A 72,089-nucleotide genomic window follows, 5' to 3' on the forward strand; every position below is an offset into this window, starting at 1 on the left:
CACTAACATTCCCAAACGTAGAGAGTTAGTCTCACATACCTTAACTCTGGTCCTTGAGTGTAGCACAATGTTTGTCACCCTTCTCAACGGTAATCTATATCAATATATGTCAATGGAATCAACATTAGCAACAATACTCAAGTTTTGGCCATCTAGGCATTTCATCAAACACTTGGTGGGCATAAAAGCTCTGACCTCCATTAATGGTGATTTCTTCACCCAATTCCTATTCTATTACTTCTAGGTGATTCTACAATCCGAATTAGATAGAATTAATACCATTCTTCATCACCCATATGATTATAACAATCCTAAGTCACAATGCCAAAACCCTACCATAGTTCATATGATTCTCTTTATCAAACCCATTAACTTATCTCTCAAGAATTCATCAATTCACAACTACAACTTATTAGAATGAGGAAAAAAGATTACCTTTTATGTTTATTTCCTTGCATTTGAATGCTATGGTTTCTTTCGTCCAACGATAACGGCTCAATCAAGGTTCTATGGATTAGAAGGCTTTAATTAAGTTAGAAGGGTATTAGAGACTTGGATTCAACCTAGAATCCCCATTGAACTTACCTTGGAGGATTCTTAAGGCTTGGGACTTGTTCTCTCTACCCTTAGGATGATTTTTCATGATTAGGGATGTTAGAGAAATAACCCTAAGCTTAAATAGGAGTTAAAACACGAAACTCCGACTTTTGACCCGAAAACCCGACCCATGCACGATAGGCCCACGATGCAGGGCCATCGCGGGACCCCCTGCAGGTCAAGACTTGAGAGATCGTGATTTCCTGGGCTGGGGCCGCAACGCGTGGCCATCGCACGTGCCCCCACGCACGGCGCATGGCCATCGCGGGTGGCCCGTGTCCTTGCGCGATGTTTTTGTAACGTGCATAACTTCGCACGGAAGATCTACGGTAGGACTCCGTATATATCGATGGAAAGGTATTTCAAAGATCCAAAACTTTATGTTTTAAGTTTTCTAAAATTCCCAACTATTTTCATGAAATTGGGCTGGAAGACGAACCTTAGTAAACTTAGCCGATTCTATCGAATCTTAAGCACCTCACTATTCGTCTTGATTCTCTGCAACTATTTCCACCCAAACTCACCCCGACAGTACTTCACATATCTAAAATGTCACATTAATACTCATTTAACATATTCACACCTAATCTAAATTTACAGAGTGTTACATTATCTCTCCCTTGGGATCATTCGTCCTCGAATGATTGTCCTGATTGTAACTACGGCTAACTCTGGACTTAAACGTGACTGATGGAAACATGTGGACATTGAACTATCATGAACACATGAATACTGAACTGAGTAAATGCTAAACTGACTAGGTATGAACTAAATGCCTATTGAACTACCTGAATACTGAAAGACATGTAGATTATAATATATAGGGTCTGAAGGAAAAGGTTAGTTACCTTCAACATTTTTTGTTTGCTCTTAAAGGAGATGGGGATACTTGGACTTCATGCCCTCTTCAGATTCCACGAAGCCTCTTCAACTTTCTGATTTCTCCATAGAACTTTTACTGAAGCGATCTCCTTAGTTCTCAACTTGGGAACCTGACGATCGAGGATAGCCACTGGAATTTCCTCGTAAGACAGGCTATATCCCATGATTTCTATAGGAGCACCCAGCGACGGGTCCCCCATGAACTTCTTCAACATAGATACGTGGAATACTGGGTGTACAGCAGCCAATTCTTGTGGCAACTCTAACTCATAAGCTACTTGCCCGATCCTTCGTAGTATCCTATATGGCCCAATATAACGGGGACTGAGCTTTCCTTTTTTCCCACATCTCATAACGCCTTTCATGGGTGAAACTTTTAGAAATACCCAATCACCAATTTGAAACTCCAAGTCTCTGCGCCGCACATCCGAATAGGACTTTTGACGACTTTAAGCCATCTTCAACTGCTCCTAAATCAATTTGACTTTTTCCATATCCTGGTAGACCAAGTCTGGTCCTAACAACTCTGCTTCGCTGACTTTGAACCAACCAATCGGTGACCTATATCTTCGCCCATATAGAGCTTCGTACGGTGCCATCTTGATACAAAAGTGGTAGCTATTATTATAGGCAAACTCAATGAGAGGTAAGTGATCATCCCAATTACCTTTAAAATCAAGAACACATGCCCTCAACATATCCTCAAGTGTTTGAATAGTGCGCCCTCCCTGGCCATCTGTTTGAGGATGGAAAGTTGTGCTGAGGTTTACTCTTGTGCCTAATCCTTTCTGAAAGGATTTCCAAAAGTTCGATGTATATTAAGCACAACGATCTGAAATAATGGACAACGGAGTCCCATGCAACCGGATGATCTTTTGAATGTACAACTTAGCAGAATTTTCTGCTGAATCTGTGGTCTTACTAGCAAGAAATATGCTGACTTCGTAAGTCGGTCTACAATCACCCAAATAGAATCATGCTTCTGAAATAAGCGAGGTAAACCTGTTATGAGGTCCATATTTATCATCTCCCATTTCCAAACGGGAATTTCTATATTACAACCAAACCACCAGGCCTGGTGCTCGGTTTTCACCAGTTGACAACTCGGACATTGGCCATGAAATCTGCTACGTTCTTTTTCATGTAGTTCTACCAATAAATTTCCTTGAGGTCATGATACATCTTTGTGGAACCTGGGTGAATCGAATACCTGGAATTGTGAGTTTCTGATATGATTCGCTCTCTGAGACCATCCACATCTGGAACACATAATCTGCCTATGTACCTCAAGGTACCATTATCTCCCCCTTGTTCAAAAGTCGTCGTCTTTTATTTGTGAATCCCCTCTTTTAGCTGCAATACGTAGGGATCCTTAAACTCTTTCACCTTTACTTCGGCCACTAAGGAGGAATAAGCCCTGCTTTGAACAACAACTCCACCATCTTCAGAGTCCAAAAGTCAAACTCCTAGATTAGCTAAGCGGTGGACTTCTTTCACCATAGTTCTCTTGTATGTATCAATGTGAGCTAAACTTCCCATAGAACGCCAACTAAGAGCAACGGCTACAACATTCACTTTCCCTGGGTGATAAAGAATATCCACATCATAATCTTTGAGCAATTCAAGCCACCTCCTCTGCCTGAGGTTTAACTCTCTTTGCTTGAAAATATACTGCAGGCTTTTGTGGTCTGTGAAAATATCAACGCGAACACCATACAAATAGTGACGCCAAATCTTTAACGCGAAAACCACAGCTGCTAACTCCAAGTCATGAGTCGGATAATTCGTTTTGTGAATCTTAAGCTGTTTGGATGCATAAGCTACTACCTTACCATACTGCATTAGAACACACCCAAGACCAATTCCTGAAGCATCGTAATACACCACGAGACATTAGGTACCCTCTGGCAGTGTCAAAACTAGAGCAGAAGTCATTCTCGTTTTTAATTCCTCGAAACTTCGCTCACAGGCATCAGACCACTAGAACTTGGCCTTCTTCTGAGTCAATTTAGTCGACGGAGCTGAGATAGAGGAAAAACCCTCTACAAAATGGCTATAATAGCCTGCCATACCCAAGAAACTCCTTATGTCTATCACTGAGGTGGTTCTGCGCCAATTCTTTACTGTATCAATTTTTCTGGGAATCTACTTTCACACCTTCCCCTGAAATAACATGCCCTTGAAATGCTACTGATCTCAACCAAAATTCACACTTGGAGAATTTAGCATAAAGCTTTCAGTCCTGAAGTGTCTGCAACACTATCCTGAGATGCTCTACCTGATCTGTCTCACTACAGGAATAAACTTGGATGTCATCAATAAACACAATGACGAATAGATCAAGATAAAGCTTGAAAACTCTGTTCATGAGGTCCATAAAATCAGCTGGTGCATTCGTCAAACCAAACAACATCCCCAAAAATTTGAAATGCCCATAACGGGTCCTGAAAGCTATTTTCGGGATATCAACTTCCTTGACCTTTAACTCATGGTAGCCTGATCTGAGGTCATTCTTGCAATAACACTGGGCACCCTGAAATTTATCAAATAAGTCATCGATTCTAGGGAGAGGATACTTGTTCTTAATGGTGACCTTATTCAATTGATGGTAGTCTATGCACATACGCCAGGACCCATTTTCTTTCAGACAAATAAGACCGGTGTGCCTCAAGGTGAGATACTTGGCCTAATAAATCCTTTGTCAAGAAGATCCTTCAACTATGCCTTTAGCTCTTTTAACTCTGCTGGAGCCATTCTGTACGACGGAATAGATATTGGCTTAGTGCTGGGAAGTAAGTTAATTCCAAAGTCAATCTCCCTATCGGAGGAACTCCAGGAAGATCTACAGGAAAAACTTCTAGAAACTCATTAATAATAGGTACTGACTGGAGAGTTGGGACCTGAGAGTCTGCATCCCTGACTCAAACTAGGTGATAAATATACCTCGTAGAGATCATCTTCCTAGCTTTAAAATAGGAAATAAACCTACCCATGGGCACTACTATGTCACCCTTCCATTCTAAGACTGGTTCACCGGGAAACTCGAAACTTACTATCTTGGTTTTACAACCCACTGTGGCATAACAGGACGCTAACCAATCCATGCCCATGATTACATCGAAATCTACCATCTTCAATTCTACTAAGTTTGCTACAGTAAGGCGATGATACACTTTTACTGGACAACCCCTATATATACGTCTATCTATAACTAATTCTCCAACTGGATTGAACACTTCAAAGGGTTCACACAACTTTTATGGTTCTATCCCAAATTTCTTAGCAACATAAGGGGTTACATAAGATATGGTGGATCCGAGATCCATAAGAGCGTAAACATCAAAGGTGAGGACCGTTAGCATGCATGTGACAACATCTCCACGAGCCTCTATATCCTGACGACCTTCCAGTGCATACAAACGGTTCTGACCACCGCCCATATTACCCGACTTTGCTGCACCACGCCTTTGTTGGGCTTGAGAATTTCGGGGAACTGCAGAATTTGTGGACTGAGCTACATTACATCCGATATTTTTCCTTGCTGATGGACAATCCCTAAGAAAGTGGCCCTGCTTACCGCACCCATACGACCATCCGTGCCCGAACAACACGCCCCTAGGTGCCTCCTTCCATACTTGTTGCAAGAAGGGTTTGTAGGACCTTGATAACACACACTGGCCGTCTGAGACCCTGCTACGCTGAAATTCCTGTTGTTCATATTAAATTTGGACCTCTATACTGGTGCACAAGCTGAAGAGGGAGCAGGTCCTGATTTTGGTTTCCTGAAGAACTAGCGATTACCACCTCCTTGAGATCCCCCATGGCTGAAATTTCCTACAGACTTAGCTTTCTTGCTGAATTCCCTGTCCTTCTCTTGCTGTAGCCGCTCTTCTTCCTTCAGCCTGTCCTCGTTACCTTGAACAAAGGCAACCATCTTAGTAATGGTCAAGTCATTGTTCGGCGCAATTATATTAGCATCAACAAACAAACTGTCTGAAAGCCCCAACACAAATCGCCTAACTATGGCCCGCATATTGCCCACCATGTCCGAAGCATACTTGGCCAGAGTGACGAACTTGAGGTATTACTCGTCCAACTCATCTCATTTTGTTTCAGTCTCTCAAACTCTAAAGCCTTAGCTTCGAAAACCTCAATAGGTAGGAAATGCTCAATGAACGCATCTACAAACTCCTTCCAAGTGGCAGGAGCCGCATCTTCCCCTCAGGACTCTTCCCATATTTCATACTAGGTGCTAGCAACATCCTTCAGCTGGTACGCAGCAAGCTGTACTACCTCTGTGTATGTAGCATGCATCACTCGAAATATCTTCTGATCCTCATCAATGAGTTTTGCGGATCCTCAGCCTTTTTGGACCCTGTGAAAACTGGAGGTTTCATGTTAAGGAACTCTCTGGACCTGGAACTAGCCGACCCATCAATAGTACTTGTCCCCTGCCTCTGAGCCTGAGTAGCAACAATCTGGGTGAGCAACTGGATATCTCGCCTGACATCCATATCTGAAGCATTAGGCGGCGCAATAACTGGGACCTCTACAGGCCTTTCAGTAGCAGGTGGGGGTGCTGAACCCGATGCAACTCTTTGGGTCTGAGGGTTCCCCTCCTGAGCAGTCTCGACATTAGCCCTCTGGCTAGTAGCTGAAGTTCTCTTAGTGTACTTTCTCTTGGCAGGCATTTTCTGAAATATGTAATACGCACAACTTAGAAGGATTCCTGAAGTCATAGCTCTAATTGCACGATCTAGAGTATGAAAGAAGTGAGACAATCCTGAATGTCTTGATGGTCAACTGTTTACATGTGTGGCACGCACACACACATAAAAGTGACCCCACTGGACACGGCTTCATAGACTCCCTAGGACACTTGAACCTAGTGCTCTGATACCAAGCTTTGTCACGTCCCGAACTTGGGCCTGGAAGTAACATGACACCCGATACCTAACTACATGCGACTGAGTGAACCAATTGGTTGGCTGAATCAACATGAGGTATCCAGATATACTGAAAGCGAAAAATAAACTTAACTCATGCTGACCTACTAAAGTCTGACTGAATAAATAACTGAAAGTGCGCAATACTGAACAAAGTTTTAAAGATAAATGCTGTAGCCCATAAGGCTGACATAAAAGCCTGTGAATCTGTCTAACTGCTAATATAGTCTATGAAGCCTCTGATGAAGTCAAAAAAATTGATTGTTGTCGGGACAAGGCCCCTGGCATACCTGACTATTTGTAAATGCTTTAAAAACTGTAAATAAATTATAAGGCCCCGAAAGAACTGGGGCTCACCAATTAGTTAATACTGGAGATCTTAGCTAGCAGATGCGTCGCCCTGTAAATCATTACCTGCATCGCGAGATGCAGATCCCAGTCAAAAGGGATGTTAGTACATTTGAATTGCACTAGTCAGTAAAGCAACTGAAAGAAAGAACTGTAAGTACTGAAACTGAAACTGAAACTGAACTGATAACTGAAGTAAACAAAGAGATAAAGATATGAATACTTCCTATTCAAAATAAAGAATCACTTGTTTAACTGAATTAATAATATGTAGGGCCTCGACCCAATATAAGTGCACAAATCAGTGGCCTTGGCCAAGTAAGTGCGTCAGTCAATGGCCTCGGCCAAGTATACGTATACATAAGACTGTGCCCTCGGGCAATCACATATGTTCAAAATTCATTTATTATTGTTAAGGAACTAAGATCACTGGAATAATGAACATTACTAAACTGAGACATGTATTCAAGGACGGATTATGAGAACTGAAGCTTTAACTAGTTTATAAACATGCTGAGTATTCTAGACTGAGACTCATGGGTATCACACACTAGTCTATGTAGATTACGTACTGAGCTCACACATTCGGAATGAAAGTCTTGAATGAATTACGAAACTAGAGAATAGAAGTTCTGTAACTATTCAAGGAACTAAGCTTAACTATATTTCTGAGGCAATTCGCAACGTTGTAAAAGAACGCTGCGTAGGGAGAATCATTAACATTCCCAAACGTAGAGAGTTAGTCTCACATACCTTCACTCCGGACCTTGAGCGTAACACAACGTTCGTCACCCTTCTCAACTATAATCTATATCAATATGTGTCAATGGAATCAACATTAGCAACAATACTCAAGTTTTGGCCATCGAGGCATTTCATCAAACACTTGGTGGGCATAAAGCTCCACAACCTCCATTAATGGTGATTTCTTCACCCAATTCCTATTCTATTACTTCTAGGTAATTCTACAATCCCAATTAGATAGAATTAATACCATTCTTCATCACCCATATGATTATAACAATCCTAAGTCACAATGCCAAAACCCTACCATAGTTCATATAATTCTCTTTATCAAACACATTAACTTATCTCTCAAGAATTCATCAATTCACAACTACAACTTATTAGAAGAGGAAAAGGATTACCTTCTTATGTTCAATTTCCTTGCATTTGAATGCTATGGTTTCCACGCACAATGATAACGTCTCAATCAAGGTTCTATGGATTAGAAGGCTTTAATTAAGTTAGAAGGGTATTAGAGACCTGGATTCAACTTAGAATCACTATTGAACTTACCTTGGAGGGTTCTTGAGGCTTGGGACTTGTTCTCTCTGGACTTAGGATGATTTTTCATGATTAGGGATGTGAGGGAAATAACCCCAAGCTTAAATAGGAGTTAAAACACGAAACTCCGACTTTTGACCCGAAAACCCAAACCATGCACGATGGGCCCACTATGTAGGACCACCGCGGGACCCCCTGCAGTTCAAGACTTGAGAGAGCATGATTTCCCGGGCTGGACCAAAGAAAGCGTGGCCACGCACGCGCCCCGCATGTCCATCGCGGGTGGCCCATGTTGGCTTTTGTGCAGTGTTTTTGTAACGTGCATAACTTCTTGTACAGATCTCTGTTAGGACTCCACTATATATCGTTGGAAATATATTTCAAAGATCTACAACTTTCATGTTTTAAGTGTTCTCAAATTCTCAACGGATTTTCACGAAATCAGGCTGAAGAGTAGACCTGCCGTCTCGACATTGAGGAGGATTTTAGGGTAAGGGTTTAAGAAAAAGCGTTGTGATCGATCTATGGTGTTGAAGAAGGAGAATGTAGAGGGTGGTCAAAGAAGCTGCACTGCCAGCCGCCTGGGATTCGTTTTCTTATTTTTTTCAATTTTGGGTCCAAAAGTATTTGGCCAAATACATAGACCCCCTAAAATTAGCACCAATTTTTACTCTCAGCTGACATGAAAAAGTGACCAATTAAGAGGTGACACGTACAAAATACTAAAATAAAAGACTTTAACTTTCTTTCTGATAATCATCTTTCCAGTCCTCCCCTTCGTTCGTCATCTTCATCTCATTTTCTTCTCTATCTTTCTTCGAGCAAAGGTGTAAATATGCCCCTCAACTTTGTGTTTAGAGCAGATATACACTTCATTAAAAAAAGTGGTGTATATATCTCTATGGCTTTAAAAAAAATGATTTTACCCTTTTTTTAAACGAACCAGACCCGATCCACCAGAAAAAAGTATCACGTGTCTTTAAAAAGATAAGTTTAGTAAACAGAATGAGTATACTCTTTTTTTTTTTAAAGTCACATGACATTTTCTTAATTAAAAAACAAGCTAAATAATTTATTTTAAAAAAAAAAAAGGAAAAGAGCCAGATATGCCCCTCGACTATACGATATTACACACGTATGCCTGTCGTTTAAAGGTTAGCACGGACATGCCCTTACCGTTATATATTCTAGCCACTCGTGCCCTTGATTTAACGCAAAATATATTAGAGGGCATATTTATTCAGTCTCGCATAGTATAGGGGCATATTTGATCCATTGAAGTTCCTGAATATTATGGCACAACAACAACAATACGGCACAAAATATCATTGATTCCAAAACATAAAAAACGTTTACAATTACAATCCATCCACCCACCATTACATTACATCTAAATTATACAACTAAAAAATTAAATGCAACTACATTCATCTTTTAAAGTCTTCCTCATAACATGTAACTAACTGCAGAACAAACAAGACAACCCAATAACTTGAGATAGATTTTCCCCTCATATTGCCAAGTCTTCCATCAATAGAAGAAGAAGACTCAACTTTAGCCACAACTTCCGTAAAATCCTCATTATTAATAGTAGAAGAAGTCTCAAACTCATCCACTACTTCCATAAAATCTTCATTATTAATACTAGAAAAAATTGCCTCAAACTCAATCACTACCTCCTTTAAAGTTTCAAGCTCAAGAGAGTTTACTTTTTCCTTCAAAAGATTGTTTTCACTAATAAGAGCACCATTTTCTCTTTTCAAAAGATTATTTTCATTAATGAGAACATCCTTCTTTTTTTTCAATTTGTTGATGACCTGAATAATTATTTTTGAGATTTTTTCATCTTCTCAGTCCCAATATCTACGCGATAATGCATGCAGCAAAAATCACAAGGAAAAAGATCTGCCGCACAAAACATAAACATAAAAAAAAAAAAAAAAAAAAAAAAAAAATTACAGATCTACCGCAAAAATAATCACAAGGAAAAAGAGATAACTTACATCAGACTTATGACACCTGAAGAAACGTCTCCGGATGTGAGATGGAGTGCAGCAACTCCATATTGGAGTGCCTCCACGACTATTTGATGAACTCGAAGCTTCGGACATTTGATAAGCAGATGAAATAACAAGAGAGCAAAGTGTGGAGTTGCACTTTAAGTGTGGAGTTTCAACATGTAGTACTAAAAAAAACACTAGCTAGCATAAAGGACACAAAAAAAAAAAATCTGAGAACTGTTGGTACAATATGTAGTTCAGGAACATCAATGGATCAAATATGCCCCTCTACTATGCAAGATTGAACAAATATGCCCTCCAATATATTTTCGGGTTTCCGTTAAATAAAGGGCACGAGTGGCTGAGATATATAACGGTAAGGGCACATCCGTACCACCCTTTAAACGACGGCCATAAGCGTGTAATATCGTATAGTCCACAAGAAGATCTGGCCCTTTTCCGTAAAAAAAAAAAAAAAAAAAAAAAAAAAACGTCAAAGAAAAAGAGTTTATCTACGCCATTTATGTAATAGTAGGAGTATATATGTACTATTTTTTAACGACGTTTATATGCTCTAAATCACAAAGTTGAGGGATATATTTGCACATTTTCCCTTTTTTTTTTTTTTTTTTTTGTGTGTTGATTTTCTTTGTTTCTTCTTCTTCATCTAAAGAAAGATGAATATATTGAGGTTCCCAAAGGATATGACCCATTTGGCAGTTTCCTTTATTTTGCATTTCAAGATTCAATTACCTGGTATGTTTGTTTTCCTCATTTTCAGATCATATTATACGAGAAACCATTCTTCTGATCAAGTTCTAATTTTTCGGCAATTAAACAAGTTTTATTCTCAACAAATATAAGAAAAACAGAGAGATAGAAAACGATCCTCTAGCTAAGCTCATCATCTTTCTAGGAGTCTCAACTTGTTTTCCCATGATTTTTTTGGCGCAAATCAAACACCAAACTCTTTAAAGATTAGGTAATTGATGAAAATAGCACATGGAGCTGGTATTGATGAATTTTTTGTTAAAGATGGAGTGGAGGACAAAGCTAGTTTTATAGCCCAAAAGACATCAAATTTCCGACGACGGTGGACATTGTAATTGAAGATTTAACAGTGGCATGGCAGAAACCTTGCAACAATGGCACTTCACGGGTCTCTTCCAGTTGAAAACCTCCACGCTGAATTTTGAATGAGAAATTAACGATTGGAAACCTCGACGATGAATTTTGAATGAGATTAACAGATTTGAAATTTATTTGAGGGAGAGAAAAGGCCTAGAAATTGAACGCGGGAATAGAGAGGATTCATGGGCAATCAATTTTTCTTTTTTATGCCCAGATTTACGGGTGTGACAAAGACCTACATTTGTTTTGCTAATCTGCTAGCTTATGTAAAATATAGCTAAAATTAAGTAAATATGTAAAAATGCTTATATATACAGCATTGTAATAAAGGCGCTTAAGCGTTATATGGCATGGTTTTCTTTTATTTGATCAGTTTCGTTTGCCTATTGATTGAGGTCAAGTGTTAACCTAACAGCCTCCATTTTCTGAGAGGAATGCCTGCGTTGTTGCTACTATAATTCATAAGCACTTTTCATTAGTTAAACTTCACATATTATATAAACAAATGGTTGAAGAATGAGATAGGAAGTGGTAAAATTAGTTGATTGACTATCTAGTATAGCCCGGTAAATAGACGACTATGAACACCTAAAATCAACCACAAGGCATGGCAATCTAGCCAATAACAAACCTTTCAACTGTGAACGCCTAGGTTTATTGCCTTAGTAGCGGCAAATTATCAAACTTTACCATAATCTATTTACATTCTCGGAATGGCACGAGAGAGAGAGAGAAGCTTCTGACTAGAGCGGAAAGTCAGAGCGGAAATAATATTGATACAGCTGCAGAGATTTCAGACAAGGTTATAGTGCATACAACCCAGGTAAAGAGGGAGGGAGAGAATGAGCTAATAACTACATTATAATTTACAGCAAATTAGGTGTCCCAACCGGTTTCCTTACTATATAAATCTAGAGTATTGCCTGAACCATCTGCTTTGAAGATGCAGATTTTCATAATGCTAAGGCCACGCTAATCCTGCTCATCCACCATCTGATACGGTGAAAAGACACTTAGCTTCTTGTTGACAACAAAGATTAGTGCACAACTTACGCTGGGAGATCCGGATGAAGAACTTAAGATCCTTCGGGAACTATTGCTAGTTATACAAGTCCCTACCCTCCCAAGATCGTCAAAATGTAAACTCTTCACAATTGCATTTTAAATAAGATGCATGATAAATAAGATGCATGATTCCACCTTCTACTGCTTGCCTGCACGCGCACACAAGAAAGAAAGAAAAGAAAATGAATAAAATAAACAATTAAATCTGAAATAAAAGAGAAACAACTACGAGCTCGGCTAGTGTTCAAAATGGTAAAACAATGTAAGGGCCAAGGGAGTGGCAGCCTAGTGCTAAGAACCTCCACTTCCACTCATATGGTTAAAATCCGAGTCACAAAGTGGAAATGGGTCACTGCTGCACTCCAGGATAAAGGTTTGGGGGTTGAAGTTTACTATATCATAAAAAAGGAGGTAAAACTTTTTTCTTATTGGATGTCCCCAAGGGGACGAAGAGCCAAAGACCATCTTTAAAAAGAGAAGATTTGATGCAGGAAGCCTAAGGAGCTCAGAGAATTCCACTCTGCCTGTAATTAGTAAACATAAGATCCCAACAATGTCAAAAAAACATTTTAAAGCACTATTTGTTGCTGTTACCCAACTTGGTAAAAACCACTTGCCATGACTATTGCAGATACAAAAAATATAAAACAGCCCAAGCAAAGTAGAACCCTTGAGGCAATATGAAAATCCTACATAGCAAAGGCAAATGAGCCAAGGAATGGCTATTGGCAAACAGATGACATGATTCTGCACAAGAGGCAATTCAGCCTATCAACTGTTTCCTTACAATAAACCATACAGAATAAAGTTACAGTAAGGAATTGTAACATGTGAGAATGGATATTAAAGTAAGAACCTTCTAGTAATTGGGTAATAAGATACCAAAATGATTCAGCATTTAACAAACCCTTTTCATACATAACAAGTAATCCAAGCAGGCAGTGGCCAATAACAGCAATCAAAAGAATATTTATCTGCTCTAAATTGAATAACAATTTACCTAATAAAACAAAAACCGGAACATGGTAAAAGTATCCAAGTTCTAAAACATCGTTATAAAAGGCAAGAGCAGCACATTACCTGAAATACAGGAGAAATGCCAGATCAAGCATCAATGATTGCAGTGGTCCACAGTTTTATCATCACCAGCCCCTGTAGCAGACGACAATGCTTGATCACCACACTCTGCTCCAGTTGGCACATCTTCATCTCCAGCCTGCTTGCTACTGCAGTTCTCTTCTTTGCCTGAAGCAGGAAAAACATCTATTAATCCGGACGAGAAACAATTTGAAGGTGCTACTACCAGAACTAGGTGATGCACAATTAGAATTTCAGATTTGAGCTCGCTATACCTGAAATTACGTCCTTCGTCAGAACTGTCTCAGAGTCCCTTTCAGCAAGCAATTGTGATTCTGCTTTAGCACCTGGACTACATTTAGGCTCTTCATTCTCGGGGTCAGAAACACTTTTACTTGCAGCAGACTCCTCTTTTTCTTGTCCTTCAACTGCCAAGTCTCTGCCAGAACAACAAGGCAAATCCCTGAACGAAGTTTCAACTACTTCAACTTCAAGTGAAGCTACCTCCTTGTCATTCATTCCCGACTCCTCACATGTTAAATGTGTTTCCACTTCAATTGCGGATTGACTGGTTTTTGGTTCACTGAGTTCAGAATTGGAAATTCCACCTGTTACATCAGATTCTTTCTTCCCTTGTCCTTCAACAGCAATATCTATCGACGGAAAATTTTCAGACTTCCCTACTGCAGCGTTCTCCACTGTAACATCCGCTGTAGCAACCTCCACATGAATTTCCATGTTTTGTTTGGAAACCAAATCAGACTCCGCCGCTACTTCAGAAGTTCCACCTGCTGCTTTCAGTTGAGATTCATTAAGTTCAACACTTAAAGTTGAAACGTCTTCAGTTGCATCAGATCGTTGGTTCTTTGGTCCTTGATGTGCAGGATCTCCAGTGCTCAAATTCTCAGAGATACTTGGTTGGGGCTTAACAGCTGTAGCATCAGGTAAAATATCCACCTTATTCATTGTCTCTGAGTTTTTATCCGCAATCAACTGCAACCCTATCCCAATTTGAGATGTTCCACCAGGTTGAGGTTCATTTAGTTCAGAATTTGATTTTGAAACATCTTTAGTGGCATCAAATCCTTTGTTCCCCTGTACTTCAATGGCAAGGTCTAGGACATGCGTGTTCTCAGCCTTTTCTATCAGAGGTTCAGCAGCTGTTACCTCACCTGACCCTACTGACTTGTTATACGTCTTTTCTATATTTTCTACGACCGAAGATTGTGATTTCACCTCATTTTTTGATGTTGAAGTATCTCTGGCAGCATCAGTTCCCTTTCGCTCTTGTCCTTCAACAGTAAGATCCCGGATTGCCATATCATCGGACTTTTCTGCCACCTGACCTGAATCTACTGAGCCATCATTTATCCTTCCTGTGTTCTCCTCAGTAACTAACTCCAGATCTGCCACCTCTTTAGATGTTCCAGCAATTGTGCTGGATAGAGGTCTATTTAATTCACCATTTAAAACATCAACATTATCTTCAGATCTTTTGCTCTCATGTGTCTCAACAGACAAATCATCGCGACACTGACCGTCAGCCTTCTCTGTTTGAGTTGGTATAATATCATCAACTTCATCTGAAGCAGACTCCTCACAAATTTTAGTTCTCATGTCTTCCACCTCAACCTGTTTTATTTCTGGGAGATTCTCAGATGACCCAGCAGCTGGACACAGTTGAGACACATTAGCTTCAGAATTAGCAAGATCATCCTTTACATCCAAACTCAAGTTGCCCTGTAATTCAGCTACACAATTTGTGTCATGACGGCTGGAAAATGTTTCTGTTAGAGCTTCAACAGCTTCAGCATTTGAAGCAAGCCTAGGTGAAAGGGATTCCTTCCGAGCACCAGATTCTGTGCTGGGAAAAGTGTCTACAAAATTAACAGGTATCATGTCAGATTCACAAACCTCAGGCGTACCGGAATAGATTTGCTCCTGCCTTTCGAACTCTCTATCAGATTGATTATCCGAACTAGATAAAGAATAGTCCTTACTGGAAATACCTGTGTCCAAGTTTGCTTCAGCAATTGCTTGCTGTTCAGGTTCACTTTGGGATGTTCCAACAGTGAAACTGGATTGGGACTCATTTCTAGGGCTTGGTGCAACCTCACTTACATCAGAATCTTTCATATCTGGACGCTCTGCTGCAAGATCACCTCCACATTTTTCTGCTAGGGAGTCAGCAACATTAACTTGCTTCTCAAAAGTTTCTGGAATCAAATATTTTTCCTTCTCCACCCTACTTAAATCTTTAGTTATCTCCAATGGCTTGTTAATTGATAACTTATCTTGTTCACAAACCTCGGCCACTGCAACTTTATCAGAATGTGTTCCTTCTGCTGCTACTTCTGGTTTGTCCTTAGCTGGTTTATAAGATCCGCATAGTGAAGATTCATCCACTAAAGCTTCTGCCTCGGTAGATGGAGAAGCAAAGGATGTGATTCCCTTCACATTCTGATTGTCAGTACCCACAGCAGGTGAAACAACAGTCTCCTCCTCCACGGTGTCTCCTGTTTCTTGTTCTTTTCTGAGTCTGCCACCAGCAAGATGCTCAATGCTGGCTGCCTCAGTTTTAAAAACACATGATTTATCCAGAGAAAGATCCTCAGTCTGTAACTGTTCAACATCAGTTTTTGCAGCCACACTCTCAGACAGGCTTTGAGTTGATCCCAAATTACAACCTACTTTCCCGGAGCCTTCTGAACCCAGATATACCTCTGCGTTTACGCTTGGACAGGAATTAGCTAGAGCAGCGGATGAGATAGCCTCAGAATTTGTTGGAAGGACCCCATTCAAAGCGCTGCTAGATTGCCCTTCTGCGTCTCCACTCTTGTTCAGACTGCCAGATGATGTAAGCTCCAACGCTCCAACAGGAACTTCCATGTTTGACCCATCTTCAGAATTAATTTCAGTCTTTTCAACATCTTCAACCTTAGAATCACCCTCACTCTTTTCCACCAGACAATCACTAACCGGAGCCATTGATCCTGAAGAGGCATGAGTAATATGGGATTGAGATGCATCTGTTCGGATAGCATCACACTGTGGCTGCACTTCATTACTCACTATATCTTCAGGCATTTTCCCAACAGAGTGAACTGAAGGCGTCTGAGATGCAGCTGACTGAACCTTCATTGTTTGTTGATCCTCACTGAGAACTTCCTTTGTTGTAGCAGCTTCACAGCTAGCAACATCACCACTGGATTTTGATGCGACAGATTTGATAGCATTGCTATGTAGCTCAACTTCACAACACGCCATAGCTTGAGGGATTTGTCCTGCGACAGGATCTATGATCTTTTGATATGCATCTGACTGGACAATAGCTGTTTGTTCCTGCACTTCCTGGAGAACCTCATTAGTCAGAGCAGTTTAATAGTTTATATTAGAAGTATCAACCTATCAGCAGATACACCAACCTGGGCAGGAGAATCCTCAGAGATGACCGTGTTAATCTGTGGCTCAACATGAGGATCAGAGCAACTTTGAGATGCAACAGATTGGACCACAGTCGCCTTCCGCTGACCAGGATCTACAATCTTTTGAGATGCATCTGACTGGACAATAGCTGTTTGTTCCTGCACTTCCTGGAGAACCTCATTAGTCATAGCAGTTTAATAGTTTATATTGGAAGTATCAACCTATCAGCATATACACCAACCTGGGCAGGAGAATCCTCAGAGTTGACCGTGTTAATCTGTGGCTCAACATGAGGACCAGGGCAACTTTGAGATGCAACAGATTGGACTGCAGTTGCCTTCTGCTGAGCATCATCGAGAACCTCTTCAGCAGTAGCAATGTCACTGTTTACATTATCACCCACCTGACCAGGAACCAGAATAGCATCGGATTGAGACACATCTCTGTTGATAGCATTGTTCTGTGGATTAATTTCACTAAAAACCATATCTTTAGGGATTTGTCCACCAGCAAAATCTGGAGTCTTTTGAGATGCAACCGACTGGTCTACTACTTGTTGAGTTTCATTCTCACGCTTGCTTCTTGTAGTGGGCTTCCTCCCAACGGCTAACCTGGTTCTCTTTTGTGGGGGTTCAGTTAAACTTGGATCCTGAGCACCTAACCCCTCAATAACAGCTGCAGTAACCAAATCCTGTCTCTTCCCCCTGCGTCGTGATGCCTCACTTCCAGTTTGAGGCTTGCGTCCTCGACCTCTACCTGGCTTAGGTGCAGTGGGAGGAGTGCTGTACTGTGGAACTGACGAAATCGCAGGCACTGGATCAGAAGTATGAGCAGTTACTACACCAGATTCAGGCTGAACAATGTTCTTCAAGTTAGAAGAATCACATACAGAATCATGACCTGAAATAGCAGAAGAGCAAGAAAATGTCCCCCTATCTGACCCAGAATCTAATTTGCCTGTTGCATTAGATGCTAAAAGAAGAGGAGCAAGTGCAGACGAATTTGGACCTATGCTGGAAGAGGAGGATGCAACAGCAGGAACAGGGCAAACTGAACTTGGTTCCACGCAAGCCGAAGATGATGCAGGAACAGGAGCAGGTAAAACTGAATTGGAGTCCTTGGAATTTGATGAATGAAGAGGGGCAGGTGACACAGAACTTGGTTCCTTGCCAGCTGAAGGTGAACTATGAGGCACTATTGAAATTGTGTTTGCCTGCAGAGTAGCTTCAGTCTGGGCAGTAGAGAGGGAAAGATGGTCTTCAGAATGGTTTCTTGAGGATGATTGAAGGACAAGTGCAGGTGAAATTGCACAAGGGTCCTGGCTGGCGCAAGATGATGGAATAACAGGAATAGTCAAAACAGGGCTTAATTCTTTGCTCGTGGAAGATGATGCAAGGGGCACAACAGAACTCATGGAAGCAGGAGCATGACCAAGGTTTTTAGAATCCAGACCTGCCACTACCTGCTGCACCAGATCAGGCTTACCCATTGCAGGAGGCATTAGGGGCACATGGTGACTAGAAGAATTCATAACATTCACACCTTGTGCTGCAGAGACAGGCTCACTTATTGCTTGAGTTGGAGGGGTGGGAAAAGCCTCTGCTGTAACGTTCTGTCGTTTCCCTCTACGCCCTGGAGCTTCTCCTCCAGTTTGAGGCTTTCGACCTCGACCTCGACCTCGCCCTCTACCTCGTCCCCTACCCTGCCCACTTGTAGGAGGGCAAGGAGGACTAGACTGAGAAGCAACAGAAGTAACAATTGACTGATAGCCAGGAGCAACACCAGTAACATTCTGTAGGATGGTTGCGCTGGTACTTTCTACGGAAGAAGCACAAGGAATGGACACAGAAACAGGCACAGAAGTTGCCTGACTGGTAGAAGTATTTTCTGCAATGGTATTGCTATCCACCTTTACACCAGCTCCAATTGCTGAAATAACGACAGGGGATGGTGAGATTTCAGTCACTATCGCTGTCCTCCTTGGCCTTCCCCGGCCCCGTTTAGATGGCGGTGTCACAGTCACAGGGCTTTGTTGAACTATGGGCCCAACAAGTTGTTGGGGAAGTTCTTGCACAGGCTGTTGAGGAAGTTCCTGCACAGGCTGGTGGGGAGGAGGTTGATACGGTGCTGGTGTTTGTATTTCACTAATGGCAACAACATGGGCAGGACAAGTGCCAGAGAATGGAGCAAAATTCTTTTCCTGAATTTCTTCCCTTAGATTAGGTGATTGAGGAGACTCAGAAAGGCACATTTTCTCAAATTCTTCTTCCGTCCATTGCTCTTCATATGAGCGAACCTAAGGACAAGAATTAAAATGAACAAATTAGTGGATAACAAATTATTTACAGATATTATAAGCATTGAAAAAAAATATGATTGCAAGTGCCTGCGGTCTCCAAAAGTATAACCAACCTCTCTTGCTCTTTTTCCACGTCCATAATGTTGGATATCAAGACCCCCAAGACTCCCACCCTTCCGTTTTAACCCAGGGTTAGGAACCACAACTGGCTTATCAGATATTTTCATTGCTTCATAGAATGGTTTCAAGTCTTCATCAGTAAGAAGCCGAGAGGGCAAAGGAGGAATGAGCTCTGAACTTTGTGTTCCACTTTCTGAACATAACTTCTTCCAGATTTCCTGCATTACTATGCTTGAATTAGTAAAACAATCATAAACTAATTGAGTGATAACTGTTCAGCCGGATTAGGAGGACTCCGTTAAGAAAATGAGAGAACTAAACAGCCTGGGATGAAGTATTGACATGATTACCATCTCTTCTTCACGCCTTCTCCTATCAACAGATTCAAATATTTCAATCTCTGGCTCACTGCACGTAGGGAGTAGAGATATGAGAGTTATGCACCTGATGGCGAATCACCAAATAGGCCCAATAGTTCTTGTAAATTCATGTTAATTACATTAGAAACACAGCACCCATTCATGACTAGCCAGTAACCTCAAGCTCTCAACAACGAAAGAAGAAAAAAAATAGCGGGGGCGGGAAAAGACAAAATGATAGTCAGCACTGAGTTTCAACTGCTGCTTTTCCGATAAAAAAAATATTGGTCCGAAGAGTGATGGGCTTTGACATGCAGTTTCAGTGCCATATTGCCTGGAGTGAACTAGATAAAACCTAACATAGCGTGCTTTGTTATTCTGATGTAGAAGATGTCATACTGCACAAGTCATTGGAAATAATATTATGATATCAATGAATTTACAGCAGAAAAAGAGCGCTTTGCTGCTTCTATTTTACCTTCGCGCTATAAGATCATTCAAAGAATCATCATCAAGAACAGGTGCAGCTTCCTCTTTTTTGCTTTCACGCAAGAGGGACTCCAAGTACTCCCTTCGGTCTTCCGCACTACATCCAAGTTAAAATACGTTTATAAGCACAATATATTCACCAAAGTAGTCAAAAGGTTGAGTAGATTTTCCAATTCCAAAACTTCCTTCAAAAGACCTCGTGTTGTTATCAAAGAATCCAGCAGTAATGCTTTGGTTAGCAACTCCAAGTTTGTGCTCAGCAGCAGCTCTAACTTGTTCCTCAACAGTTTGGACCTAATTTCACAAGGTTGTAGAAATGCACGAGTTAGAGATACCGTGGGTGCAATTCCAAACGAATATTTGGATGAAGAAATCAGTCAGTATTTGACAGGTAAATTGTGGTAACAATGTTTTTATTGATAATATAAATTGTGGCAACAATTAATGCGACAAGAAGCATCATTGAGAAACTCTCGACGATCATTCAATGTTCAAGATGATCAGAACATAGAGTTCTGAGGAAACCAAAAACCCATCAACTCTACTCTATCAGGAATTCACAAAGAATGCTTCAATTAATGAAGTAAGGTCCAAAAGAATTTTCAATTGCTTTCATAAGAAAAATATTCACTTATCTTAATAACGATTGTTTAAGGACTGCACACTTAATTGTTTTACCCAATCGCAGAAAGAAGGAAAAAAGAAGTAACTGTAGATTTGGCAACCTAGAGAACATTCTTTTCCATATTTTGTTGCCTTTTCCTTCACTGCAGCAGGCTAATGCCGTCCCCATGGATAAAGTGCAAGCACTTGTTCAAAATGCTGGCAAAGCTTCACATTTGGAGTTTTAAAAGCTAGGACTGGGTTCTCAATGTCATCCCCGTGGATAAGGGGCAAGCATTTGTTTAAAATGCTGGCAAAGCTTCTCAAGCTTCACATTTGGAGTTTTAAAAGCTAAGACTGGGTTCTTCTTGTTGCCTCCTCCTTTTTTTGTTTGTTTGTTTTTTTTTTTTTTTTTTTTTTTTTTGGTTTGAACAGGTAAGTATTATTGATGTAAGAGAACCAGAATTACATCCAAAAATTCTAGAAAGATAAAAGTAAAGGAAAGCCCTGAACTGTCTATACAAAAGCTTCTATAAGCTGCAAAAGGGATTCAGCATAACTAACCAACTCCAATTTACAGATAAAAAAAACATCCGTGATGCAATCAGACTCAACTTCTAAACAGAAGTTTTTTTGTCCCCTAAGACATCTATTTCTCAGGCAAGTGTTGGTATCCCAAATAAAAAGGTTGCTGCCTCTCAATCCAGAGTAGAAGTGAAAGGAAGTACTATAACGGGGATTATAGCACTAATAGAACTGGCTCATCTAACAGACACTAGAAAGGGAAAGTGCTCGGCACGGGCCCAATGACACTGTCTGAAATTAATAGTTTCAGTTGCAGCATGTTTGATTTTATTAATATGGTGATGCTTTTTTTCTTATTTAATAACCATATTAATGGTCTAACATAAAAATCAAGAAATGATAATTAAACATAACACTTAGTTAATAAACAATAAAGTATGGTAGTTTTTAACGACAAACCAAAACTTAAGAAGATTAAATAGTTGTTTTGTACTCAGTAATGTAATTATCATTAATGTTAGTATTTGAAACAATGACGAAATATTGAAAAATTTATTTAATCGGCATTACATACTAAAGAAATAAGGCTACTACTCACAATTTTCAACCTTTCTTTTTCAAGTTAGGTTCATGTCCAAACATAGTTATAATAACATCCGTACACTCTTTTTTCAACTTCTACTTTAAATATTTAGACCTCAACTAAATATTGTTTGAATTATTTTATTTTAAAAGAGACAAATAATTACGATATTGTTTTTCTTATAATTGTATAAACGAATATGCACTATAAATAAAGAAACTTTTGAATTCACAACTCAAAATTCAATATGTATAAATAAATAAGAAGATATATTCAAAATTTGAAATATAGAAGACTAATTAACGTCGCTAATGAATGAAACTATGCACTTTTCACTTTTAAAATGACAAAATTTATCAATGAAAAAATCAAATTTCCACGTTACTCAAACAGGTAACATAAGCAACAAAAGAATTCTCAAAACATAATAATAATAAGCAAACAAAAATCCAATTGCTTCCAAAGATATATCATTATTTCAGATATATAATATGTTGGTTAAGCAAAGTAAACCTTTTTTTAATAATATGGAGTAATTGCTGATTGAAAGTAGGAGAAAAAGAAGCGAAGAACAAAAAAGGTGAATACACGTGCTTTGATGGCTCCATTATGAAGCTTTGAGTGTGATTATCAAAGAGGTAAAATCTAAAACAAATACTTAAAATGTAACAGCTGGAGAGAGAAAGCATAGAGCACAAAGAAGATATCCCTCCACGTAGCACGAAAAGGCATTGTGGCTTTTGCAGGGATGATAAATGATGACACAAGCAAAAGGGCAAGTTAGTCAAAGGCACTTTAAATTTCTATAGCAGCTACAGTAGTTTTTTTACCGAAATGACCAAATTGCCCTCCAAAGTCTAAGCAGGCATGTTGACCTGCTGTGTGCTTACTCCCTCTTATAAGATAGTAGAAAATGCAAGAAATAAAAAACAAAAGATACTTATTAAAGTCATGCCAAGTTTCTATACCTGTCCTAGAACCATAATAATCACTAGATTCACTACAAAGTCTTATCCCGCTAGGCACAAAAGGAAGCACTATTTCAGCCACTAAACTGGAGAACGAAGATTTCATGGGGCATGAATGGTGTTAGTATCTAGAAATGACAGGAATAACGAGCTAAAGATACATCTTTAAAAAAAAAAGTGGGCTAACAATGTACTACACTAAATAAATCAGAACGAACCATGTTCCATATAACAGCAGGCCACAGTCTTATCAAAGGAGATTCATTAATAATTTTACAGCATGAACAACCATCAGTCTGCACAAATAAAAGCATGAATCTGCAAAAGCATGAGCAGACAATTTGACAGAAGTCAAAAAGTAATTACCGTTTCTAATCGAAGAACAAGAACATCTTTCTTTTGACCTATCCTATGAGCCCTTGCCTGTGCTTGGAGATCAACCTGAATGCAGCAAACCAAGAGAGCAGTAATAGAAAGCCACATAATCAAAATATAAAAGATCCTCAAAAGAGTAAGTTTGAGTTTTTGCCTGGGGATTCCAATCCGTGTCAAAAATTATAACTGTATCAGCAGCTTGAAGATTTACTCCAACACCCCCAGCACGAATACTGGCACCATTTTAGAAAAGATCAGTCTAAGAGAAAATGCTTTCATGAATGACGAATGCAGAGAAAAAAGAGCAAGCTGACACCTAGAAGGAATGTCAAAACATGTCCTACAAACAACCTACTAGTTCTTTTTTTCCTAGAAACAATTAAACCCTACTCCCATTATGAAAGTATATGCAATGGTCAAGTTTGGAACATCGTCCATGACACTGTATCCCCATTATGAAAGTATATGCAATGGCCAAGTTTGGAACATCGTCCATGACACGGCATTCTACAATTTCTTTCGCATCTATTAGATCCAAAAAATAATTAATATTTCGACGAAAATGTGAAGCCTACCTCATCGCACTAACTTCTCACTCGCTATAACAATTTCTTTGATTCTACCGAAATTATAAAAATCAAATTAACTTGTCAAACCCATGCTAATCAAACTAAATCGCATGTAAATGACAAGATAGTAATATTCAGTTAAGATTTAGAAATTGAGTTCTTCACTAGAAACTATACATTTTGGATGCTTAGTTGATGTTCGTTCTGATGTTATATGACTTTAACCTATTGTCTGCAAATGTTGGAATCCACGACAGTGAAGTAAACTTTATTAGTCTATTTTGGTAGTTAGTAAATTTTTTTGTTTCGAGCGGTATCAAAACTCACAGAAAACTAAAATTAAGTTTTCAGCAAATTTTCAATTTTGCAAACCTTCATCCTGACAAAATGAATGACTATCGAGAAGAGTACATCTTTTAAACTCCACAACTTTGAATCTAAGGCAATCCTAAGTTAGCCAATTACCTCAACAGAAATATAAAGAAGGGAGAGTCAGGCTGATTGAATTTATCAATAAGGGGGCCTCTGTCTCCCCCAGACGTATGTCCATCCAAGCGAAGGTACTTATATTGCTTCCAGCAGAGATAATCCTCCATTACATCAAGCAGCCTGGTCATTGTTGAAAAAAGCAAGACCTGCACAATGACCAAAAAGGAACATTATCAAGAAGGAATATATTCCAAGTCTTTCTTCTCTTGCAGCCTCATCTCTCAAAAGGATTGTGATCAACAAAATAGCAAGCATCAGAATCCTTTCAAATTTATAAATGGCAAAAACAATATCAACGGATAAAGAACAAGGAGAAAGAAGGACTTATAAGGCCAAATATAACCAGATATTAAGAAGGCTTAACAGAACATGAATATACACAACCTCGAAGAGAGATCTAGAAACTAACATTTATTTGGAAAACAATTCTGAAATGCAAACACGCAATTTTGTACCCGATGATCTGTTGCCTTAAGTTTGGGCAGTAGTCTGTCTAACATCTCAAGCTTCCCACAAAGTCTCACAACAGTCGGCAGATAATGCTTAGGAATTAACTCATGAACCTGACATATAAAACAAAATGATTAGACAACCAAAAAGCAACAACACGCCACCTTGAGCAACTTCTGAAGATAAAAAAAGAGTTCAAAATATATGTTCTCAAAAGCAGAAGCACATGCATGAAATTATCCAGTTATACCTGCTCTTCACATCAATTTTAAAATCCTAAAGACATACGAATAGAAGAGGGAGAAGCAAACCTCCTCCACATGAAGCTGGCTAAGATACGGATGATTGCAAATGTTGCGTAGCTCCATTACAGAATTGTGGACTGAGCGAGCCTAGAAAAGGAAGAGTGTGGTCAAGGGTAAGAACAACATACCTGAATAAGCATATTTTCTTTTCTTTTCTTTTTATGATAAATGAAAAGAATCACTTCATAATATGCATCAATGACTCTTACTCTGGATAAGCATATATGTTCATTTCTAACCATAGGACTACTAGCAGACGTTCCACCTCATATAGCCAAGGAAATTAATAACGTACAAGAAACGCAAGTACCAAATAGATGGTCAGAATCCTTGTGGACATTGACACGAACATATAGAAGCACAATTTTTTATTTATATACACAAAATACATGAGCTGCAATAGATGTTATGCTTAACTTATCTCACAAAAAGAATTAAATGATATTCTCGGGCATGAATAATTGAACTCAAATAACAACAGAGAGGCTAAACCTTTATATTTCCGAATGCACCAAGGTTGTCTTCCACTCGCTTCATCAAAAGCTTTTGATATGAAGAAGCTTCACATCTAACAAGTCTTTCAATCTTTTCAGGCAATTGATTCTCAACCTAAGACAAGCATTTGAAAAGACAGACGAATAAGCTCTCAACACTGTCAAAAAATGAATGCTGGAAGAATCTTAGGAAGCAATTTTTTGCAGCATATACTGCATGAAGTTATTGTTTGTTTTATTGCACTATCAAGAACCTGAAAGAGTGAAATAAACAACAGACTATCAAGAACCTCAAAGAATGAAATAACCAACAGACTATCCGTCCTCTTAGCGACAGAAGTAACAACACCGTACAACATATCTAAGTTTTCACCATATGTGCTATAAGACTTGTCACCAGTTATGGTTTTGGAGAAGAAAATAATTCATATCAAATATACACATGCGATAAATGATATAAAAGAAGAAGTCGTCACAAGTGCGAAAATAGTGGGATGAGGTATGGGGATCCCCATGACTGTGGGTTTACAAAGGATCTGCCCTGAGCCCATAATTTTCACCTAGTTATGGATGAGTTAATAATAGTATGCAAAATGAGGTTCTATAGAGCATTTTATTTGGAGATGAAATTGTATTAATCAATGAATTAGCGAGAGGCAGAGAGCCATCAAAGCTTGAGCTAAGGAAAAAAATGTGGGGATTAAGTATTTTAGACAAGTAAAATCAAAACAGAATATATGCACTATAAAGCCGTTACAAAAGGGGCAAAACTTCTTTTTTTCTTGTTCTTTTTTTTTTTTTTTTTTTTTTTTTTGTTGCTTCTGTAAATAATGTTCAGCTGTTACAGCACATCCTTTGTGCTTGTTTCTGTATGACATTGTCTTACCTTTTCAGAGAAAAAAGTTTAGCCGTTACAAGAAGAACAAATTTAAAAGAAGCATTATGGTGTCTAACTGCAGAAAATTTAAGTTTCTAGCTTTAGTGTCACCAAGAGAATGCTATGATAGATGAGTATCTAACACATCAAAATCAAAATAGAAAAACTGAAACCGACCTGCAAAACATGTTATGTAAAACATTACTATTATCTTTTGGATAAAGACAACAAAACACAAATTTGGATTGTATCTCTGAGGGTCAATCACAAGAAGTAATGGCAGAGACTACTCCACAAGGCAATAGGATATGAGATTGCGCTCTTCGCATAAAGAAGGATTATTTGTTTCCCATAGGAGAATAAATCCTCAACAGCGTAGCATCTTCTAAGAAGGCTAGGTCTCTTGTTAAAAAGAAAATGACACAAGTGTTGTAAGACCAAAAATGTTAAAATGGGATAGATATCGGGCATCTATCACCCAAAGTATCTAGAAGATGGATGTACAAAGTAGGGATAGGTGTGAAATTTAGATAGTATCAATCTATATTTAGAGAAATGCCAAAATTATCGAGTAATGGATAAACAAGCCCATATCCAGTGAAATGGATATAAAAGATTTACATAGCTGACTCCAACTTGTGTGAGATTCGCGTGTAATACTCATGATAACCAATGTTAAGTGTCCCACGAGGAAATAGGATTTCATCTTCTTATATGGTTTTGGGCAATTCTTATTTCATGAGCTAGCTTTTGGATTGAGTTAGGTCCAAGGCCCAAAGGCCCATTCCTTATCATGGTTTCAAAGTCGGACCATTTTTATTCTTGGTATATCCAATGTTGTTCATGCTCCAAAAGTGCAATCCTGGGCATGCTGGGGTGTTAAGTGTCCCACATTTATGGAGGAAATTAGATTGTTATCTCCTTATATGGTATTTGCGCAATCCTTACCTCATGAGCTAGCTTTTGGGTCGAGTTAGGCTCAATGTCCATTTCTTATCAACCGGCATGTTTAGATTGCCAAGAGGCGCTGAACATTTTTTTTTTGGGAAATGATAACGATTGTTATATCTTTAGCACAAAGGTTGTTCGAAGACCCATCTTTACAAATTACAAAAACCAAAACAGAAGATATCCTTGTTCTTCTTACAAGGTTACTACGATGCCAAACTGTGAATCTACATCACCTACAAAATCTTCTTTACATTAAAAATAAAACAAAGGAAGGCAATTCATCTTGATTTTCTAAATGGAGCTACTAATCCCTTCAAAACATTTTTTGTTTCTTTCTATCCATATAGTCTACCATATGCAACCAGAAATGGTTTTTCACTGTTTCACTGCCTAACTAAACCACCAACAGTAGTTTCAGCATGAAAACAGATCCCAGCAGTCTTAGGCATGATCCATCTCATTCCTATCATATTTAAGAATAGCCGCCAAAGTAGCTTCGTAACCCCCCACAAAATCTGCTCCCTCAAAAGTTTAAGATAGCTTCACTTGCCAAACAGCTTTCCCGTGCCATTTATATATTTGCTGACCAGTTTGATACATACTTATGTTGACTTCACTATATAGTAACCATTAAATTAATGTGCCTTTTCAAAATCAAACCATCATCCTCTCTAGTGGTTCCCTCGCGCTGTACTAGAGGTTTAAGAAATTTAGCAAACCTAGAAATCTTTGGTCATTTAGTAGCCTTCTAAAATAGGAAGTCCACCCCTGCTGTCTCCAATTGTCCCCTAGTATAGCCTCATAATGTAATGTCGGGCATTTAATATTAAGAAACAGGTTTTTAGAGGACCATTGGCCTATCCACTTGTCATTCCAAAAAGGTGCATTCCTTTCCTTCCCAACTTTGATGTGCACATTGGTTACAAAGCCCTCAACTTCCCCAAACACCGACTTCATATGTTGTAGACACTACATATGAACCCCACTGCCCCTCTAGGCCATATTTTTTACTAATAACTTCTATAGATAACGCTTGGTCATCCATGCTAAATCGCCATAATCATTTCATTACAAGCTTTTGTTTGGTATAAGAAGCCTGATACTACCCAACAGGGTAGAAATCATTACAAGGCTTTTGTTGGGTAGTATCAAGCTTCTTATACCAAACAAGACCTCCTGATTACTTTCTATGGTGAGGTTCCTAACTTTTGTTCTCTTTGTTTCCTTACCAAATGAAATTCCTTCTTATAGCATCTATCGCAGGTACAAGGAAGAGAGACATCACATCAGTGTTATCAAAAGCGAAAAGCGCAAAAAAGCTCTAAGGTTAGCTGGGGCTTTAAGCGCAAAGCGCACATAAAGCGTGGGCTTTAGTTAAAAAAGCGCAATGGTGCAAAATTACAAATATATGTATGTTTAGTCCAAGACTAATAATGGTAAGCATGAATAACCAATATATGGACAAAGAAATTGTAAAAACATTACGATAAAGTGAAATATCAATCATCTAGTGTCACCTCTTCAAGAGAGGCTCAATGGCAAGAAAAAGTATGTCTTAGAGCCTTGATGACGACACTGAAGCGCACATAAAGCGAGGCAAAGCGCTCAACATGTTTTGAGCCTCGCCTCAGGGCTTAAGCGCGCTTTAAGTGCACCTTTGACAACACTGCATCACATATGTAGCTCATCTAGTACATTATTACCCGTACTCCTCCCTCTGTCTCAATGTGCCACACTTTCCTTCTTATTCTATCCCAAAGAGAATATCACCTTTCTATACATAGAAACAATTTAACTTTTAAAATTATTATTTTACGCTTAATGAGATGATTTATAACCATATAAATATTTAAGGTTTGTTTCATACCACGAGTTTCAAAGGTCCTCTTTCTTTCTTAAACTCCATGCACAAAGAAAACAATGTCACATAAATTGGGACGAAGAGAGTATTACTCTACCTCGTAGATATAGGTATTGGCATTTGCATCTAGCTAATCTTTTCTCACAGCTTTCCGGCACTCCATATCTCTAGAGATTTATCCTTAGAACCCAATGGCATTGCCGAAATAATTAGTTGGAAGAACACCAACTGCACATCCAAGTACACCTACCAACGTTTCAGCTTATGTCATCTCATTGATAGGAAATACACACCTGCTAACATTTGAACTTATGTCATCTCATTAACATGAAAAACATGTTTTCCTCCTTTTAAAGATGGAAACTGCTTTAAAACAAATCAAAATTAGTATCGGATGTCTTAGCTGTACAACACCGGCATCGTAGAACACCAAGGTATCATCCACATACACATGTTAACTTCTAAAAAAAAAAAAAAAAAAAGTATCATCCACATACAACAGATGAGTAATCTCAAAACCCCTCCACCATTTTCCACCTCAAAACATGTGACTGTTCCACTGAGCTTTGAAATCTTCACCATATTGTTCAGACCTCCATTGTTATTGTAAAGAGAAAAGGAGAAATGATATCCTCGTCTCAATCCTCCTTGGGATGGAAAGGAAACTTTGGGAATCCATAAATCAAAATAGGAACCCTGACAAAGAATTTATCTAATCCAGTTCCGCACAAATCCCATGTCTCTCAACAGTTAAAAGGAACTTCCAATTAACATGGCCGTGAGCTTTCTCAATATCTAGCTTATCTAAAATCGCATGTCCCTCGAGTCTAGAATCAACACATTCATTTGCTACCAAAGCTACATTTAACCTGGATCGGACGCCATTTGTTGTTTATCCACCAACTAATGTATCATTGTTCTATGTCTCTTGGTCAACCTTGGATGTGATTTTCTAAACACTACCAATTCAAGCTTATAGGCCCGAATTCTCGCAACTCTTGGCCCATTCTTCTTTGGAACTAAAGCTACATAGATTGAATTGTAACTTTTCTCAAAGTATTTTAGTGAGTGGAAATTCTTCATTTTCTACATTACATTCTCCTTTACATCCCCATTCAGAATATCCAACTAGAGTGAAAGAATCTCATAGTGTAAGCGTCCCCAACCAGAAGCCTTGTCAGGTACACATAATTTTATACCTAACCATACTTCTTCCTCAAAAGATTTTTGCAACCACTTCTCCTCCTCATCATTGATACTGGGGCAATTACCTAAATTGAAAACAAACCTCCATTCATGTTTCCCCTTTTATGAACCCCGAGTCTTCCATTTTTGCCCCATTAATATCCAGGTTATTAATGGTGTTGTTCTCTTGGATGCATTAGCGATCCTCTGAACAGATTTGGTGCTTTTATTCCCCTGCTTAAGACAAAGGCCTCTCGACCTCTACCATCTTCTCATTCTAGGACATCTCTTCCAGTTCCATAGATATATTTGCCTTCCGCAACAATTCATCCTCATTTAAGCATCTCAGTCATCAAACTAGTAGTTGTGTTTTTCTAGCATCCAAATTGTCGTATTAGTAGCACTCCATTCTTTAAGTTTGCCTTTCAACATTCTTGATTTCCATACCAGGATGAAATCAAGCCTGCTCTGCACCACAAAAAAAGTCAACCAAGCTTTCACATTGTCATTGAAATTTGCCAGCCCCCGCCACCAATTCTCAAACTTGAAATCAGATTTAGACTCCTAACATCTCCACATTGTAACTGAATTGGTGTATGATCAGCGGAAATTCTAGGTAGTGCTTGTTGATCTTCATCCCATTCAATTGAAAAAGGAATCTAGCTAACCTTGAATAAGCTTCAAGATGTTACCCTTGGTCCAGGTAGAAATAACTCCATTAAGGGGAGGATTAAACAATTCCATATCTTCAATAAATTCTAAAAAATCTATGATTTATCTTGTAATTCTATTGCAATTTCTCCTTTCATTCACACAATCGTCTTGAAAATCACTACATATCACTCACGGCCTAACACATCCCTCTTAACGCTACAATTTCCCACCTTAGTTGATGTTTATCTTGCCTAGTATTTGGCCCATATATCCCAGTTAGGTGCCATGAGAAATTGTTTGACACTCGGAAAAATTTACATGTGATTGTGAAGACCCTGTGTTGATCACCTCCCTTTTCCGGACCCTATTGTTCCAAAATATTTAAATTCCCCCACTTCTCCCATTTGACTCCAAGGAACCAAATTCTACTATTCTATTGGCTCAGATCGTTTTATTAAAGGACCAATGTTGCCTTCCAGCTTTGTTTCTTGAAAACAATAGACGTCATCTTCCATGTGTATATCAACAAATTAATTAACCTTCTTCTAGCCCTACTATTCAGTCCCGAACATTCCATGAGATGATGTTTATTTTCCTTGTTTCCCCTACTTTTTCCATCATCCCTGTACTTGAACCCCGAGACTTCGGAGCCATGCAGCTATTCATAGTGATTTTTACTCTCTTGTTCTTTCATGCAGCTATTCATAGTGATTTTTACTCTCTTGTTCTTTCTTCTGCTGTCCAGCTTCATGAATGGACACGATGCCTCCATCTCGCAACCCTAGAAATCCACCCCATATTGCTTGCTTAATTTCATAACATTCTTGTGCACCCACAATGACGGCCCAACCTCATCCAGCTGATAAACTTCTGATGCTCTAAACTCCACAATTTGTTGTTCATCTTTCAACAGGTTGTGGACAGCGAAGACCTTTTCTTAACCAACCAGAGTCATTGCATCTTCTTCCTCTTCGTGCATGGTAAACAATTACTAGTCCGATCTTTCCTCATCTGAAATTGGGGCTGCCCGGAAGTTTAGGAGTTGGGCCTCATTTGTTTTCATTAAGATTAAGACGTCTGAATGACTGAATCAGAATGCACATCTGCTGATTAAGATGTAGTCTCTAAATCTGAACACCGAATAATTAAGACTATTTGTTTTCAAACATCTGAATGTGCATGATGTATTTATTTAAACATAATAAATATACAATTCAAAGAAAAAGTAACTAAATATTAGAAAATAAATATAAATTTATAAAATAAAAATATTATTTGATAAAAAATATTTTTTGTTGTTGTATTTGATAAAAAAATAAAATTTTAAATTCATTAGTGATAGTGGAGATGCTTTATAGTGGTGGTGGTGGTGATGGTTGGCGCTAATGGCTAGTAATGATGGTGGTGATAGTTGTGATTGTGGAGGTGGTTGGTACTATTGTAGTGACTGAAGCGATAATGGTGGTTGGTAGTAGTGGTTGTTATTGTGATGGTGAAGTTGGTTGATGTTAGTAATTGGTGGTGGTTGAAGATGGTGTTGGTGGTAATTGGTGGCGGTGTTAGTTATGATGGGTGAGGTGGTTAGTAGTAAGATTGGTCGCAATGGTGGTAGTGGCGGCAACGACAGCGATGGTGGTGGCGACAGCGGTGGTGGTTGTTGATACAATTATATATAATGATGGAGGTGGAAGGTGTGGTAGCGACTGACAATCGTGGTTGTCAGCGGTGGTGATTGCCAGTGGTGGCTGTGATGACAGAGGTGGTTGGTGATGGCTGGTGGTTGGCAACGACAGTGTCGGTTGAAAGTGGTGTTGGTTGACAGCGGCGGTGGTAGTGGTTGTGATGGCAAAAGTGGTTAGTAATGGTGGGGTGAAGGTGCATGGTAGTGGGTGGAGAGTAGGTGAGGTGGGTGGTGGGGGTTGGTGGTTGACAATGGTGGTGGTGGTTGTGATGACAGAATTGATTAGTGGCGATGGGGTGGAGGTCGAGTGGGGGGTGGAGAGTGGGTAGGGGTGGTGGGGTGGGGTGGGATGTGGAGCTGGTGGTTGTGGATAGAGTGGTGGTGAAAATTATTCATATAAAAATACCTCCTAATGATATTAAGACTTTGTTTCAGATCTTAATGATTAAGACCTATTCAGACCAAATAAGTGCTTAAATCTTAATGTAAATAAATACACTTAATTGCCTAAGGTCTGAACCATTCAGATTAAGACATCTATTAAGTGGAAACAAATGAGGCCTTAGTGTTATGCTTGTTCAGAAGATAACAACACTCCGACAGATTCTCCCCTTCGAAGTTGCCCCTCCACATGTCTTACCCCCACTCCCCTATTTAACATTATCCAATTCAAGCAACACTATTTAGATCTCTCTTTCCATTTCCTCCCTTTCTTGGTCACGGATGGGGCCAACAAGTATAACATGCGGTACATCAAAAAATTAATAGGAGGCAAATTATTATTAAGACGACGAAGATGTATTATTGTTTATGCAAAAAAAAAAAAAAAAAAAACAACGGGAGGATGAGAATCCTTCTTTAATGCATTGTAATTTTGCCTGACAGCTGTGGTCATTGATGTTTGCAATTTTAACATCAAATGGGTGTTATCTAACATAGTCATGGGCACGCCGGAGAGTTTGGAGATAGAGCAAGCTGGAAGTTGGAGGTAGCAGATTTTGGAAAAGACGCGCTTTTTGCATCTTTTTGAATATCATGGAGAGAAACGGAAAAATTTTTGAGGGAGTTGAAAGTACGTTATCAAGGGTCAAAAATTCTCTTCTGTTTCTTTTACATTTTCAGTGTACAGTTGACATTCCACTTGTAAGAATAGTTGGTTAGATTTTTTGAAGCCATGATGTACAGCTGCAACCCTTTAGTAAGTAACACCACATTGTTGTGGTATCAATAAAAGCTTTTGACATAAGAAAAACAAAAGCATAATATGCATCCTCCAATGATAGAATTTGATACACATAGCTTGAGGTTTGACAACCAATTGAGGGGAAGTGCATACTACGGGTGAAGAGATATACCTTGTGTTTCAATCTCCTAAGTACAAACGGACGCAGAACTTGGTGCAGACGGTTTATGATCAAAAGATTTTCCTCCTCTGAGAGCAAAGCCTAACAGCAGGAAAAGCGAAGTAATTGGTCAACAAAGTACAAGAAATAACTCAAACAACAAGGAAGTCGTACTTTCGAGTGGAAACTGTAAGAAACATACTTCATCAGGTGAGTTGTCACCACTCTCAAATGGTTTGTTAAACCATTGTGAGAAGTCTTCCGATGAATTGAAGATATTTGGCAAAAGGAAGTTAAGTAGTGCCCAGAGTTCCTCAAGATTGTTCTACATGGACAGAATAATAAATAAATTCAGATCACATTAGCACCAGAAGAAACAAAACAAGAAGTAGTACATCATCCTTGTATGCCAGAGGAGCATTTATCTTGTCAACCCACAAGATGTAAGAAAATGTAAGACATAAAAAATCCCATAGACAATATGAACCTGAAGAGGAGTTCCCGTCAACAGCAACCTATGATTACTGCGATAGTGCTTCAGATCAGCATTCAACTTGCAAGAAGCATTTTTTATGCGATGCCCTTCATCAATTATGATATAGTGCCAAGGAACTTTACTTAGTTTTGGTCTGTCATGTTTGTTCATCAAATACTCATATGTCGTCAAAAGAACATTGAACTTTTGATGAACAATTCTTTCCCTGCAATTACAAGTTACCCAATAATTATAGCATGATTGCAATGGAAGTAACAAGATAATACTCCCTCTGTCCCAATTTATGTGATACTTTTCACTTCCCGAGATTCAAACGGCATGAATTTTGACCAACATTGTAAGATGTATTTTTCACCAAATTGTACGATAAAAGTTGCAACTTATAGTACTTTTCAAATAGTTTTCAAATATATAAATTTTAATCTTAAGATATTCAGTTAATCTAATCCAGATTAGCCTCAAAGTTTAGTCAAATTGACTCTCGAAAAGCAAAAAGTATCAAATAAATTGGGATAGAGGGAGTAGTAGAATTTCTAGACAACAATATGAAATAATTGACATGGCGTACTTGAAAAGCTTCCTCCGCTCTTCTGGTGGTCCAGAATAAACTATTTTGAGCATATCTGGTGCCCAAAAATTTATCTCGGACTCCCATCCAGGTAGGACAGAGGATGGCACTACCACCAGAAAAGGTCCTCTGTCATTTTTGGTTTCCATCAGGTAACACATTAGGGATATAACCTAAAAAGTTGTCTTTGTGAGATCCTTCAAAAATTCATGAGATAATAACTTTGAAATTAAAGTAAACTCTAAAAGGAGAACTAGAGAAACATTATAAACTAGGAATCAAGCAAAAGTAACAACTAAAGTAATTACATATTACTGTACCTGAACAGTTTTACCGAGTCCCATTTCATCAGCTAAAATTCCATTCAAATGGTTATTGTAGAGTGAAACCAACCATCGCAATCCATTCATTTGGTACCTGAAAGAAAAATCAAGATTAAACATACTCTAGATGAAGGCAATAGGAAATATCTCCTGAGTGGAAAATTAAATATTAAAAAAATGCACCCACGAACATAGATAGGCAATGACAATTGATTCTGAAATGAAAAACTTACTCCCGTAGTTTTCCACCTTTGAGAGAACGAGGTTGCTCTGCGACGGTCTCCTTTATACTGTAGAAAATACATGTAGTTATTTAGTGTCTTAACCAGAGAGATTTGAGTAGTGTGTACTGACATTGAACAGATAACAAAGTTGAATCAGCCAAATCAATAACAGCTATTTAATAGAACCCTAGAATGCGAAGGATACTAAGACTCAAAAGAATGTAGATCAAATTAAATTGAAGAATCTATAGTGTCAAGTCCTAGAAGACCATGAAAGAGATTATATGCAGGAATTACCTGTGTGCCATCGTATAGTATTTTTCATTGCTTTCCAAGTAATGCTGCACACAAAATTAGTATAACAAAATCAGGAAATGACACATGCGAGCAAAGAACAGCCAGCATGCTCGCTAGCAATATGTGCATTTAACCATATACGAAAATATCTGAAAGAACCTTAGCCTGGTCTGTTTCATCCTCATCACCAAAGTCAACTTCATCCTCCTCAACCGCACCTGAGTTTCTATTGTCACTCATGTCGGTCTCAAATTTTCTTGCAATTGACTTAGCCTCCTTTAATTTGGATCCAAGCTTTTGGAGGTACTTTTCCGTCTCTTTTAGTAGTTTGTTAACACGATCTGACTTTGCGTCCTACAACCAAAGTATTTATCAGGATAAGTGGAACAGAGTGCAGTTCTGAGAGAGAAATAGACATGCCATACCTGAACCATTCTAAGGTATCCCTCAACATCATTGATTTTCAGTAAATTAATCTTCTCACGCTGGATCCTGTCAATCTTCTCACGATGTATCCGTTCCTTCCTTTTATGGAACTCTTTCACATACTTATTGAAACCTTTCCAACGTTCTCTCTTCATTTTGAATACATCTTCCAATCTTTCCCTGGAGTTCAGAATAATTCAAAGAAAACAATAATACGAAAACCAGAAAAGAAGTCATTAATCATTTACTGTTAAAGGAGCAAAGTCAAATGATTAACCCTGATGAGGAAAGTAACAGCATACCTATGAACTTCAATCTCACTGAAAAACTCCTTCTGTCTCTCACGAATTCTCTTTTGACGCTCTTCCTTCATTTTTTGTTCATATCTTTCAAGTTGCTTTGATTTCCTCCCAATTCTGTGCTTCTTGATTGATTTTAACCGCTCCATGTCAGTTGCTATTGGCTTGAAAAAATCAGTGAGAATTACACTGCCAACAGATTGTCACAAGGTCACAAGATTTGGACAGATAATGTGAAACAATGAAGGGTGACATGAAAGAACCTAAACAGTTCTAAGCGATATATATAAAAGCTTGGCTACCACCGGGGAGAGCAGGAGCGTGAGACCACCAGCTTTAAGAAGAAATATATGTTTACAAGAGAACTACCAAAGTCTACGCGTACATACAAGAAAATGTTCACACACTGCAAATATGACATGCATTTTTGAACCCCAGCTTAAGAAGAAATACCAACCCTCCAAAGAACCACCAGAGACTGTATAATACAAGAACATGTTCAAATACTATGGCTATGTATACACATACATTTGAAATCACATTGCAGTTCTTATTGCGAATGTTCTTATAAGATCCAATAAAAACTAAAACCATCTAGGACCCAACTACCCAGATGTCTTTTCAAATTAATATGAATATTAATAAAAGGACCAAGTCATCCACAAGCTTAACTTCAGTGAAAGCGAATTTATGGTCTTTATGTCATTCAACAATAATCTCAACCAATGTGACATAATTTTTTTGAATCCATGTTTCAATAATACCTCAGAGTACCAATTTTTCTACTATATAGAAGCATGAAAAAATATTCCTGTCATGGCTGCTTGAAGTCATTAAGATTAGCAATGAGGGTATCTTAGTCATTTCGCGGATATTCCTGCGTTGTGTTTTTGAGCCCTAGGCTCAACGGCTTAGTTTTGAGCTCCTATTTTGTTTGACAAATAAACCAAACATTTTTTATTACAATACAATAGTATGCTATGCTGTGCAAACCGCCACGTGGATCCCAAGTAGAAACGCATTGGTTACATCTTTTTGTGAAAACGAGAACGGCCAGATTGTCCCTTTTGCAGTTCTTCACTTTTCATAAATGTTTTCTAACATAAGTAAACTCAAAGCTTCATTCTTTCAAGAAACAAAATGGTCAGCTCATATTGTATTTGATTTCAAAGACTAATCTTCATGTACATATTTGATATTCGTTTAGCTTTTTTTAAGCAAATGTTAGCTCACAAGTTTTAAAAAATCAAAAAAAATTAACTTTGAACTGCTGAGTTTGAGCTTATTTAATAAGGAGTTCAGTCCATTTAAAAGTAGTAAAACATCCCACGTTTACCATTTTTTTTTTGACAGGTAACAGCTGATCCCACCTTTACTATTTGAAATCAAACAGTTTTTCTTAATTACAATTTTAGATATTCTTAAAGTAGTTTAAGCTATAGAAATTATCTTTTTGGGTGATTTTTATATTATTTTATTGTAAGAGTAAACATCTGAACACACACACACACACACACATCAGTTGTCTTATCTCTTTAAAATATATTATTTCTTTTCCCTTATTTTTACTTATAGACTATATAAGTTAAGGAAGACTATTTTTTTATTAAAAAAGAATTATAATACGTACAATTTCTAGACTTTAAACAGTATTTTATCATCTTAGTAAGGTTAGCCGTTAGTAACGAACTAGATAGTTACTCCAATATTCAAGCAATGTGTTTGTGATTTTGATTAATACAATATTTGGTTAAAACGAGTACATGCTTATTTGAAGACCTCCAAGACCACATTAGTGTTGAGGTATTTACGTGTGCTCTATTCACTGGAGGATGGTAGAATAATTTACACATGTTATAATATTCATATTACCTTATAAGCACAGTATATAATATTCTTCGCCATCTTCGGCACATATAATAAATTTCCTACTAAAAAAATTTGTTCTTCGCTATCCACCTTATAAAGTATTTTATATTGAAAGAGTGTGAACACTATGAAAATGAATCCAATGCCAAAATGGAAAATATTAGAAAATAAGATATTTGTATCTGAAAAACAGTTGAAACACTTTTGGTGTAAACTGAAAATGATAAGTATTTTAAAGATTGTATTATGTTTGTTTGTATAGTAGCATTTTTCGTTGAACTTAAGTCTTTTTTAATCATATATTTACTGCTTTACCCATCTTGATTTGATCCAACATACTTATTTGGCCCTCATACTTATATCGTGCTAACACAATTGTGCTTTAAAAATTTGTAAAAAAGGTCTTTCTTAGGGTTTTAGAACTTGGAGTATGACAAAAGCCTTGTGTAAAGTATCTCAAATTTTGGCAAATGCTACAAAGTGCCAGAGAAGCAACAAAATCTCAAAGAGAATCAAAAATAAATATGACAGAAGAATGTGATTGGTCATCACACAGTCTTCTTTTACAAAAAGTGCACAATCTGCTAATTATTAATAAAATCAGAAAACAAAATAAATCAAAACAAGAAAATAATAAAGCGAACAAAATAAGAAAAAGAGAAAAAACTACATTGGCCCGTGCAGTCATCTAGTTCATTCAGACGTCTTGTATTTAATAAGAATTACAGTTATAAAATGATTAATTCATAATCTCTAAAGATCAAACTTGCAACACTCAAAGCGAACTCTAGAAATTTGCAAAATGACTTCCTCGAAAAGTAGATGTCTATTAGGGCAGGCAAAATTAGAAAACAAGGCAGTACCAACAATGTGGAATACATTACTACTATATATAAGGGAGAATCTCCATTTTTTGTAGTCCTCACATGATTTTGTTGTCTCTTTTTACCCCTAATTGAAGTTTTTTATGACTTTCTAAATCTTCACACATTTTTGTAAATTTTAAGAATTTTGAGGGCTTTTTCATGCCACTAAAATGATGATGTCATGAATAAGGCCATAGTGGCCCCACAAAGCTTACTCATACATATTTGAGTCTTTTATGTGGAAATATTATTAATTTGTTACAAAAATATTTGTCATTAAAAATTTATTATAGGCATGTAAAGAATTATCCTATCATTCAAATTATATCTTAATATAGGCTTAATTATTGAATTAAAATATTATTCTAATAATATTATTTATTATTTATTGATGCTATTTATCATTTATCATTTGCTATTTTAAACTTTTACTCTTCCGATTAAATGTAAGTTTTTTTTTTCATTTTCTCTTGTAATTTTGTGTCGTACATGCTAACAAACATAAGTAATTAACAAAGATTTCACTTAAAGTAGGAATAAGATTTAAATTAAAAGAATATATGCAATAACTTATATCATAATTAAATACTTTAAAAATGTATCAAAAATGCAAATTATAGCCCTTCCGGCTCAATTGAAAAATGAATTCCGAAATACGGTAGTTAATTAATCAAATTATACATGCACACACTTTTAATATAAAAATTATCTAATAAATTACTATATTAAAAGAGAAACTATAAATAAATTATTTATATATATATTATGAAAATGTTTGGAAAAATTATTGTAGTTAAAGAAAATACAATTTGATCTCCAAACAATAATAATACTAGACAATTGCAAAAAGTATATTTTTTTTACTCTTTTTAATATAAAAGTATTTTGCAAAATATCGGGTAATCAATATTTTATATAATTTAGGACAAAATATTTAAGTTTGACATAAAAAAGTTAATGCAATGTAAATTTCACAAAATAGTTCATTAAATTAAGAAAAAGAAAAAGGATGTTATTTTTTAAGATGCATCTTTTGGAAGTAAAACGAAAGCTTAAATTAAAAACAATTTAATTTTATTAACTTTTAAGTATTTCTTGTGTTGTATAATTTGAAAGGAACATCTACGAATGTATCTTCCAATGTCAAGGTATTTAATTATTTATATTTATTTATAAGTTAACTTTATTGATATCATCATAAAACAATATTTTCGCATTAAATATTTTTTATATTAATTGGATAATGTAGTATCTTTTGGTAAAAAATAAGTTAGCCAATATGGTTCAATTTGAAGAAACAAATTAGATTAAGTTAACATATAAAAGCTTGATTTGGATCATTTGTGACTTTAACCTTAAAAAATTTTAGTAAAATAGAAATTAGAAGAGCTTTCAATTGTTGATTTTTTTTTAAAATAAAATATTAATTAAGAAAAATATTTTCTTTAACTTTCAGATACATTTTTGTATTTTAATATTTTAGAAGTCTTTCGAAAGTGTCAAACTGATGTTACAAAAACAAAGAAGCAAGAGCAGAAAAAAATTTAAAAATATCTACAAATTGAATTGTAACGTTGGTTTGGGCCCGGGCTTAGCACGGGCCAAATAACACTAGTATATATATATATATATATATATATGTGTGTGTGTGTGTGTGTGGGTGTGTGTGTGCATGTGTATATATAGACAGAGAGATGTACTGAACTTGCAAAAAATTCAAAGCTAACCACAGAATTATCAAATTTTTTGACTATGTGACAACCTTCCTAGAAAATATGATATCCATTAGTGGCGGCAGAGTTGGAAAATAAGACAGTAGGAACAATGTGGAATACATCTAGATATGCATAAAATATTAAGTTAACCAAGACCGATCACCTCCGTAGACGACGCTGCAGCTCCAGCAATTGAAGTTTTTTCAGCTCAATGACACTTTTTGTTTTTGCAGAGATATCCTCAGAGGAGCTCACAGATTCCTGCCACATAAATGAAGACGAGCATTTATCACATGTGAGAAATGAAACTTAACCGGGATATAAGATTCATTGTCACATAAATCAGGTTGCAGTAGCCAGTCATGTGTATCACATGCTGGAAGAGCATATCATCAAATGGTTCTTGTTGATTGATTAGATTTTTTTTTTTTTTTTAAACTAGATTGATTAGCTTAATTAGAGGATATTGTTGATTGATTAGCTTAATTATTGGAGAATAGAATATTTTATTCATTGTATTTATTGTATTGATTCTCTTTCCTAATAAGTCATAAGACTCAATGTATAAGTACCCTTTTTCATGGGATGTAGAAATATCCAAAAATACAAGAAGTCTGCTTCTCAAAAATATTTGGTTCTGCAGCATCAAAAACAGCTTATGCAAGGTTTAGCGAAATCCTTCTTTTTTTTTTTTTTTTTTTTTTGGATAAATTCATAGACGCACTCAAGATCCATAAAAAAAAAGACCTATGCAACGTTGAAGTGCCAAATTTAATGGTTGTGCCTAAGGAAGAATAGCTCTAGTTTTGAGCAATTTGGCACTTCAAACTTTTAGAGGGAATAGGTTGTGGCTCTTTCTCTTCTAACACAATCAACTGTGCAGTGTAATAAAAGACACGTGATGACCCCAGAATGGTTGGAATGAAGTCAAAAAGCATATTATTGTTCTACATGGAGTTTACATCCAATGTGTATGCACTATTTGCACCATTCTTGTATTTTTTGTGGGCAATATAATCTTTTCGGTTTTGGAAAAGAACTCATAGCATCAACTATTTATTTCTCTTTTCTTTGGGGAGCATAACCAATGCATAAAATTGCCCTATCTGTGTTTGTATACATCTACTATTTATTTGTCTTTCTTTGGGGAGCATAACCAATGCATAAAAGACCAATCAACATGGAAGTAAAATATGCAATTCAACCAAAATTTCAAAGTAATAGCCTCAAGAACTCTTAAGCAAAGGCATAACACGAGAAGATTCAGAAAGTTTTATTGTTTTACTCACAAAAAGCACCAGCTAAGGCACAAGTTCCATTGGCAATGTAAGAACCCCCCCCCCCCCCCCCACAAAACAAAAAAAGGTGTATCCACTGCTTATATATGTTGGTGGTTTTAGGTGACTGAAAGCTCTAGTCAAGACAAAGAAGAAAGCCTGACATAACATGAGGATTTCTGTGGGTCATGGACCATTGAGCAAACAGTACATTTAGTTACCACGAACTCACCTCCCCCCCCCCCCCCAAAAAAAAAAAAAACCCCCCACCATGATGGGAACAAAACCGAATTCTTTCCCACCAGGAAATCAGACAACTTTTTGAATAGATAAGTAGAAACTAGAAAGGATCTTTTTTTTTAAAATAATTGTGGTGTCCGGGCTAGCTTGCGCGCACCTTGACTAATTCCACCAAGGTACCTCTACTTCCCACCAAAGACAGGTACCGGGTAACTCTGTCCACGATGGCATAGACAGATGGGAAGAATTCACCCCGTGTTTTTGCCTCTGCTGGGATTTGAACCTGAGACCTCATGGTTCTCAACCCACTTTATTGACCACTAAGCCACACCCTAATGAGTAGATAGGATCTTATCTACCAAACTCGCATGAAGAAAAAGCTAATATGGAATCACGTTCCACCAGAGGTAAGCCTTATACAGTCCCTAATCTAATAAGTGTCAACAAATCTAACATCACGTTCCCCCAGAGGTAAGCCTTATACAGTCCCTAACCTAATAAGTGTCAACAAAGCTAACCCCAAAATCCAGTCTACACAAATTATTGATAAGAGCATTGCATCCCATAAGGAAGAAAGATTTTTCAGTAGCAAACCTTCAACTTCTCTGCACAAGCAGCAATTCTTTCTTCCGTTTTTTGCTGTTTTTCCGACCAATTCTGTTCACTAATAAGTTTCCTTTTTTGTCGATCCAAAATCCATTTCTCCATCATTGTATGCCTTGGAGATGGTAACCTATCTGTGGGTGCTGAAATATTTTCATCTTCTAGATCTGTTTCTTGCACTGGAAATGGACTTAATGCGCAAATGTTAGAGCTTAATGTGCAGACGTTAGAAACAATAACTAGCCATACAAATATACAGGCAAATATAAATATGTATGTACACTCAATGCACTGGAAAATCAATCCCATGGACCACACCATAATGGCAAAAAAAGGTGAAAAAAAAAAGGGTGGAATCTGTATCTGTTCATGTAAGTTATAGCAGAAGAAATTTGTCTTACTTAGGCCCCGTTTTCACTTTTTTCCGGAATTTTTTTTCACTTTATTTGGAAATCAGCGTTTGGCCATGAAAATTCCAAATACAACTTGAAGTTGTATTTGGAATTTGGAAAACACCTAAAACCTTGTTTTCACTTTTTTCACTTTCACTACATTCAAACAACCAAATATTCTTTGCAGAAACTATAACCAAACACAACTCCATCTTCAACTCCAACTTCAAAATTCTAAAAAAAAGTGAAATATTTGGTTTTCATGGCAAAACGCCTACTTAGATCCCCAAAACTAAAACCAAATCAAAAGAAAAGGGGGGAGAAGGTGATTTTTTGTAAGGAAATATATACGAGGTGACATTCTTATTGAGAGATATTATTCAGACCTTGTGACAGATTTTTCAGCAGTATATTTGAATCCTTCACTTGCATTGTTGCAGGACTCTGATTAATTACTCCAGGAACAGATTTCCACTGTTGCCTCAAGGGTAAACTAGGCAAGTTACTATTAGCATGTCGATTTCCTTGAGCATTGCTATCAGCAAGATTTTGAAATTGACCAGCATGATTATCTTTCATTAGCGGACCAGATTCATGGGTATTGGCAGAGGCAGGTGGTGATACCTTTGAAGCCTCAGCTCCACTCCAACCACTCAGATCAGGCTTCAATTGCTTGCTTGTGCCCATAACGGAGGAAGCTTGGGGAAACATTCCAAGTTGTCCAGTGTTTGCAGGAGCATGCTCATGATTATAGGGAGGTAAGGATTTCGAATCAGTCGGAACTCCTCTAAGAGCAGATGCCTGTGATTCTTTAGCATCCTGGATGGGCACTTCAGCATCCTGAATCATTCTGATCTTTCTTTGAGACCTCCTTTCGTCGGCATGCTCACAAGGATCAAGCTGACCACTTTTATCTTCCATCAAGTTAGCATTCTGAGCCTCCATTAACTTATTTGTATCAGCAAGAATTCCAGAAGGCGTAGGGCCAGAAGAAAGCCTGTCAGTTTCGCCAGCTCCTCCAAATGTTCGTGTGACTTCAGATGCACTGCCTTGGTCGGTACTCAGTTGCTCCCTTCCTTTATGGTCAACCAATTCTCTGCGATCTGTAGAACACAGCCTATTAGGACATGACACAGATTATATGACTTTTTAATCAGCGAAAAAAGAGAGATATCAAGCAGCAGATACCTTCTTTAGGATAGAAGTTTCCAAGTGCAATTTCAAGATGAAGCTTCTTTGGCATTAAACCATTCCTATAAGTGGGGAGATATTAAAAACTTTGGTAGCTGGAAGCAAAAATTTCTTTGCACAGTGACTAATGCTAAAATCAAATGCATCATCCTACATACCTAAAAGCCAAAAACACAAGACATTGTGCTCTAAGCTGTTTCAAATGATGTTCTTTGAAAGGCATGGCCGATACTGGAGCCTGAGCCGCAACAGGAAACTTCCCTGCATCTCTCATTGTTTCACTTCCAAGTATACTCTTCTCTGGGACATTGTTAGGCATGCCCCCCTGTTGACACAAAAAAAATTAAGGCAAAGATGAAGCACATAGAGCAAATGAATACTGCTGAAAAAGAAAACCAACTAAATACAACCAGAGTTGTTTTTCATTAAGTTTGATAAAGAAAGCTATTTTCCAATTGTATCATCCTCACATGCCGCTCTATGACGTCAGGAAACAGATTCTGTATGCATAAGAATAAGTTGACCAGATGAAATCTTTGCTGCTTTCATAGTACGAGGTTTTGACTTCTTACAACAACTACAATGCCTTAACCCCAAACTAGATGAGGTCAGCTATTTCAATCCTCACTATCCATGTCGCTCCATGTAACCAGGTCTCAATCCAATATTTAAAAAGACGTTTTGATTATACCAAACAGTGACAATATTGATTTTATACTACACAATGAATTACTTAAAAGCGGTGAATGAAAATCAAAATGTTTCCCTTCATGCATGAAAATAAAATGAATAAACAAAAACAACAATTGAGCAGATAATCTATGAAAGGCGTTGACTCCATACTGCAAATTTCCAAAAGGAAAAACATTAACTGAATCTGGAAAATGAGAGGTGCAGTCATCTCCAAAATCAGTATTAGTTTTTATCCCGATAACAAGGCAAAATAGTTGCAGGGGCTTCTACTCAACTGTGTTTTACATTACTTGGATAAGCATCTATTTGAACTAGATATCGTGTTTAGAGACTCTTCACTGAAAACAGAAGACTTATTAGGTATCAAACATTACCAAGGGAGCACAACCTGTCATAAGGTTCAAAATCTGTACCCAGAAGAGATCCATGATAAATTGTTGTCACAAAGCCAAAATACCATCATCTCCAAACATCATAGAAACCAGACCAGAAAACTGATGACACCAAAAGACAGGCACCCTATTGATAATGTATATTATCGTGATTATAGCTAATTTCCTCCCAAAATAAGCTTCCACAATATTTTATGCAAGATCCAATTAAAATTGAATTTTGCCTTGCATTGATTATGGCAAAAGAGTCTATATACATCGGAACACATGATTATTAAAAAGATATAGAAAACTTTTTTTAATCAGTAAAAAAAAAGATATAGAAAAATTAAGTGAAGTAAAATTAAATTTGTCCATGTTAGATACATGTACATATCTCAAAATTAATACTTATCCAAAGTAAAAGAAAAATTGCATTCCACATTTTTAAGTGGTAAGAGAGGAAAAAGTTGTCTATATTTCCTTTTTTCACTTCTTGATGAGAAAAGATTCAAACTTTAGCCTAGATTTCTGTATTAGCTGGTTCCAAATCATCCAAAATTACCTAGTTAAAGGAGCAATTTGGCAAACCATAACAGTATCCTCAGTTAAAGACAAGGTATAACCAAATATCTAGATGTAGATTGGCCTTCGGCAGAAATGCTTATCGTCTTCATTGATAGTGCTTTAATTGCACAAATAATACATCATATGTTGCTCCCTAAAGAGTTGAAACAAAAATGGATAGACAGAGTATTTTACTTTAATTTAAAGGTAACGTATTGATATAAACTACAAATGTAGTAAAGCTGTGGTATAATTGGATCCAGAAATTTCCTTTATATCTTTTTAGTAACATTTTCAAAAATTTTACAAGCATCTGTCAAGTTTACAAAGTATCTCTGCAACACGGTATTATCCTTCGAGTAAACATGAAGGTATGGCAATTACAAATTGAAAAGGTGATGAGTTTCTTCTAAGCTTCATGTGTGTTCTCTTTTTCTCTTCGATAAGTGCATTTGTCTCTACAGCAGTATGCATAATTCAAGCATCAAAATGTTGTAGAACTAGAACTTATAAGCTTATTCCCATTCTATTTCTTTTTACATGTTATTTATCCATTCTACTGATGTATAAAAAGTTGGGGAGAAAAAGTTTGGTCAATGTAAGTTCAAGCACAAACTGATCCAGAGAAATGCAAGAATTGATTAAATGAAGCCTGCTTCCCTGTGCATTGAAGGACAGGTGGAAGTAAAAGAAACGTAATTCTACGAGAAACAGAAAATAGGATGGCGGATTATGAATTTTGAAGCATCTGACTCTGCTACAGAAAAAAGAGTTCAGATAAGATTTTCCTTCCAATTTCTTTTCTTTTTTGTGGACAGATGAGTCCACAAGAAGAGCCGACTCAATCTCTGTTTTGTTACTTTTTGCATCTTATTGATGCCATTAATGAATCCTACTTCGTCAAAAAAAAAAAAACGGAATTCAAAAAAAGAGCTTAAAAGGAGTAGCATGGTCAAAGAGGATTCATAAAGTTGACTCCAATTTGCTTGGGGTTGAGCATAGTTGTTGTATAAGTGAGTTCACGTATACTTTTTTTTAAACTATTTTTGGTCCCAATTGTGTCGAACTTTCCATTTTTGGAATAGTTACGGAATCTCCATGAATAGGATCAAACCTTATTCCATGGTATTTACATGAGGTTCCTCTTTAAGCTCTTCTATTCGGGTTCATGGTTTCTCTTGGCTATATGGTTCATCCGGGGGAGAGATTGAGCTTCAAGAAATAGTAAACGGTCTTATCAATACACAAATGTTGTAAATAGGTATCTCGAATCTTCTTTTTCAGAATGCCACTGATGTTATTGTCGCGATTATCACAATGGGTATTTTCCTTTTTCTAATATTGGGAGGGTTTTGGGATGCAGATACGGTGCAAATGATAGAGAATGATTTGCACAAATGGGCTTCCGTCAAGATTAAATTCATTAGGTCAAAAATAGGAGCTGACCCAAATAAAATGAACCTTATTAATCAAAGTGGCACCTGGGCCAACCTTCTTCAAAAGACATACTTGTATTTTGTATCAAATTTCTCTACAAAGAACATGCCCTTGGAAATTAAGAAGGTCAAAGCACCTGATGCTTAGGGCCCAGTAATTCTTCCATTCACAAAAGTGGGCAATACTTTTTTATGTTATGCAGTAGGAATGTAGGATACACAAAATCCCTACAATTGATTCTGGTCTTACTACCGAATTTCCAATCAGTAACTTTCACTTACTTCTACTTATGATATTTGAAGCAGTGCTTAAAAAAGTCTTCTAAGATCTAGGGATAGTCCAATTCACTCTATCAATAGCACGTTGTTGTTGCCACAGCTTTACTAATATCCAGTGCACTTCAACAACTGCACCACAACAATAACAACTACGCCTCAATTTCAAGCAACTCGAGGTCGGCTATAAGAATCTTCACTGTCTATGTCCCTCCATTTAAGCCCGTTTATCCATCTTACCAAACGTTTGACTAAAAAATACCTTGCATCTTGATTTCCTTTCCTTAAATGGATATGTAATTGCAGGCCAAGGTTCACACTATGTGGGGCAAAGTGCACAAATACCTGATTTCGGGACATATGTTTAGTGGAAGTTGATTTTTTTTTCCTTTGGCCTACTTCGGAACAACTTATCACATATGAGACTGAAGTTGCAAAGTTCATGTCTGAAGTTTGGCAAACTTCGGACATTTCTTGCCTGAAGTTTGGCCTGGCTTGCCAAGGCCAACTTCAGACATTTTTACATGATGTTCAGGCAAAAATATGGCAGAACTTCAGCTTTTTTCGCATGAAGTTCAGACATATATATGGTAGAACTTTAGCCATTTTCGCATAAAGTTCAGGCATATGTGGCATTTTTGCATGAAGTTGAGGCATATATATGGCAATACATCAGGCTTTTTTGCATGAAGTTCAAGCATATATATGGCAGAACTTCAGGCATATAATGCTCTACTTAAAGACATTTTTGCATGAGGTTCAGGTGAACAAACTTTTGCCCAAAAAGAACAACTAGTTCTTCGAATTTTAAGAATCCAACACACGATTCAACACCCAAATCTATTACAAATGAGCTCAAATTTGAAGCATAAGTTCCAAATAACATACAGAAAGACCTCAATCATCAATTTGTCAAAACAACAACAAATCTAACAAAAACATTTTTGCAACAATGGTGATTTACGAATGTTTTCAAACTTTTTCAATAACACCACTTGAATTAACTCACTTTTCCTATTCGAAATTCAAGAGTCACTTCTTCAAAGAATTATACTTCAATTGCTATAAGTTTGAAAAGTATTATTGTACAACAACTAAAAAGAAGAAGATAAAGAAGGAGGAGGAGAAGAAAAAAATGCGGAAAAACAACAATTTTGTCTGAAGTTACCTATACTGGATACCAGTAAACTTTTTTAAAAAATGGGTACAGGTTGGGACGACCAAATAGGGTGCTCCGTGAAATTTTACACGTTATATGCTGCCTCTGAACTCCTTGCCGATATTCTACATGTCTCCTAATAATTTGACCATTTTTTATCAGTTCTCTGATTTATTTGACCTAGTTATTATTCAATGTGAATCATTTTTTCATTCACCTTCACCTTCTCAAATAAACATTTAGTAGTTTCCAATTACTAAATTTGCGACCAGCATAACATATTTGGTTTATCAATCCTCGAGTATAAAATAAGTCGTTAGAAGGGAAAAAGAGAGTACCACCAAGTAATTTCTTGTAAAACTATTCCTCTCCCCTCCTCCCCCAACCCCAACCATCTGTCCCTTCCCTAATTAACTGTCTTGGCTCTCCTATTCTTCTTTCCAGCTAGTGGGAAATAGATCACATAAAATCTCCGGCATCACAATAGCCAGTTTCTCGTCTAACAACACTGCACGTGTATGGCATTTCTAAGAACTTTCCTCCCTTAACCTTAACTATCTAAAGAAAACGTAATCGAGTTTGCCGTCACTAAAGTATTGGGCCATAGTTGCAAGTAGAGCAGCTATTAAGTACTCCCTGTGTCCCAATTTATGTGATACACTTTCCACTTTCCCTTTTGCCCTTAATGAAATGATTTATAGCCACACAAATCTCTATGACTTGTTTTAGACCACAAGTTCAAAAGTCTTCCTTTCTTTTCTAAACTCCGTGCCTAGTCAAACTATATCACATAAATTGGGACGGAGGGAGTAGTAACCAAACTCAGAAACAATGTGAACCCAACCTAAGTTACTCAGGTGCGGGTGTCCGACACGAGTACGGATCTAAAGGTCGGATCCTTCATGATCAAAATTTTAGGATTCAGGGATACGGATCTGGGTACGGGTACGAGTGCGGGGATTCGGCAAAAAATAAATTAAAAATATAAAAATATGCATAATTATGAAAAAATTAACATGTTAATAATCACTGTTATCAAAAGCGAAAAGCGCAAAAAAGCTCTAAGGCCAGCTCGGGCTTTAAGCGCAAAGCGCAAATAAAGCGTGGGCTTTAATGAAAAAAAGGCGCAATGGTGCAGAAATACAAATATATATATATATGTTTAGTCCAAGACTAATAATAATAAGCATGAATTGTAAAAAAATTACGACAAGGTGGAATATCAATTATCTAGTGTCACCTCTTCAAGAGAGGTTCATTGGCAAGGAAACGTATGTCTTAGAGCCTTGATGATGACACTGAAGCGCATATAAAGTGAGGCGAAGCGCTCAACATGTTTTGAGCCTCACTTCAGGGCTTAAACGCGCCTTTGACAACACTAAGTTAATAATTAATTTAGATATTATCCCTCTTTTCCAAGAAGACATTTATAAATAGCATAATTAGGTTAATTAATAAAATTTGCTTACTTAGAGCATATACTTATTTGTTATATATATAATATGAAGTTCATTTAAATGAAAAATGTGTGCAGCATATACAAATCTTCAATTTACAATTAAATAATTGTATATTATTTAGATTAAAACCATTTTATTTTATTTTTTAAAAAGGGTGTGAAAAAGATAGAGTTTTAATTGTACCAAAAATAATTAGTATATGTAATGGTTATCCTCATAGACCAACGTGGCAGCATATTGGCAAAGGGGTCAATTAACAAAGTGGTCAACTCCTAATTAGTCTCTGCGTCTTCTTCTTCTTTGTTCTTCTCTACGTCTACGTCTTCTTCTTCGTTTTCTCTAAATCTTCTTCCCCAACAAAATCTTTTCCATGTCTCTGTTTTTTCCAGTACAACACGACCCATGTCTCTATTACTACTACATAGCAGCGGAATTGAAGGTATTTCGTTTCCCATCTCTTCAAATCTTGATTTTGGTAAATCAATTCTCAGATTTTTCCCCAAAATTTTGGTCAACACACCCAATCTAGTTTGACCGGATCCGACATAGATCCCATACCCTTACCCATGTCAGTGTCGTGTCAACACAGGTACAGCACCCAAACTGCCGAGTCTGAGTAACTTAGAATCCAACTTCAAAAGTAAACAAATACCTTTTTTATTAATAAACAAAACGTACACTTACATCAAATCAAGATAGAATGTTATATGACAGATTTACAAAACTTTGTCCAACAACTAACAGCTCTTTATTAATTAAAAAAACGTGAACTTACATCAAATCAAGGTAGAATGTTATATGACAGATTTACAAAACTTTGTCCAACAACTAACAGCTCATTATAAGGGAAAACAATGTCATCAAACATACAGCTTAATTTAAAAGGATAGTGGAAAGAAGGAAAATGAGTACCTGATTGATCTTGCTTGCATTTCCTAACATACTAGATCCTCCTTCATGCTCTAGTGTTCTTCCTGCTGCAGTTCTGCCAGCAACAAGATCAACCGAGGTAGACCCAGAGAAAGGTTCTGTGCTTCCATCTTTGAGCAATTTTGATGCATAACCATGATTATCAATTGAAGGACTTCCAAACTGCATTGAACTTGAAATTCCTGGTTCTACTGGCTGAGAGGAATTAGAAGCAGAAGGCGCCATTACAGGAACTTTGACACCTGTACCTGAATTAGGGCAGCACTTCACTACATTAAACTGCCGTGAATAGTAGAACTACTTTCAAGTACATTCACCTGATAGGGTAAATTTTTCACTCAGCTCAGCAGGGGATATCAACATTGATCCTACACATAGAATGGCTGGTACAAATGACGTAACAAGCATTCATTAACCCTCCCTCCCTCCTCCCTCCACCCTCCTCCCTCCCCTCTCCCCCCGCCCCCACAAAATAGAAGAAATTAACAATTTTCCCAAGCACAAGTTGCCAACTAGAATGGAAATATAAGACTTATAGAATATAATCAACATTGATATTAAATCAAAACCTCAACACTGCTGGACTACAATTAACGGCGAGGTGATGGAGACTATTGCAGAGTTTCAGGAAACTAGTGAGTTTGAAAGAAGTCCCAACGCAACCATCAGAACTATCATTGGGAGGTGCACCGAAAATCAAAGACTACAATCCTTTTAGTCTAAAAGCATATATAAGGTAATTCCTAAGATGGTCTATTTCAAACTAAATAAGGTGTTGGCCTAGACAGTATGCGTTTGTAAAAGGAAGGCAGACTTTAGAAGCAGCTTTGTTTGCGAATGAAGTGGCAGATTCCAGAAGAAAGAATGGACCGTTGGGTGTTTGTTGCAAGCTAGAACTCTAGAAGCCTACGATCATGTGAATTGGAGTTTCTGGACTACATGATGAGAATGGGATTTGGAGACAGATGGAGGAGATGGATCATTTTTGTACTTCTACAGTTATGCCAGGCTAAACGGGATTTTGAGACATGGGATTCTTCATATCTCATGTTATTCATATGGGTGATCAAAGCACCAAGTAAAATGATGGACAAAGATGTGGTTGGAGGTTTGTCGAGGGGTTTCACTGTAGTGACAAGAGGACAAAGCACGGCCAAGTTTACGCATCTTTTATTTGTGAATGATACTTTGGTTTTTTGTGATGCAAACTTATCTCCGCCAACATACTTGAAGCATATCTTGTATGGTTTAATGTTTAGCTAGGAGTCAAGATGAACTTCAAGAGATGTGAGACTATACAAGTTGGATAGCCGAACAATATTGAAGACCAAGCACAAGCGCTCATCTATACGGTACCTTGGCTTGCCTTTGCTGCTTCCAACAAGGATTTAACAGATTGAATTTTTTTATTTTATTTTTTGACATGGTAACTAGCTGTATTGATATCCAAAAGGGAAAGTTAAAGCCATAGTTACAAGGAAGCTTTATAAAAGCTACAGAAATTCAACTAGCAACTAAAGAGACTCTAGGAACTGTATTAGAGTCTCTGTATCTTCTATATACTTTTCTGTACACCAAAATTACAAAAATCGAATACAATTAAACTTTATCTTCTGGATGGGATTGCTTTGTTATCAAAATATCTTGAGTTAACAGAGTGAAATTTTGTGATTGAAAGAGATGAAAAGAGGCTAATATGATAGCAAAAGAGGTACTCAATCAAAAGGAAAATCGAAGAAAAGAAAGAAGGGTGAGATAAACAAATAAAGATGTAACTTTCTTTATTATTATGTAAGATTAGAAGGGCATTCAAGGATTGGGGAAGACGGGTGGATTATAGAGCTAGGATGTGTGTATGTGTTTTTTTTTTTTTTTTGGGGGGGGGGGGGGGGGGGGTGTCGGGGGGCCCAACGGGATTGGCCCTGGTCGAGTATCAAAAAAAAAAAAAAAAACTTCCCCCTTCACATCATTAACCGGTGTAGGATTCAAGATTAGGTCTAGGATACGAGTCAAATTAAGTAAAAATCTAGAAACATTCCGAAGGAATATGTTTTGGGATACAATATATGGAACCAGTATACTTAGTCAGATAATTTATTAAAGCCCATTACGATCCCCAAAAAGTGCAATGGACTTGAGTGACTTGGAGTGAAGACCTCAAGGTGTTCAACAAAGCTTTGCTAGGAAAATGGATATGAAGATTTAGGATGGAAGAGCATGTTTTTGAAGGGAGGTGATAGCAGAAAAGTATGGTACCGTCGATGGGGATGGAGGACCAAAACTATCAAGTTTTCGTTCAGGCACAAGACTTTGGAAGACCATTATGATGGAATGCAAAGCATTCAGCAGCCACATTATAGTCAAGGTTGGTAATGGAAGCAAAATAAGCTTTGGGTGACAGGTGGTGCAGAGAGAACGTGTTGAAAGTTCCTTGCCTAATATATATAAAGTCTCGAGCTAGACAGTATTGGCAGTGCAAGTACATGAGACAAGTGCTTTTATTTTATTTTTACATTGGGATCTCACATTCAAAAGAAACCTACAACACTTGAAATGCATGACAGATGGAACTGGGAGATGGGCAGTTCTCAGTCAAATCATACTACCAAAAACTATTGGTGAGATTTGAGGGATGAAGTGGATTTCCTGCATCTCACGATTTGGCTACCAGGGTGACTAGAAAAGTGTGCTTTGGCATGTAAGGGAACCATACTGACAGCCGAGAACCTATGGAAGAGGAGGATCACATACGTCAGCTGGTGTTATAGGTGTAGATGTTCAAGAGAAGATGTGGATCACCTCTTATTACATTGTCAAGTAGCTATCGCCTATGGTGGGAGTTCTGAATTGGTTTAGAATACAGTAGGTCATGTAGAGTACAATAAAAGAGGCACTATATAGCTAGGTTTTCAGAAGGGAGAGAAAACTCGCGGCACGAGACATAACACCACTAGCTCTTATGTGGGTATTATGGAGGAAGATGAATAGGAGAGATTTTGAGGAGCCGAGAATGTTTTTGTACGTGTGAGAAATAGTCTTGTGTCTCTAGTTTCTTTTTAGTGTACCATGAGATTCTTGTTTGGATCAGTGTTATCAAAAGCGAAAAGCGCAAAAAAGCTCTAAGGTCAGCTAGGGCTTTAAGCGCAAACTGCAAATAAAGTGTGGGCTTTAATGAAAAAAGGCGCAATGGTACAAAAATACAAATCCATATATGTTTAGTCCAAGACTAATAGTAATAAGCATGAATAACAAATATATGGACAACGGAATTGTAAAAACATCACGATAAAGTGAAATATGAATTATCTAGTGTCATCCCTTGAAGAGAGGCTCATTGGCAAGGAAAAGTATGTCTTAGAGCCTTGATGATGACACTGAAGTGCACATAAAGCGAGGCGAAGCACTCAATATGTTTTGAGCCTCGCTTCAGGGCTTAAGCGCGCCTTTGACAACACTGGTTCGGATAAATGATTGACTGACTTTTTTTTTATAAAAATAGATAGGTGAACGGGTGATTTTTGTGGAAAACCACATTTTAGCCTAGGTTTCTCTACTTTTCGGTATACTACCTTTTTTTTTTTTGATAGGGTAAAGTTTTATTAAAAAGCAGTATCAAGGTGATACTGCGAAAGTACAAAGAAAATGCAGGCTAGAGTACATTAGAAACCTAAGCAGTCTAGCACGTCATCTAAATTCATCACTACATTTCCATCTTTCCAATAGTACAAGTTGTGCATAGAACTATATTTCACGGACTGCAACTGCTCCTTTTTGCCTTCGAAACGCCTCTTATTCCTTTCTGTCCATATAGTCCAAGCTATGCTAAGAGGAATGGCACTCCATATCTTCTTTAAGGGTGCTTCTGGACATGCAGCTTCCCAACCCTCTAACACACTCCTGAATGTGGACTTGTCCAATGAATGCCAAAGTTAGCAATGAACATGGACCACACCTGCCAGGTAAATTAACAGTACACAAAAATATGATTCACCGATTCGCAAGCTTTCTCACATTAGTAGCATCTGCTGCACATTTTCCAACCCCTTATCTTCAGATTTTCTAGTGTTAGGCATGCTTCGGTATACTACTTTTTTTTTAATTTTTTTGATAACCGTGGTGTCCGAGCCAGCTTGCGCGCACCTCTACTAAATCCACGAGATACCTGTCACCTCCCACAAGTAACTCTATCCACCAAGGCTAGAGCAAATGGGAAGAAATCAACTAATGTTTTGGCTATGCTGGGAGTTACTTTTTGGTATTAATCACCGGGAATTCCCCAATATTAAAACAGAATTCCTGGTCAAAAAAATAAAACCCACAAAATACTGGTTAACTTGCATTCACTCACTCCTCAAGCAAAATAGGAACCCGTCCAACAGCTTAATTAGTTGTTGACTCTCAAGTTTCAATTTTTTTATTTACAAAAGCAAGGCTTTGTAGCAAGCCACCTCAATTTTGTTTTGAAGTATCAGAGGTGTTCGCACTTGCACTTGCGTACACCACTACACTTCAACTAATCCACCAAATACATGTTACCTCCCGCAACATAAGTACCAAGTAACTCTGTCCACAAAGGCTTAAACATATAGGAAGAATTCACCTATGTCGCATTCCTAAAGTCGTGTCATGGTTCTCGAAGTTGTACACTGACTCTTTGACCACCAAGCCACCCTTTGGGAGTGGGACTACTGCTTGATATTGTGTCTTACATCAAAGTGGTACTAACATGATCAAGAAGCAGCATTAAATTGCTCGAGGGGCAAGCTACTACAAACCTTTGGCGGCAATACATGATTATCTGTTGTTTCATTTTCTTCTCCATTCTCCCATCCTAAAATTTAATGTAGAAAATGCGCAGTACCAAATGCCTATTGGCCATCTACATATGTTTTATCAAATTGTAAACTTCCTTTGTTGTTTGGTGAATATATTAGTTTCCAACACTAGACAAAATGAATGATCTGCCATAGTTGCAAGTTAGCAGACAAATTCTTTGTACTTACCACTTATGTGGGGTCCAGATGCTTGATAAATACCATGTCCAGTGCCGCTTGGACCGCTAACTGCACTGCTTGAAGCATATGCATCTGGTTTAACCATCTCATTTCCCAGCAAATTTTCTTTAGAGTCTCTAGAGACCCCAGCCCTCTGTGAAGATCCTGCAATAACACTTTCGACTCGTAAAATATAAAAATAAAGCCAGCAAGAGATGAGCTTGGACTGCTAGCACTGAGATATCAGTGAAGTGCATTAAATAGCAACAAGTATCATTTTACCAGCTACTTGTGATGAGGCAGCTTCTCCTACTTGTGCTCCCGCAGACATAGGAAGACGCGAGGACATTAAAGCCTCGATGTCAAGACCATGTTGCTTGACAACAGTCTCCATGGCCCTTGAATCAACAAAAGAAAAATTAGGGCAGTTAAGAAAATTGTAACAGTACGGCGAGTCAGAGACGGGTATCAGAACTCTGAACTATATGGCAATCAACTCTTAGTAGATTTTAGCGTCAGCATTTTGTTAAGCCAGGAGGCACAGTATCATGGGCAACTACCATTTATACTATGACAGTTATACTTCCCCATCGTAACTGGAAAGTACAATAAGACAATGATTGAAAAATAATTATTGAACGGAGAGGTGATTGACAAAGGGGTTGGGAACAGAAAATGCAGGCAATATGCAAGAAATTCTATAATTCTCTAAATATATGGATGGATTTTAAGACACTATACCTTGATATTACTTGATAGGGCATTGAGTTCTCCTTCCCGCTGGATCTCATATGTTGTAAAATCTGAGTCATGAGTAGTACAACTTAATACAGGTAAATAACTCAAACTTTGGAAACCATACAACATAAAGATGTAAACACACCACATAAAGCTTTGTAGCCAATTTTGTCGGCTCATCTTTAGACTCTTGAATAAGCTTATGCAGAAACTTTGCTGCCTCCAGCTCAACATTATTTGGATTGGCCATCTTGCTCAAACTACACAAAATTGCAAAAAGTCAAATCCAGCAACTCATAAGTCATAACTCAATATAAAAACCCCATGACTTAGTAGCAACATCCAATCCAGCACCATAAAGAAAGAGAAAACAAACGGAGAGCACGAAATATTCACTTCCAACTTCCACCCAATTGCAACATTTCAAAAGGATAACTCAAAGCATCTGGTCACCATTAATTCATCCTATACAAGTACTGAAACAAGCAACTAATAAATGTGCTAGCGGCTTTGGAGAGCAAGCACATTGTATAGCTCAGGTACTTAAGTGCATCCTTCTCGTATCTATCCAGGGCATTTGCTTGTCGAGAAAATTACTCATGAGTTCAAATCTCATTTCCTCCAATACCAAAATGGACGAGCAGACGAAATTACATGAGAAGAACCTCTTGGTGGAGTTCACTCCCCAGGAAGACTGAGTAGCACTTCTTACTGATTGCTATGGGTTCACCAATAACAGAAAAGTGTAAGCAACAAGTACATCACTGTGGCGGTTGAACCAAGGAGTCCTAGGCAAGGGCAGCAACTACCACCAAACCCCTCCCCCTAACCTTTCTAATTTAAAATTTCAACCTTCAATTCAGAAATTTTCCAGGAAAAAGAGTCACTTCTAAGGGTGTGTTTGGTATGGGAGAAAACATTTTCCGAAAAATATTTTCCAATTTTCTCATGTTTGGTTGGTCAAAATGATTTAAATAATATTTTCTCTAGGAAACAAGTTTCATAAGTGACATTCCAAGTTCATTGACTCTTCCCCACCCACCCATCCCTCTTGACCATGCCACCCCTATAATGTTTTACTAAATTACTTATAAATGCTCTTTGAATAATATTGTTTTGCTTACTTACTAAACACTAGAAAATAAGTAAGAAATCCAGTTATTTTGAAAGAAACATTTTCCATGGAAAATATTCTTCTTCATACCAAACACACACTAAACCAAACTAAACTTTTAGGTAAAGTTACCATCTATTCCTCTTCTACACGCCACTTCAGTGTTTAATTATACAGTAAAGCCCGTAAACAACAACCAAACTCCATTCTTAAACAAGACACTAATCATTCTAGAACCACTTAGAACACCCAAAAAGGGTAAATGACGAGAAGCCTATTTATAACAACCACAGTTAGGTTTTTCTAGTATGTTAAAAAGTAGAGAACAATTTTTTTCACTATTTCAATACGAGAAAGAATAAAATATTTAATTCTAGTTACCAAATGTAGCTAAATATAATAACAAATCTATCATCAGTTAAAATGTAACTCCAATTACTAAACACTGACGGTAACAATAATCAAATTATTCACAGAAAAAAAAGGGTTAAATATCAGAGCGAAAAAAGAAAAAAAAAACAGTAAAAAATTAGGGTTTTTACCTGATTGCAGCTCGAGGAATGAATGAGCTACATGTATGTTTATATATAGAGAGAGTTACCAAATGTAGCTAAATATAGTGACGAATCTATACAGTTAAATTTTACTCCAATTTACTAAACACTCACGGTAACAACTAGCAACAAACAAATTTATTCACATAAAAAGGGTTAACTATCAGAGGGAAAAAACAGTATTTTTAATCAAGTTTCTAAATGTAGCTGAATATAATGACGAATCTATACAGTTAAATTTCACTCTAATTACTAACCACTGAAGGTTCCAACTAGCAAAGATCAAATTACACACAGAAAAAGGGCTAAATATCAAATTATTCACAGAAAAAGGGTTAAATACGAAATTATTCGAATTTTGGAGTGACAAGTAAGAAATTAGGGTTTTTACCCGATTGCAGCTATGGAGAACTACATGTATATATATATATATATATATATATATATATATAATGATATGTATATGGGAAAGAGAATTAAGAACACTTTGGAAGAATCAATTCTCCTTTTTGAGGTTTGTGATGGTTCGATCGAAAGTGAATGAAATTTGAGCTAAGATTTTTGTGTAAGTGCTTTGTTTTGTTTGTAAAGGGAGTTTGGGGCTGTGAAGATTGGAGAGTTATAGTTTAGCGCTTCGTTTTTTTGTTTCTTACTTTTCGTCCCTCCTGCTGGGAAGACTCGTATGTTCGGCCCCCTTAACTTTTGTCCTGTTTAGTTTGGCTCCAGAAAGAATGGAAAAGGGCTAAAAATGCCCTTAAACTATTAGAAAAAGTCTAAAAATACTTTTCATCCACCTATTTTGCTAAAAATATCCCTCAAAGGTATGGTGTGTAGTTGGAATTTCGACCAAACGTTGGGGGCTTATTTGGCCATTTTCTCAAGTAAAATTCTACTATGTTCCCTCTGTCTCAATTTATGTGATACATTTCATTTCGCGAGATTCAAACTGCATGAATTTTGACCAACATTTTAAGATGTACTTTTTCACCAAATTGATATGAGAAAAGTTGCAATTTGTAATACTTTACATGTAGTTTTCAAAAATATAAAACTTAATCTTATAATATTGAGTTAATCTGATACAATTTAGCTTCAAAGTTTAGTCAAATTGACTCTCGAAAAGCGAAAAGTAACACATAAATTGGGAAGGAGAGAGTAATATATATCAAATTTAAACATTAAAAAGATTTTTTTTTTAAGGAAAATATATAACGATCTGACAATATGACTATTCCTAAGTAGGATCTCTACATGGATATTAACAACTAGATTAAGAACATACAAATATTAAAATTTATTGATAAGGAATAATAATATACTCCCTCCAATTCATTTTACTTGTCATGGTCACTATAAATATTTGGTCCAGAGTACTTGTCATTTTAGAAAACCAAGATAGAATTAATTTTCTTTTTCCACCTTAAACCTTACTTATAAATGTGAAGATTTAAGAACTTCTCCCAGGGTTGCCCCTGCTTGCTCCATCCGTGTTACACTTTAATCTTCTTGAATGTGGCAGTAGCATTAAATCGAAATCAAGAAATAATTATGTATGGTTTAGTCAAATTATCCTTTTAATTAATATTTTCTTAGAAAATTTAACTTATATAATAGCTCATAACTAATGTAAACCTATCTAATTTTCTTTACCAGCTTTAAACGTCCAGGGATAGCTCTTTTCTTTTTTTAGCCGATTAATCAAGTACTTAGGGACCATTATCTAAGCCTACAATTTAGGGATTAGTATTACTAGCTTTAAGCCATAATTTTCCTTATTTTTAGGCTTTATTTAAGTTATAAGAGTTTTATCCTCAAATACTGACTATTACAATTTCTCCGTTACGTAATCTTACCCACCCCCCACAACTTTTTCTTCTCCAATATTCATAAACCCATATTCCCCCCATTCTTATCAAAGTTTTTGGGTGGGTACTTTCTGATTTTTGCAACAAAATCAATTAGTTTTCATAGATTATGCTCGAAAATGGAGAGAAAAGCTTTCAATTCCAAATCTGAACCTGAAATTGAAAAGTTTTTCAGTTGAGAAATAGTGACATTTTTCACTTAGTTGGACGGGATTTAATGGTGACCGGGAGAAGTGTGCACAACCGTACATATACCGCGTAATAGCTGTATAATCAATGTATAATTTGTATATAGTTAATTTGAGAGATAGAGGAAAGAAGTCATTTATACATTGTGTAATCAATGTATAGTCACTGTATGAATATGTATATAATCATTGTATAATATGTGTGTACATAATCATTATGTATACATATACTAATTATACATTCTTGTATGCATTTATTATACACGGATAAATTTCCTAGAATTTTTAGCGCTTTTTGGTGAAGATCTAGTAATAGTTTTTCAGCCTTCTTAAGTCCAATTTTTCTCAACGTTGGAAATAAATGATTTGGAGATCATGAATGATGCAATTATACATTCCTTTCACGTAAGTTTTCTTTAACACCTGGAAGTAATGTGTTGGGGATAATGAATGATGCAATTGTTGAAGAAATTTTAGGAATTGATATTTTGGAGATAATGCAAAAAATAAGTCATTAATAAATTGTGTAATTTGTGTATAATTATTGTATAATACGTATATAATCGGCGCGATCCTGTTGTAAAAATGGTATCAGAGCCATGGTGTTTCAGTAGTAATAGGTGATGTAATTCAACGATTTCATAAAATGAATTTTATAAATCGAAAGAGAACTGTTAAAAACAGTAAAAAAGAGGAATATGATACTCCTCAAGAACTAGATCTCCTTAATAAATGGACGATTCCTAAAATTGAGCCCAGAACAATTTACCAAATGGGTACTTTTGAGAAAATAGGTCTCAAACAAGTAGTTAAAACTACTGAAGAAACTATGACTGTAGATAATGATCATGCTACATTTAGACTATTATCTGACAGTGATCTTGCCCCTTATAGGGTAACCCATAGATTTATGCATATTGGGTTAATACAAGTTGCTTTTAAACCTTTAACATTAAGAGGTCTACCAGAGAGCTTTATAGCAGCTCTAAGAGATGGAAGAAACAGAAACTGGAAAAAGTCTCTAATAGGGACTGTCCAAACAAGTTTAGCTTATGGACCAGTTTATTTTAATGCTTATCCTAACTTGCAGGTATCTTTGCAAGATGATAATTCTTTAGATGCTTTAATATTAAGTATCAAATTACATGGTTATGATTATATGCCAGGTACAGAGGTAATATGCATCTGTTATAGAATTTATTATAAACCATTATATACCATGAATCCTATGTGTAAAATCATGGATTTTAAAAATGAAACCGTTTTGATAGAAACTAATTTTGGTAGATCCAAAATTATGACCAGAAGACCTATCAAGTGGGATGAAATAAATTTCCCTAAAGAGTGGGTCATTGAAGGAGCAACATCTCCTCAAAATGTTTTTACTTGAAATTTCGAAATCGAACGGATCCCAGATGGGACGGTAAAATTAAGGTTTCATGAACCTACACTTGCATTAGAAGAGGATGAACATAATAGTGTTCGAACTAGTATACCTAGATCTTTATCTTCTAACAGATCTTATATATCTCCTGTGGATTATATTGTACGGACCCATCAAGGGCATCTACTTCACGGTAAGAGATGATGATTCTAATAGAATTGATAGATTAAATATTAACCGTGATAATATTGTAACAGGTATTAAAGACCCAGAATTGACTGAGTCAGACATGGATTTTCCTATATTTAATGGATCCAAGTCAGAAAATTGATTTTAGTCGGGGATCACCCGCAAGATTACAAATCAGTCAAGAGTTTTATACTCCTAAATGGATAACATTTAGAAAATGGTTTTTTGATAATTTCAAACCAGAAGAAACAACTGTTTTCCAGGAAGAATTTTATAAAGACCTTTACAAAAAGAAATCAGATTATATCTTTTGTTCCTTGGTTTATGGCCAAATACTTTGCTAATTATATTTCTGTTATAGAAAGAGATTTTACTTTAACAAGTGGAGAAAAGGTCCAAAGTATTTATCCTCCACAGGCAAATTTTCGTATGGGAAAAGATTTACATTTCTCAGCCTTTTCAAAATTAATTGAAAATGATTCCTTAACTGTCATGACTCATCATATTAATAATATGATAAGGCAACAAAATTATACTAATGTTTATATGAATATTTTGGGTGAACAAATATTTTCACTTCATGAAAAAGTTGATAAGCTCTTAAATAGTCTTAATAAGACTACTATTGCTGATAAGGGAAAACAGAAGGAAGTTGTTGCTACTCCAAGTATACAGCCTCCTCCTGAAATTCATGATTTTAAGATAAAACCCTTATCAGATTTAGAAAGACTTTTAGACGAAAAGTTTAAAGGTTTAAAACTTAGTCCTTTAATAGCAGAGGATGATAAATATTTGTCTGATATTGATTATAAGGCTCGCATAGCATCAGATATTAATAAAATTGATGAATATTATGCTGTCAAACCTACCCAGAGGATGTACTACTATCCTCGCCCAACTCCTCAAGATGTTTTATTAGAGGAGCATGAACATGTTATTTCCAACAGTTATAGCGGGAAGGAAATATATGAATGGAATATTGACGGTTATAGTGAACGCCAAATTTATTGCACTATTCATAGAATGTTAATGTACGACTATCTGCAAGATTCATAAAAATGCGAAAGAGTTATTGCGTATATGATCATAGCCGGTTTCACTTTGGCCAATTAAAAGGTTGGTGGGATAATTGTTTGACTAATGTGCGGCGACATGCAATTCTAAGCGCCGTTAAGCAAGAAGGTGAAGATGAAGCACCCGTTGCTAATATAGTTTATACACTTGTTATTAATATTGTCGAACATTTTTTCGGGAAGATGGACGGATAACAATGAGTCTATTCGCACCATGCTTCAAAACCTTAGATGCAAGACCCTAACCTCATTTAGGTGGTATAAAGATGTTTTTCTTTGCGGGGTCATGGAATTACCGCAGTAATGACTCTCATTGGAAGTCCAAATTTATAGATGGACTCCCTCCTCTTTTTGCTGAAAGAGTTAGAAAAGCTCTTAGGAAAGGAGAAAGAAGTATAGATTATACTAATTATACTTATGGTAAATTGATTGGTACTTGTATGCAGGAAGGATTAGCTCTATGTAATGAAATTCAGCTAAACCAAATCAAGCGCCATGGTCTTAATGAAAGACAACAATTAGGAGAATTTTGTGGACAGTTTGGAATGGATATTCCACAATCTTCTAAGAAGCCTCATAGACATAAAAAGAAGCATCGAGACTTCCAACAATGGAAGGAAAAGCGTCTACAAAAGAAGAATAGGCGCAAAAAGACCTTTAAGGAAAGAAAAGATTTTATTAAATCCAAAAACCCAAAAGCCTGTTATAAGTGTGGCAGAGTAGGTCATTTTTACAAAAATTGTAAGGTTAAGGAGAAGATTAAAGCCCTTAACATAGACGATGACCTTAGAGAGTCTTTATATAAGATTTTATTAAACTCAGATCCAGAACCAGAAGATGATTCTGGTAAGGATAGTGATAGTTCTTCCAACCCCTCTTCAGAAGAAGATATTAGGGTGTTAGACGAAGAGAGTTATATCTCAACCAGTTCAGATGATGAATGTCAACCATGCCAAATAGGGCAACCTTGTATCAAAACCAAGGAAAACGATGAGTTTTATAAACTTGTTTCCCAGTTTAGTGAAAACCAAATTCAGGTTTTAGATGGTAATAAACTCGTAGATCTCTTTAAATATATTAAGGATCCAAATCTTAGGTCCCGCATTATAGACCAAATAGGTTCAAAACAAAGACCCCAAGAAGAACCAACTGCTGTAGAAATTAGAGAACCTACAGGACCTTATACTATGGCTGGAGTCAAAAAACTCCTCCAAGAACGCCGGAATATTATAAGTACACCGGCAACCACCCAAGACCTAGAAAGAGAAGTTCATAACCTTAAGCAAGAAATTTCCATCCTTAGGAGACACCAAGTGACCTTAGATCATAGAGTCTCGCAATTGGAAGGAAAAGGAAAACAAATCATAGAAACACTAGTTCCTAATACTGTGGAATAGAGTCTCGCAATTGGAAGGACCTCGTATCATAGAAACACTAGTTCCTAATAACCTCCCCGTTAATAACACCGAGAACTGTTACTACGGAAGAAGGTGAAAGTAGTGGTCCCAGTTCCAATTTTTTAATAAGATTAGAAACCATTACTTCTTTTAAATTTTTTATAAAAGTTACTCTTTTAATTGATTATAATTTCAAAAAAGAGTTTACTGCTCTGGTTGATAGTGGAGCAGATTTAAGTTGTATACAAGAAGGATTAATACCTTCAAAATATTTTGAAAAAACTACTCATAGTTTAAGGTCTGCTAGTGGCCAAAAAATGGGTATTACTTATAAATTACCCAAAGCTTATATTTGCCAAGACAAAGTTTGTATTCCTGAAACCTTCGTGTTGGTAAAAAATATTTCAAACCAAGTTATCTTGGGAACTCCATTCATCCATAAACTATTTCCCATTCAATGGATGGATGATAAAGGTTTTATAGGAACCTATGATAATAAACCTATTAAATTCGAGTTTATAACAGAACCCTTTTCAAGGATTTTAAATGAAATCAAAGATAAGCTGATAAATAAACATCAGCAAATCAATTTTCTTAAACAAGAAATTTACATGCTTCAAATTGAGGATATTTTACAAAATCCTAAATTACAGGATAAGATTGAGTTTATAAAAAATCAGTTTTCTCTACAAATTTGTAGTGACCATCCTAATGCTTTTTGGGATAGGAAAAGACATATTGTCACTCTTCCATATGAAGAATTTTTTTCTGAAAATAATATTCCTACCAAAGCAAGACCATGTCAAATGAATTCTGAATATTTGGAATTATGTAAAAATGAGATTTCTTCTTTATTGCACAAAGGTCTTATCAGATCTTCGAAATCTCCATGGTCATGCACAGCTTTTTATGTCAATAAACATGCTGAACAGGAACGAGGAGTTCCAAGATTAGTTATAAATTATAAACCCCTTAATAAGGTTTTAAAATGGATTAGATACCCTATTCCTAATAAAAAGGATTTATTAGATCGCCTTCATAATGCTATCATATTTTCAAAATTTGATTTAAAATCAGGATATTGGCAAATCCAAATAGCCGAAGCAGATAAATATAAAACTGCTTTTAATGTTCCAATAGGACAATTTGAATGGAATGTCATGCCTTTTGGACTGAAGAATGCCCCTTCAGAATTCCAAAAGATTATGAATGATATTTTTATGGCTTATAGCAATTTTATCATTGTTTATATCGATGATATTTTAGTATTTTCAAATACCATTGAAATGCATTTTAAACATCTTGATATATTCAAGAAAATTATTATCAAAAATGGTTTAGTAATATCTAAACCAAAAATGTCACTTTTTCAAACAAAAGTCAGATTTCTTGGACATAATATTGAAAAAGAAAAAATTGTTCCTATCAATAGAAGTATAGAATTTGCTTCTAAATTTCCTAATATTATTACTGATAAAACCCAACTTCAAAGATTTCTTGAAAGTTTAAATTATATTTCGCCATTTTATAAAGATTTGGCAAAAGATACATCTATTCTATATGATAGATGAAAAAGATTCCAAAACCTTGGACTGATGCTCATACGCAAGCGCTCAAAAATCAAGGAAAAGTTAATAATCTTCCTTGTCTTACTTTAGCCAATCCTAGTTGGCAAAAAATTATTAAAACTGATGCCTCAGATATTGGCTATGGAGGAATTTTTAAACAAATTTCTCCAAATGATAAACAAGAATATTTAGTCCAGTTTTATTCTGGCAAATGGAATAATAGTCAAAAGAATTATGCTACTATAGCAAAAGAAATCCTTGCTATAGTTAAATGTGTTCTTAAATTTCAAGGTGATTTATATAATCAAAAGTTTGTAATTAAAACTGACTGCCAAGCAGCAAAATTTATGTTTAATAAAGATTGCAAACATGATGTTTCTAAACAAATGTTTGCCAGATGGCAAGCTCTTTTAGCACCATTTGATTTTAAAATTCATTACAAAAGGAAGTGATAATAGTCTCCCTGATTTTCTCACAAGAGAATATTTAAGTTCATAACTGTAATCTTCTCATTTGCAGGATGAGACCCACATTGACACCTCCCCTCTAATAGAGGAAGGGAAGAGGACAAAAAGGAACGGGCAGAGGCACTGTTCTTGCTCAAATGGGCAACAAAAGGCTAATAGCCGACAAAATCACTGATAGAAACTTCTGGTAATACCCAGAAACAAATCACTTTTGCTGATTATCTTGCTTTTATAGAAGCACGAAAAAAGGGAATAATATGCCTCCATCATACTCTGCCCTCGTAATTGATGATAATGAGGACATTGATTCATATGAAGAAAATGCTCAAAGAGAGTTAATAATTCTCCTTGAGAATGATGATCTCCAATGGAAAGATGAACCTTGGCAAATAATGCAAAGGTATTTTGATACGAGCGTCATACGCCACTCCGACTTATAAATATCGGATGAATTATGAAATGATCCTATCATATACGGGGTCGACCGAATTCCGCAAAGATTTTTATCCTCGCTAATAGCAAGAAAATTTATAATTTTTCAAAAATTATCATCAAAAAAGTATTTTCTCCAAATGAATGGGGAATAAGTCCGTTAAAGGATAGGGATTATATCCACCCGTAACAAAAAGTCCAAGTTAATTTAATTATTGGGATTATGTTGAAAGCTTTAATAAAGCTCTTTTATATGAAAATCCTAATAGGAAACATTCATGGTTTATAAAAATTTGTGCCAATGTTTATAAACAAAGCATACCAAATTGGTTTTATCAATGGTGGATTCATTATGGTCCAACAAAGTGAAATCTTTACGAACCCTTTAAAGGTTTATATACCGAATGGGTTGATGTTTCTCCAAAAATAATAGATTTGGAAAATAATATTACTTTCTCTCCGAGGAAATTTCTAATATGTATTTCTTCATTGAATTCTCTATTCCATGGATTATGAAATGGACGATTAAGTGGGTTATACCCCGCAAAATATGCCTTGCTTAAATAGATTTTTTATACAAAATTGAAAAAAATTATTACAAAAATCAAAAGATGGAACTATTCCAGACGATTTAATAAATCAAATTAAAACAACCATTGCACAATATAAGGACTCCCTCGGCTCAAGGACAAAGGAAGTACCCGGTGCATTTGAGCAAATTGCTCGAAAAATCCAATTGAAAAAAGGACTAATTCCACCCCACCAATGCCTCATAGCCCAATACATGGAGGAATCTAAGTCTAATATAATGCAGCATCTTAATATGGAAGCTATTTCAGACACATCAATGGCGTCTGTCGGTCATACCGCTGATAATGAAGAAGAAGATGAAGAAGACTATAATAATCAAGTCTTAGCAGGAGAATCTCGGTCGGCTAATACGGAGGACTATGAAAATTTGCGGCACAATTCCTTGCAAGAGGAAGCATCTTCCAGCTCAACAAAAGATAAGGGCAAGTCACAAATGAAGTGATTGGTGAGACCCGCCACTAGGCGGCTACTTTCATAAAGTAGGAATCTGCTTTTATAAAAGCAGCTTTAATAATTAAAGATTGTAATTATTGAGTTTTGCTTTCGGCTACTTTTTTGGCCGACTTTACTTTTACTTTTTATACGTCAGTCGTGTTGTCGTATTTACTTTTTTATTTTGTTATTTTGTGTCATTGATCCGTTATATAAGGATCATTTCTCTTAGTTTAGAGGGGTCTTGGATCCCCGAGCTACAAGCTCTCTACTACTCTCTCCGTAAAAATCTTTCTTATATAAATAAAAGTCTGTTCATACAAATCTCCTTCTACTGAGCACAACCTGCATAATTAAGGTATAATTTTATTTTTTCTTTCATTAATAAATTGTGTAATTTGTGTATAATTATTGTATAATACGTATATAATCGGTGTGTATACATTATTTAGTGATTATACATTGATTTGTACATTATATACTGATTATAGATTGATTTATACATTTATTATACACATAAATATTTTGAATTTTTGGTGAAAATGTGGTAAAGAAAATTCTGCCTTCTTTTGATATGATCCAAACTTGTTAATAGCATTTTCTTTCGTTTTCAATCCATCTAATTCGTTTAATTCAAGTAATTTGGTGGAAATTAAGGGAGATTAGTTGGCAGTTAGTGGCAGTTAAAAGTCACCTGCAGTGCACGTGACTTGAGCTGTCACAAAGTTAGTTATAACTAACTTTGCCGCTCAAGTGTGATTAGTCTATAAATGATAGTTTCAATCATCTGCAGTGCATTCAATCAGTTTTCACAAGTGAAATAATATTCTTTCTCTCTTCTCTTCGATTGAAATCCCATTTATGGTTCTTAAGCTTTGTTTTCAAGAGTAATTCTGTTACATTTACTCTTTAGGCTAGTTTAATTGCTACTTTTGATTCTCATTGAGTCCTGAGTTGCATCATTGGTATCAGAGCCTTGATCTTCTGACCTAGACAATGGGTGATCATAGCACACTAATGCTAGAATTAAGGAAGGAAGTTGATTCTCTCAAAAAGTCCATGGATGGAGTTGTGACTTCAGTGTCGATATATGCACAATATGGTTGATGAAAGAGTGGCACAAGCAATGGAATCAAAAGAATGTTACTAGGTAATGGGGGAAAAATGCCAATGGACACGCAACAGTTCATGAAGGAAATGCAGTTCCTGAAGCAGCTGTTGATGCAGCACCTGAGAGGAATCACATACAGGAAAGGTATGAAGCTGCTACTAATAGGAAATATCAATTAGAATTTCCCAAGTTTGATGGACAGTATTTGAAAGTTTAGTTGTATAAGTGTGACCAATTTTTTGATGTGGAGGACATAGAGGAGTGTGCTAAAGTAAAAACGGCATCATGTAGACTGGAAGGGCCTTGCAATGGCACCAGTCATATATGAAAAGTAGGTTGACTAGAGATTGGCCAATATGGGGTGAATATGTGGGGTGTTTGTATGCCAGATTTGGTGAAGAATTGTTTGATGACCCAATGGGAGATTTCAAAGAACTCAAACAGGTAGCTTCAGTTCAAGAGTATGTAGATATCTTTGATGAATTGCTAACTAGAGTTGAATTATCTGAGGAGTATGTAGTTAGTTGTTTTGTAAAAGGGTTAGGACCTGAAATTGGGCTTACTGTCAAGATGTTACGGCCAAGAACTCTAGCTAAAGCTGTTAGTTTGGCCAAAATTCAAGAACAAACCATTGCTATCCAATAACAACCTTTTACTGGTATACTTCCCAATCCAAATTTCAATCCCAGAAATACGTTAAGATTCTCAAATACTAGACCACCATACCATGCCAGTTCTTTTTCCCAAAGCCAGAACCAAAATCCACCCACCAAATCCCACAATGTATCCTTCAAGCCCCAAAGTATAGGACCCAAAACACCCTACAAAAAAGCCAAACTACTAACACTTGCTGAAATGGATGAGAGAAGAAGCAAGGGTTTGTGCTTCAATTGTTATGGGAAATACACTTTTGGTCACATTTGCAAAAAGAAGAGGCAGTTATTTTCCATGGAAGTAGAAGAGGGTGAAGAAGTGATTTAGAAGAAGTGACATTTGATCCTGCTGAGTGTTTGTCTATGCTAGGACAAGGGTTAGAAACTGGTTCTGAGGGATCCATATTACCTCATGTGTCAGTTCATGCTATGAATGGTATCCATGACTTTAAGACCATAAGAATCACTATTCCTGTCAAGGGAAAAGCTATTAATGTGTTGATTGGTACATGAAGTACTCACAACTTCTTGGATCTCAATACTGCTAAGAGATTAGGGCGTGCTTTAACTGCTATATCTCCTTTTGTTGTATTAGTTGCTGGTGGCAAAAATGTTTACAACAATTATGTGTGCAAGAATTTGATGTGGAAAATGCAGGGTGTCTCTTTTGATTCAGATAAGTTTGTATTTCCTTTAGGGGGGGAGGGTGTAACATGGTACTTGGTATTCAGTGGTTATCTGTTACACCTCGTAGTTTTGTACGTTGAGATTCGTTGGATGTTAGTTGTCCTAGTCGTGGACACCGGAGTTATCTTCAAGGTTATATGAGATTATACATGCCTATCTTATATTTATGAGGGTTTAAGTTTATGTTTAGTAAGTTATGAAAGGATTGGAGAACAAGCGAATCAAAGAAATCTAGTTTGTCGAAACTTTGGGAAAACTTCGCAGAATTTTGGACAAGATTTTTGGTCCAACTTGAGAGAAGTATATCTCCTAGAATATGAGGAGTTATGGAATGCATAACCTATGTAAATTCAAGTTCAGCGAGTCTTCTTTCCAATGCAACTGACAGAACGCAAATCTGAGAAGCAGGGACATTTTCACGGCCCATTTTCACTGACCGTGAAAATGAAAAATTTTCTACCGTGAAATGGTGACAGTGAGGAGGAGCCACTGGACCAATTTCACGGCCAGTGAAATTTTTCACGGTTCGTGAAAGTGTACCGTGAAATTGAGGCGGTGGAAAATTTTCCCTTTTTATAAATTAGAGGGGCCACGACTTGGGATCATTATTTCACCAACAATCTGATCCGTAGCCCTCTCCAAGCTCCCTCAACCCTTCCTAATCATCCTAAATCATCCTAAACCTTTTCAAGAGAAGATCAAACTTTGAAACCGTAAGCTAGTTCATGAAAGAGGTGTGTCCTTGCTTCTAGTTTGATTGGTGGTGAATTAAATCTTTGAGCAAGTTGTGTGTGGCTAAAAATCTTCAAGAAAAAGGTATGTTCTTCATCTTATTACTTATGTTGAGTTGATTTGGAGGTATAGTAAATATTAAAGTGAAGGGAATCATAGTAGAGAAATCATAAGGAATTAAGTGGAAGTTGATGGCCATGGATTAGTACTGAAAGGGAGTTTTGGATTGATTTGAGTCTAATTTGAATATAAATCTCTTGGCTATGGTATTGTTGATGTTGTTATGGTTGTTTGGGAGTTGTT

At 36.8% G+C, this 72,089-nt stretch overlaps 1 protein-coding gene across 5 annotated transcripts; it reads right to left on the reverse strand.

The window, feature by feature from the left end:
- Window positions 1-11,949: 11,949 nt before the first annotated feature.
- Window positions 11,950-59,611, reverse strand: LOC132061819 (chromatin structure-remodeling complex protein SYD). Of its 5 annotated transcripts, none has more exons than XM_059454472.1 (37): window positions 59,409-59,611; window positions 57,495-57,609; window positions 57,353-57,414; window positions 56,894-57,009; window positions 56,621-56,776; window positions 51,600-51,865; window positions 44,884-45,050; window positions 44,723-44,787; window positions 43,921-44,637; window positions 43,134-43,321; window positions 41,186-41,283; window positions 36,576-36,761; window positions 36,273-36,453; window positions 36,007-36,201; window positions 35,848-35,891; window positions 35,560-35,616; window positions 35,324-35,420; window positions 35,004-35,176; window positions 34,427-34,640; window positions 34,142-34,264; window positions 33,952-34,041; window positions 25,386-25,502; window positions 24,900-24,980; window positions 24,594-24,701; window positions 24,115-24,284; window positions 23,235-23,313; window positions 23,072-23,146; window positions 20,223-20,320; window positions 20,016-20,123; window positions 19,529-19,586; window positions 19,172-19,396; window positions 17,001-19,055; window positions 16,759-16,917; window positions 15,334-16,684; window positions 13,609-15,210; window positions 13,337-13,519; window positions 11,950-12,405 (listed from the first exon to the last, which is right to left on the reverse strand). In XM_059454472.1, the coding sequence occupies exons 2-36, from the start codon at window positions 57,597-57,599 to the stop codon at window positions 13,368-13,370; spliced, it is 9,738 nt and encodes a 3,245-aa protein (XP_059310455.1). In that variant the 5' UTR covers window positions 57,600-57,609; window positions 59,409-59,611; the 3' UTR covers window positions 11,950-12,405; window positions 13,337-13,367. The 5 variants fall into 5 exon arrangements, with proteins under 5 accessions (XP_059310455.1, XP_059310454.1, XP_059310453.1 ...); XM_059454471.1 differs by having other exon boundaries at window positions 15,334-16,675; window positions 16,759-16,926; XM_059454470.1 differs by having other exon boundaries at window positions 15,343-16,684; window positions 16,759-16,926.
- Window positions 59,612-72,089: the final 12,478 nt, after the last annotated feature.

This window comes from Lycium ferocissimum, chromosome 7, assembly GCF_029784015.1.
Source record: "Lycium ferocissimum isolate CSIRO_LF1 chromosome 7, AGI_CSIRO_Lferr_CH_V1, whole genome shotgun sequence".
In the NCBI taxonomy this organism is placed as follows: Eukaryota; Viridiplantae; Streptophyta; class Magnoliopsida; order Solanales; family Solanaceae; genus Lycium; species Lycium ferocissimum.

Excerpts from the sequence above, each read along its gene's own strand:
- LOC132061819 (XM_059454469.1), bottom strand. The coding sequence starts at position 57,599 with ATGGCCAATCCAAATAATGTTGAGCTGGAGGCAGCAAAGTTTCTGCAT. Across the intron at positions 23,314-24,114 it reads TTCTTTATATTTCTGTTGAG|TATTCGTGCTGGGGGTGTTG; the intron begins GTAATTGGCTAA and ends AAATGGTGCCAG. Across the intron at positions 13,520-13,608 it reads GACGAAGGACGTAATTTCAG|ATGTTTTTCCTGCTTCAGGC; the intron begins GTATAGCGAGCT and ends CCGGATTAATAG.